At 40.7% G+C, this 72,089-nt stretch overlaps 1 protein-coding gene across 1 annotated transcript; it reads right to left on the bottom strand.

Moving 5' to 3' along the window:
- Positions 1-55,377: 55,377 nt before the first annotated feature.
- LOC308405122 (histone H1-like) lies at positions 55,378-58,007 on the bottom strand. The gene has a single exon (XM_080895554.1). It carries the CDS (start codon positions 57,366-57,368, stop codon positions 56,955-56,957), a length of 414 nt encoding a protein of 137 aa, XP_080751680.1. The 5' UTR covers positions 57,369-58,007; the 3' UTR covers positions 55,378-56,954.
- Positions 58,008-72,089: the final 14,082 nt, after the last annotated feature.

Below are 72,089 nucleotides of genomic sequence, written 5' to 3'. Positions count from 1 at the left end.
AGGTACCTCAAATAAGTCCAAATATTATAGACAAAAAAACAAATGTCCATTACAGAGAACAAACGTACAGGGTGGTTCTCAGGAGGATACATCATCTTTTCATTTGTATGCTGTCTTTTTACTTAATTGTTTCCTGTCTTATTTCCACTGTCTCTTTCTCATGTTTCACTTTTTGTGTCTCCTTGTGAAGTCAGTCTTGTCTGTTTACTCAGTTGTCTGTCTTAAGTTAGCGTGTTTGGTCTTTGTGTCCTGCTACTTCCTGTTTTTTTGGGGGGTTTTTTGTTTTTTTTTCTTGGTGAACTCATGCCCCTTGTGTGTTGTCAAACTTTCCAGTGTTTTCTTCAACGTAGGTTTCAGTTCCCATTTTGTGTTTTTTTTCCCCCTTTATTATACTATCTTTGCAATCAGTCTCAATAAAAAGGCCTGTTTGCCGTTAAGCTCAATTCTTGTTTGTCGTGTTTTCCTGGATCTTCACTCACTGAATCTGCACATCTTGCAGACTTTTGACAGAAGTGGATAATTAAATTTTCATATTTCACACATTCTGCAACTTGTGGGGACCAAATGAAAGTCCAGAGTTTGTGGATGTTGCAGATTCACCACCACATTTGAACCTGTGCAACTAACCAAAGGAAAGGAAGATTGCCACAGGTCACCTGATAGGATGCAGGCTTTCTGCAAACAGTCACAGTCTGACTTGAACAGCAGTTGCTTTTAGAGAGATTGTCAAACATTTGTAAAGTAATTGCTGTCAACTGATAAAGAAAGACAGATTGCTAATATCTTGCCATCAGTCTGAATGAGTGTTTGAGCACCACTCAACCCAAGTTGCTGCCATTTGGTTGTATTGTGGTTTTATTCCTATAGTAGTGATCACCTAATGAAGCTTTCTGAAGCACTTAAGGGTTTGTTACTCAAAGATTTTCAATACAGTGATCTTTGGTGCCATCTGCTTGCCAAAAGTATGAAGATCAGATTGAGCCTACAAGTTGAAATGAACTACTTCATTATGATTAACCACTCTACAGAGCTGAGTTGAGTGACTTCTTTACACTTGTAAACATAGATTTTAAAAAAAAAAACCATATGAAATAATGTAAAAAACACAATCTTATATTAGGTTGGGCATATGCTTGTACTGTGAGCTCCTGCCTCTACAAGCTTTTGTAATTAACCAATGGACAGATACATTCATATATAATATACTATAGCTTATATGTATACTGGATTTCTTATGGTGGTGGCACGGTGGTTAGCACTGTTGCCGCACAGCAAAAAGGTCCTGAGTTCAATTCCACCATCAGGCCGGGGTCTTTCTGTGTGGAGTTTGCATGTTTTCCCCGTGTTTGCGTGGGTTCCTTCCAGGTACTCCGGCTTCCTCCCACCGTCCAAAGACATGCAGCTTGTGGGGATAGGTTAATTGGCTAATCCAAATTGCCACTAGGTGTGAATGTGAGTGTGAATGGTTGTCTGTCCCTGTCTGTTAGCCCTGTGACAGACTGGCGACCTGTCCAGGGTGTACCCCGCCTCTCGCCCTATGACAGCTGGGATAGGCTCCAGCGCCCCCCGCAAAAAGGATAAGCGGATGGATGGATTTCTTATGTATGTTGTTCACCTGGGAGAATAATTGCTTGTGAACGAGTAAAAGAAAAATACAACACATATAAAATTCAAATTCAAAATTTTATTTGTCAGCTACACAATCATACACGGAACAACTTGCAGTTAAATGCTTATTGCTGTGCAATTCCCGGCCACTGAAAGTAAAAGAATAAATAAAAAAATAAAAAATCAAGTATAAATGCTCTGGATGGTGCATGAATAGAGGTTCTTAAGCACCTTCAGAAGTAAATGGAAGTCTCTAAGTCTTTTGAGGAAGAAGAGACACCAGAGTGTTTATGTCACAGGACCATGACAGATCCTGTGTGATATGAAGACCCAGGTATCTGAAATTGTCTACTCACTCCATTAGCACACCACTGACGATGCGCTATTTTATTTTATTAAATGCATTTCATTAAAATGCATATTACACACTGTTATGTGGGCCACATTGGTGCACTATTGCTCGTAATTTCGCACCTGCTGTGTGATAAAGTCCACAATCAGCTCCTTGGTTTAGGAGGAGGTTATTCTCCTGGCACCAGTTCTGCAGGTTCCTGATCTCCTCCAGGTAGGCCTTTTCAATGTTATCAGAGATCAGGCCCACCCTCACAGTGTCATCAGCAAACTTGAAATGGAGGCATGACATGGCTAACCAGTCGTAGGTGTACAATGAGTACAGCAAGGGCCTTAAAACACAGTACCGTGCCACTCCAGTGCTGAGTGAGATAGCAGGAGAGACATGATTTCACACCCTCACTGATTGAGGTCTGTCTTTGAGAAAGTTGAGGATCCACTGACACAGTGATGAGCTGAGTCCTAGATCCTTCCACTTGGTGAAACGATTTAAGGGGATTACTGTGTTGAATGCAGAACTGTAGTCCACAAATAGCATCCTAACATAGTTTCCCCTGCCAGAGACCAAATGGCTCAGCGTCATGTGTAGCAGGTGTGTTATGGCATCGTCTGTAGAGTGATTAAGCTGGTATGCGAACTGTAGTGGATCAATGGCGTCAGTGCTACTGGGCACTACTCATTGAGACTGAGTAGACTGGGGTCACCCAGCACTTGAACTCTTCACCCTCCTGCCCTTTGAGAGGCGCTACAGGAGCCTCCTGATTAAGAACAACAGGTACAGCTTCTTCCCTACAGCTGTCAGACTCCTGAACTCTGCCTTCTGACATCTGACCCACATTAAACTCATGGACTGAACATACACACACCCACAACCAACTGAACTGAACACACACAATGGACAAAAACAAACAAATGGATAACTGTACCCTCATACACACAATAACAACATGGACTGAACCACCACTCACAACCACTAGTACTTTATATAGCCTCTGTAGGAGTTATCCACATATTCCACTTATCTTAACTGCACTACTGTAAATGCTGCATATCTAACATTTCTGGAGTCGTCACAGTACACTAGGACCAGTTGGGTTCGACCACTAGAGTAGTAATGAGTGTAGCATGTAATCAAGGCTGGACTGGGACAAAAAATCGGCCCGGGCATTTTGACTAGAGACCGGCCCACCAGGATAAAGATTGAAAATGTGACGTCATTCAGGGGTAAAACCGTAAAGGATTCTGGGAACTTGTGGCAAGAGGTACTAGCACACGCAGGCTTTCAATTGAACTCAGTTACACAGCGATAAAAAGAAACCCACAAAATGGCAAGAAGCTGTTGTATTATTAACTGCAATAGCCGGTCGCATGACAGCCACGGGAAGCCGACGGGTAAAGAGATCGTTTTTTTTTTTTATCGGATTACGTCATTGAAGAGAAATTTTTTAAGCCATGTTTCCGAAGTAAGAGCCGACGGATGGTCTGGATATACCAAATATAATGTCTCAGAACACTCCAGCTCACATGTTAGTCTGCTCCAAGCATTCCCACAAAGGTCAGTCTGTTGTAGTTAATGCGTCATTTTTCTTAACATAATTGGTGATATGGGTTACAAGCAAGTCTGGCGCTGAACAGAAATTGTCGCTCCTTTGTTTATTGTGCATAAATAGTAAATTGTCCTGACACAATATTGCATTTCGCTTCTGTTATTATGGTACATTGACAAAAACATATACTTTTATTCACAGGATAAAACAGTTGTTTTGTAAAGTTGGGCAGCACGCTAACGTCTTTTGTCCACTCTGTGTGCTCATAAGGGTCTGACACTTTCACTCCTTTGATTTTTCCTCGCATCTTTTCTTTGTCTTTTCGTCGAGTCTGTCTTTGTACGGACCGGCATTGTTCTCCTTTTGTTTTGTACATTCCTTTTTTGTGCGTCAAAGAAAAAACAAGAAGGTATTGGAACCGGAGAATGAACGTTTTGCGGTGCTGCAAATGCTTGCATTTGATGCGGTACTTGGATTGTTTTGCCACGAGTTCCTGGCATTCAATGCGCGAAAATCACGTGATTGCTAAACAAGGGGGAGGGTGCATCCGGCCTCCTCGGCTGTAATTGGTCCAGCCCAGAGTCGATCATGACCAATTGGCCAATCCAACACCTTTCATTATATATACCCTTCCTAAAAAAAATAAAAAATCCATCGGCCCATAAAAACAAAAAATCGCCAGCGGCCCACCGGGCAAATGCCCGGTATGCCCAATGGCCAGTCCAGCTATGCATGTAATAAAGACCCCAGACCAGAAAATACGTTTAAATTGCCGGCTTATTATTCTGTAAAAACAGAGAATAGACAGTTGACACACATTACATAAAACATTCAACAACACATTTAAGGAAGAAAAAGAAGATATTTCCTTTCCCTTTTTAGTTCAGTCATTTTGGTTAATTTATCCTATTTATCTGAAAACCTTTTATTTGGCTTTAAAAGGATGTTATTTTCAACCTAGGTTATTGTTTTATTTATTTCAAGTTCTACGTTTGAGTTCTTTAATCTATTTGAATTAACACTGTGTTATTTTAAATCAAGTTTAGTTCTTTAGGCGCAAGATTTAATTTAATTTTCGTCTATTTCACTTTTGGATTTCAACCATTTCTTATTTTGTTTTAACCCAACAAAATTATTTACATTTCCGTTAACACCATTACAGCCTTAGAATGTAAGGTTGACCACAAATAAATTACAAAAAACAAAAAAAATGTAAAAAACTGAAAACAATTCAGCAAAAGGCTGAATAACCCCTTAAACAAACAAACAAAAGAAAAAGAAAAGCTGTCTCTGTGTCCTTTAACTATTAATCCCGGAATTATTCTGAATGGTTATCCGGTGCTTTGAGAGTCCACTGTTCTTTTGCAGAGGTGTATGGATTAATCCTACCAGCTTTTTTTTCAGCGAAAGAGCACAACGTGCAGCAGGGGGCGTTTTTCCTGCTTGGCACAGTTCAATGGGTCCGTTGGTGGCTCACCATCTTGTTTCTTGCTCAGCGAATCAAACTCAGATTCTAATTCGGCATTTCCCGATCCAAACTTTAATGGCCTACCATAACAACAAAACAATGTGCATAAACATTTGAAAATAACACACGGGTAGCCCTTAAAAAACAGTGGCTTTTTTCTGCATTTTGTGCAGCATGAGCTGTTGGAAATGTGCTATATCAATAAACTTGACCTTGACCTTGATAGAACCCCAGCCAACTCCTCATGAAATCTAACTGTCAAATAAGTAGAGGTTCTTTTGACATTTTTACATTTTCAAAAGCAATTTAATTTACAGCTCAATAATAATGTAGTAAATATTGGGATAATAAAGTGGAAAAAAGAAGGTAATGATGTATAACTAGCAAGTTATTACCACTTAATCAGCAAAAAAAGTAATTAAGTAATAGGTAATTATATCAACAATAGCTACAACTGAGCAATATTAAATTGAAATTTATGGATCTTATTCCCATAGTGCTTGAAACTAACAGTGTAAATTTAATGTAATGGGGAAGGCTTTAGGACCTGGAAGATTTAGGGGAGAGTTTAAATCGGAAGTGGTAGTGAGCTCACTTTTTCTCTCTCCCACAAAACACGTAAGCACGATAGTGGCTAGATTTGTGGTGTGCAGAGACGCTAAGAAATTGTTGGAGTGCTAAAATAAAGCAGTAAAGATTCCTTTCATGTCAGGGTCAAGCTCCCATTCAACAGAGAGGTGAGGTATCAAAAATGTTTAAGGTCATGCATCTTTTACTAAAAGAGTATATTAAATTCTAATTGTGTGATGTTCATGATATCCTGTTCTCTTTCAGTATTGTGTAACATCACACTAGCCAAGCTGCATAACAGGTACATAATTCAACCTAAGTTATGACATCATAGTACAAGCTCCTGTAAAGCATTACTGTAAATCCATGCTGGGATGTAGCCTAAATTGTATGCATTCCTATGCAGGGAGGTCTGCATGTGTGACAAATAGAATTCTATTCTATTCTATAATTTTACTTAGTTCAAGATAATCAGGACATAATCAGATGCGAGATGTAATTTTAATTTATTGAATTTATGTTTGAACTTACAGATGGTTAATTTCCTGGAAATAAATAAATAAATACTTTAACAATACTAAGTTTCTTCTAGCCTACAAGATTAACTCAACCACAGAATGCTAATGACTTCTCAGGCTACACAGGCATGCAGCAGTTTTGCTACACAATGTCACCTCAACACAGAAAATATATGAGAAACGTTTGGAACTTTTACTGATTATAGTTTACAACATCATAACATTATTTTGAAAGGGGAAGTAGAAATCAGAGCCTCACAGCATAAAGTTGGATATGGTTTTCATGCCGTGAAACATGTATATATACGCTTTTCTATGCATCGGGGCACTCAAAGCATTTTATACAATTTGCCTCATTCACCCATTCTTACAAGGTCATTTTATATATTTCAGGAGTCCGATACCATGTACAAAATGTCTGGATTTGGACATGTTATCCTGTGCTACTATATTCTAGGTATGGCAATTTCTAAGAACAGATTAATGGAACACTTTTTAATCACAGTATAGCATCAAATCTATCTATCTATCTGTCTGTCTGTCTGTAAATATTTTGATTTTATCTTGTATATTGGAAATAGTTTGCATTTAAAATTATAATTTATTTTAAAATTATTATAAATTATTTTAAAATTATAATTTATTTTCATTTTTCTCACAACCCTCTTGCAGGATATATTTGGTGCAGCTCCAGTGCTTGGCAGGTAACAATGCCGAGTAAAATCAAAGGATTGTTGGGTTCCTGTCTTGTTATCCCTTGCAGTTATGATTACAATCAGTATCCACCGAAAAGACCAGATCGTGTAGTGTGGTATCAGGATGTGAGCAGAGGATATCCAATAGTATATGACAACTGGAACAGGAATGATGTGTTGGACATATTTAAAGGAAGAACACGTGTATATAGTTCTTCACACCATCGGACATGTAGTCTGTTGATTGACCCAGTGACCTTGGCTGATCACAGTCAGAAGCTTTATCCCTGGGTGGATCCTGAAAATGTTGGATGGAGAACCTACCCTTTCTAAGACACAACTGTAACAGTTGAAGTAGTGGGTAGGTAAATAATTTAAGATTTCACTATAAATTGATCACTATGTTGTTATATGATTATGTAAATCTTCACATTTTATGATTTAAGGCACAGCAGATCCACCGGTTATCGAGATCTTTGGGAACACAGTGGTTGGGCAGTCTGTAACAGTGCAATGCAGTGTTTACCACACTTGTCCCACTTATCCCCCAAGTCTGAGGCTCAACATCCCCCTGCGAAACGAACGTCTAACTCATAGCCGTCTATCTGATGGAAGATCCAAAACTATGGTGACAACCACTCTGTTCATAGAGAAAGAATATCAAACTGTGGAGTGCTATGTGGAACACCGTGGTGGTCGCTCTGCATCAGCATCCAGAACCTTAACCTCACAATGTATGTAGTGAAAGTAAATTGCATTTTATCCTACGCCATCTTTGATATTTAACCATTTTTAATTGTATCCCAGGCTCCATTTCAGGGCTGACTGTCAGCTCTGCATCATATGAATTTCTGGAGGGAGATCCAAATAAAGTAACCTGCACTGTTTCATACACATGCTATCGAAATATTCCAACTGTGACATGGAATTATGGTAATATGCCAGCCTCCTCTGATACTAGCAAATTATCAGGGGGGGCTCAGTGGAGGACTGTCTCCACACTGACATTTACAGCATCAGCTAATGATGATGGAAGATCGCTGATATGCTATGCACGTTTCCCTGGAGGTGAGACAAAAGAAGCAAGCATCACTCTACGGGTAAAGAGTAAGTACAAATATGTATCTAAATTTAACAGCTAACAATACACCTAAAGCTCTTACAGCATTTATAGGATTGTCCTGCATTTGTTTTCTCTCACAAACTACATCTGCAATAAAAATTATTTTACCTAAGTTTACTACATGCTTTTGAAATGTACTTTAATACTACTACTACTACTATTAATAATAATAATAATAATAATAGTAATAATAATATTTCCAGTGGTACCAGCAGCCATTATCAGCAATTAATCGTTTTTTTAAACCATTTATGAATATCTGAATACATATTTCAGAAATACAATGACTGACAGAGGGCTTAGACCTGATGACGGATTTGTTAGATTTCCAGTGTTAGAGGGAGTAATGTGAAAATCCTGGCATTGTCAGTAGTAGCAAATAAGCCTGTGTATGCAATGTGCCTGTCACACACGCAGAAAGGACTAGCGCAGACTGAAATCACAAGAGTTGGTTGTTTATTTCTTCCACAGTCACCAAGTGCAATATCTACAAGTGCGGGGAACGGGTCCAGGGGTTCCAAGGGTCATGAGGGCAGTTTTAGGAAAACACTCCAACACAAATACTCCTCCTCTCAGCTCGCACCAGGCCGACTCACCCACTCACGACTAACCAGGGGTAGGAAGTCCTCAGGCAGGCAGGTAGAATCTAACACAGAGACAAGTGAGTGACATGAGACTAGTTCGCGAAAATTACTCGAAGAGGCTAATGGTAAATGGTAAATGGCCTGTATTTGTATAGCGCTTTTCTAGTCCCTAAGGACCCCAAAGCGCTTTACACAACCTGTCATCCACCCATTCACGCACACATTCACACACTGGTGATGGCGAGCTACATTGTAGCCACAGCCACCCTGGGGCGCACTGACAGAGACGAGGCTGCCGAACACTGGCGCCACCGGGCCCTCTGACCACCAACAGTAGGCAACGGGTGAAGTGTCTTGCCCAAGGACACAACGACCGAGACTGTCCGAGCCGGGGCTCGAACCAGCAACCTTCCGATTACAAGGCGAACTCCCAACTCTTGAGCCACGATCGCTAGAGAATCGGCGGTACACTAACAAGAGTTACACAATAATCCAGCGACGAGGCACCTCCAGCCAGCTCCTTGAGTGAGCGCTGATCACAGGAGATTGTTTGCAGGTGTGGGAGCCAGGGACGGGAGCCCACAGAGAAATCCGCCCCGGTGGTGCGCTGAGTGCGAGAGGGAAGAGAGAAGGGACAATAGACGCAAAAACACTTGTAGCCAGACTGGGCTAGCCGGGGAGGCACAGGGCCATGACACTGCCATTCAACACATAAGTTATTAAAGAGTTTCCTCAGTGTGGTGGAAACCAAAACAGAAGTAAAATGACATGGAACATTTAGGGATACAAATACAAATAATGGAGGTTAATATTGTTATCTGACTTTGGGATGTGTGCACTCAAGTTGTAGTAATAAGATCACAAATGTTTTTCTGTCATCATTCTTCAAATTTGAAAATAGATGTTTTGTTTCAAGTTCATTTAATTTTAAATAGAGTGTGAGCCCTTTTTTAGTGTCAGGCATAAAAGGCTGAGGGTATTGTTGTTGCTCCACAATTGTGGGCACTCAAGTTTGAGAATGCAATAAGTCAAGACTGAAGTCATCTGGTTCAAGTTCACAGGTCAACTTTTGGAAAATCACCTGGGGTTTTCAAATTTATACCATACCTGCAACATCTAGGAGGCCGGGGGGTAGCACTGGTGGATGCCAATATTTATTTATTTTTTGTTAAGATCCAAAGTGCTTCAAAAGTATTTTCTCTTTTGCAGGAAACATACTCAATCAGGGTTGGTCCTTCACTGCTCCAAGCACCATAACTGGGTTGAAGGGATCGTGTCTCATCATTCCATGCAAATTCTCCTACAAAAACTCACAGCCTAATGACCTTCAAGTGATGTGGTACTTGTACCAAGGCAATGGATTTCCAGCTGTATTTAAGCAAGGAGGGAATGTTATTAGTAAGTTTGATGGTCGAACTAGTTTAATTGGATCAGTGGTGGAGCAGAACTGTAGTCTTAAGATTGAAAGGTTGGAGATGTCACACAACCGTGACCGACTTTATCCATGGATAGATAAGAACGCAATTACTTCCTACCACACCAAAGGTCACTCATTTTATGATGGATCTACTGAACTTATTGTTTCAGGTAAGCATTCATTAATTTCTTCAATTCAACTTTAATTCCATTGATATACATCCAAGTTACTAGAGAAAGTAACCCTTACCATGACAAACTGAGTCCTCTCTGATTTAAAAAAAAAAATGTATAATGCCACAATCATAAGGCCTTGTGGCAAAAGCTTCTGTGGTTTGAAAAGAATCTTCATTTTATATTTTCATTATTTATCATTATTTTAGTTTTGCGCATGTATAACTTGAAATGATTTGCCTCTGCATCTAAGTTGTACTAAGAACAAGTTGTACTAAGAGAGTTTTTTCCAGCACAGTGTTGTCTAAACCCAATAAATGTATTTCAATAACACTTAAAACAACAAAACATTAAGAGAGGCACAAAAAATAATTTGGAGAATTATTTACTTTCAGCTATCTGTATTTTTTTCTTTCCTATCTCTTTTAACTAAGTTTGTTTTATTACAGTTAATAACTTCTGCAAAGTTGCTGTGTTGCTGTAGCTCTCAATTTTTGCTTTGAATTAACAGAACATGCACCAGAACCACAGTTGAGCATTATTGGTATCCTCAGAGTGGGAGAGCAGGGCACTGTGTCCTGCAGTGTGCAGCATACATGTTTCTCTGCTCCCCCAACCTTAACCCTAGAGGGTTTACCTGGAACAAACCAGAACATGGACACTCTGGTATCTGAAGGGATTTGGGAAAGGAAAATAGTTCAAACTTGGACAGTAGAAGAAGAGCACCAGAGTGTAAGTTGTGCTGTTAACTACCTGTTGGGTCTGTGTTTCCACAAACCCCGCTAATTCTAGAGAGTTATTCATCATGAAGAAAACAAGACAGTCGATCGATCGATTACTTGCGCAAGGGAGGCCTCTCATCTGTGTCCAGCACGACAATGACCCCCGATGATGGCCTCCTCTCGCTGCCTTTTATTAACAAACTTCAAACAATAGTTTACAAAACACCTCCCCTTGCAACCCCCTTTGGTTACAAAGACAAGGCACTGTATGTAAATGTATATGTGTGAACTTCTGTAAGAATGTGTGTGTGTGTGTGTGTGTGTTAGACCTCCTGCTGACCAAAGGGTCGTAAACGCAGGAAGCCTACATCAAAAGAAGCAGATCTTCCAGATAGGATGTATCTGCAATAAAACATTACAGCCCCCCACCAGAACCTCGAGAATCTGGGGGGAAGGACAGTGGAGTTTCATCAGTTAAAACACTGTACAAATGGTAAACATAAAAATGACAAACATCTAACAGTTCAACTCTAACACTACCCTGCGGGTCAGAGTGCCAAAAAGTCGATTCCACTGAATGCTGAATGTGAGTACCATGTGATATATTCAATGTGCAATATATTTCATGTACTGAACTTAATGTGAAATGAAAACTCTTTATATCTCAGGCTCCATTTTGCCATTGAATATTAGCTCTACATCAGATCAAACACAAGAAGTGAACATCAGCATGAGGGCAAAGAGTAAGTATAAATAGTAATTATCTTTATTTAACCGCTCACTTTAAGGGCCGAACCAAAATGTTAGGAAATCTAAATGAGGGAAACTGCTCACTGGAGATTGATGACATCAAGCCCTTTGACAACGGACCCTTCTGTATCTATGCAGAGAAAGGACATGAGACAGGGAGTCCCACTGTAGATCACTGAAATGTGATAAACACATTGCTTTCTAAGTATCAAGTATAATCTTCTTTGTGTTTGTCATGCTCAGCTTCTCCAGAAAAACCAGTGATGACCCCCGTTCCAAAAGAAGTTGATGCTGGTTCAACTATAACTGTTTCGTGTTCTGTTACACACACATGTTCATCACATCCTCCGGTGTTCTCATGGAGTGTCTCTCACCTCACCATTGAGGTCTCAGAGATCATGATGTCACGAGGCACCTGGCAGACAACTTCCACAATCACTTTTATTGTTACTGAAGGAGATGGAGTCAGAAACCTCACCCTAACAGGGAACAAGCCCACACAGTCAGCTTAAATGTGAAGGGTTAGCAGAGACACTTTATCTCTACTCTATATGTTATCGAAGTATTTCATCTGTTGAATTGTGTTTATTAACCTCAAATGTATCTACATCACCAGGATCACTGATGTACAAGTTAAATGTTCTGCTCCAATGGCCTTTCCAGTCTCATTTGTGGCTCTCATCATAATCACCTTAGCTGCAGTGTTTGCAGTGTTCATCTGGAGGAAAAGGTTGAGGAAATATTACATAAATTTATGCCATATCATATTTCTGATAGTGATTATAACTGTCTGTGTAATGATGTTACCATCTGTTGACTCTGAAGCTGAAAATGTTTTTTTTCTCCTCCAACCAAATATAGGAAACACACAAATGAATCACTGAAACCACCACCTCGACCAGAAAAAAGGTACGTCCTTTGAAAAAAAAAAAAAAAGGAAAAAATAATGACATAATTTAGTCATGAGCACTTGATACTGAGCAAAGACCTCTCATCACAACTGAATACAGGATTTGGCAGAAAAGTGTCTACACTTTAAAGGTGTTCTGAAATTATTCAAAAGAATCTAAAAGCATCCAGAGCCTGCTTCAACAGCATATCCATATTAATTAAATATAAATAAGTTTTATCAGTCATATCATATCTGACACAGAAGAATGGAGCTATGATGGCCGAAATGAGCTCCATGAGCAACATGATAAAAAAAAGTTGATGGTTGCAATGGTTGTTTTATACACCTGATGTCTATAAATTTGATGTTTGAGCTAATATTTGTAAAAGCATGGCAGAAAAATTGTGTTTCTGATTTCTTGATAATTCTTGTTATTTCTTTCTTTTTTTTAATGTCTCCACCAAAACAACCCTGTAAATATTTCTCCCTGTAATTTCACAGAAGATCACTTTGGGATAGATTATCCAGGTAACCATTTTGAAGGATTCCTTCTTGACTGTTCTCTTCATGGTATCATGTCATATGAAATAAATTGACTCATGTGATTTATTGAGCATAGACGGTGCCTTGCATTAAAAAAAAAATCTGACTCTTAATTATCTCACAAAACATTTAGGAGATACCCAGATGACAGAGACAGACCATCAAGGCCAGAAAAAAGGTATATCAACAGTGTTTGTTTTGCAAACTGAACAAACACAGTAGAAACAAACCAACAAACAATGCTTTGCTGTCAAAATAGGAGGTCCATTTGGAGACAATATTCCCGTTAAAGAAAACAAAGTAAGCCTTAATTTCTAAACCTGATATAAATCTTTAATTGGAAATATCCTGTTGATTGTACTCTTAATAGAAAAGAAGAGGATCACATGGCATGGCAACATGAGAGGAAGCCCAGGTGCTGTTGGATTTAGATTGTACAATTTTTTACTCTTAAAGTTGTTTCTCCTTCTTTTTCTTAAGTAAAACTGCAGAAATGTCCTAAAGACCTATATGGCCTCTAACCACCTGCATTGAAATTCAGATAAAACTGAGGCTATTGAACACGGCCCTAAAAATCATAGAAATATTGTATCTAATCAGATGCTTAATCTGGATGGCATTACGTTGACATTCAGTAACACTGTGAGGAACCTTGGAGTTGTTTTTGAAGCAGATATTTCCTTCAATGTAGAAATTTTAAAAAATTTGTAGGACAGCTTTATTGTATTTATCTAATATCTCTTAAATTAGAAACACTCTGTCTCAGATAATGAAAAACTAGTTCATGCATATTTTACTGTTAGACTGAAGTACTGTAATTCATTGCAAACAGGCTCCCTGAAAAGCCTCCCTGTTAATTCCAGAATTAAACTTAAACTCCTTTGTATGCCATACACGGTCTTGAAGAATTAGGCCCCATCTTATCTGAAAAACCTCATAGTACCGTATAACCCCAATAGAGCACTTTGCTTTTAGACTGCGGGCATACTTGTGAGAGCCAGAGTCTTAGCTTTTAGGCCCCTCTTTTGTGGAATCAGCTCCCAGTCTGGATTCAGGAGACACCTTCTCCCTTCTTTTAAGATTAGTCTTAAAAGTTTCCATTTTAATAAAGCATATTGTTAGGGTGGGATTAGGTGACCCTGAATCCTTCCCTAATTAAGCTGCAATAGGCCAATAGGACTTCTTTTTCGTTGACCTTTTTTCACTCACTTTATGTTTATATGCCACACTATATTTAATTATTAGTGTTGGAGCTATTTGTTCTTATTTTTTATTATTTTGAAATTAGTTAAAGTTTGTTGTTAGTTTACTTATATTTTGGGATTTATTTACAAGTTTATTTGTTGTATTTTGTTTCAATGTTTGTTTGATGTTACTTTGTTAAATTAGTCAGTAAGAGCTGTAGGGCCATTTTGTTTCTATAAAGAAAGAGACTGGTATAGGACCAGCATGCACTGGGGTGGGCCTATGGGTTTTTTTTGTTTTTTTTTACCAGAGCAGGAGAAGCAGCAAGAAGTAACAAAAAAATGGATCTTGTTATTGCTTGCCAAACTGGATAAATAAACCATAAAAATGCAACTTTCAAGTTTGGACAGTGGACTTCTTTTGCCTGCGTACGAAATATTATCTCAGTGCAGCAGTGGCTTGTGGACTTTTAATTGTGGGATGTTTGGTTTGTCAAACAAAAGGAATTGCCACTACATAAAGTAAAAAAAAAACAACCCGTGGACAAAGGAATAATCCTTCATTAATGGATATGTTGGATATATGGATTTCAAGGATCACCGTCGAACTCGAATAAAAGTTACTGGATCGTCTGTGAGTACTCCCAACAGATTTGATGTTGAGGCCTGGATCAACATGTCACTCGTTCATCAAAACTGGTGAGTGATAATATTGTTTAAGCCGTAAAGGAAAACGGTGAAGCTATTGGAGTTTAAAGACATTATTTCACTACAAAGACTGATGAACTGAGTTTTGATGTACTAAATTGGTGCATAATTGGATCGCTAATTGAAACATGCCAACGCCCTCTGTGGAAATGTTTGTTCGCTGCAATCAGCAGGTAAATGGATGTCATGTTTGTGCTCTATGCTATGGATTCTCAGTGTGCTGTGCATCTTTATAATGTTTGAAATAATCCAAGAGGACAATAAAAATGTCGGATATTAAGAGTAAACAAGAGGATGACACTCAGATGCAAGCAGAGAAAAGAAGCATCAAATTTACACCAAAAGGTTTGGATTGGTATATAAAGACATGCCAAGAAAAGCGGAGTTCAATGTGTAAGAAAGCATCAAAGTATATGGGGAAAATTTCCGCTTTAATGACCTCACATGAACGTTAAGGACGTGTCTTCTGAATTTGGGAAGTTTATTAAATGCTATCAAGATGCAAACGCTTTGCAAGAATCCTTTTTTAAGTTTGCCACTGCCATAAGATGAAGTGAAAAGGCAAACCGCACATTATCAGTCTAAGGTGACAGCATTCTCTGTTTTTATGGACAAAGTAAAGATTTGGTTGCAGGAAACAGGCGAGCCGTATACTGAACAAAGCAATACTGTTCTTAATGATCAAGCTGTTGAAAGTTTGGATGAAATAAATCCTGAAGACAGTGTCTCTAATATCTCAAGTGTAAAGCCACCTTCGAAAACATTGTCACAGCAAAGTCTAATTTCATCAACATCTTCCGCACACATTAAAGCTGCGGCTGACAAGGCAGCGCTCATGGAGCGACTCGCTGCATTAAAGAAAAAATATTCTATTGAAGCGCAAGAGGAAAAACTGAGAAAAGAAAAGAAAAGAAAAGAAATTATCCTTGGAAACAGAGCTGGCAGCAACCAATGCAAAGCTTCATGTCTTAAAAATAAACTCAGTTTGTAGCTCTGAGCGTTCTGATGGAATGAACTCTTATTTTAAAAGAGGGCACGTACAAGAAGCGCCTAGTTTAAATCCTTGTGCTGATACATTTGTTCCGGCAGAAAGAGATTACTCTGGTACAAATTCTGCATTCTGAATCACAAGTAATCATACCTAGACAAAGTCAAAACCAACATCAGGTGGATGATTCAGCTCAAGTGACGCAGCAAACACAGCCTCAGTCTCCTACTTTGACTGAGAATTGCACGAAGGAGATTGTCAATATTATGCAAAAACAAAATGACATCACTACTTTGCTTGTAAAACAAAATTTATCTTCTGTCCTCCCAGCCAGAAACATCCCTATGTTTGATGGAGCCCCTTTACAGTACAGATCATTTATGAATGCCTTTGAAAATGGAGTGGAAGCTAAAACTGATAACTGGAGCAACTGTTTGCATTTTTTAGAGCAGTTCACTAGGGGGCAGCCTAAAGACTTGGTGCATAGTTGTCAGCATTTACCTCCTGAGCAGGGCTATTCCACAGCCAAATATCTTCTTGAAGAACATTTTGGGAATGAAAATAAAATTGCCTCTGCATATATGGAGAGGATTGTGAGTTTGGCACCTATTAATGTTTATTTACTCACTCTCAAATACACACATAGGACCAATTTACTAAGATGTCAATTATAAGATTTAGATATGTTCTTGCTATTGGAAGACTTTTTCCCAGACTTTGTACAAGGGAGGCGGCAGATTAAAGGCATGCTTATGGTCAGAGGCAGTGAAACAGTTCTTGCACACAGCCTCACTGAGAAATGTCTAGAAGAGTTCAGACCTGCAGTCGATGTGTGACACGTGCTTTAGTAAAACCCAAGTTCTAATTAGTGTAATGAGACCTGGAGTAATAATATAAAAAAGTATGAATTATGAATTGCCTACAGTGGAGTGCTTGCATGTTGATATTTTTCTCTTATTATTGTGTTTGCGCTATTACTATTGCTACTCCGTCTTACACATGTTTTAAAAGCTCTTTCTGTACTTTCCTCTTCATTACTCTTTCACCCTCTAACACACACATACACTGACAACACAAATTCATGGATGTTCATCTAACCTCTCTCCTCCTGAAGCACACTGTCTTCATGTAGCAATAAAGATTACATTTAATTAAACATAGTTAGTGTTATAAATAGTAACTTTTCTAAAGGAGGCTGGTTGGCATAAGATGTGCCAAGACAGCTAAATGAGTCTTTGCCATCCCCAGTAGACAATCAGTGGCCCCATCAGACTTTCAGGTAGCAGTAGTACAGTTTGGTCCAATTGGAGCTCAAAAGGATGCCTGCCAGCTCTAACTGGACCAAAGAAGTAAACTGAACAACAAGCAGTGTCAATGTCCTCAATACACCTTGCAAACCTAGAGCACTTATCCTCGATCCTAGGAGAAGAACTCAGTTCCCAAAAAGAAACTTCCACAGTTTAAATGAAAAACGTCAAAAGAAATACAGCAACAGTGAAGGTGGAAGGTGGAAAAAAAAGCTAACTGAATCATACCTTTGTTCACTTATTTTTCAGACAATTTATTTAATATCTTTTTGTTGCTATATATAGACACTTTTGAAAATTGATTTTCCACAAATTGCTTTATTTGCAAGATTATTAAGTCTTAAATGTGAAATGCACAAAATCTGGTACTTTAGAATAATGCAATTGGTGATTTTTAATAGTGATTAATTTATTTTCCTAGCACTATTCCAAACTGTCTTTACAATACATGAAATACAGCAATAAGAGTCGCAGAGCTTTTTTTTTTTTTTTAGCTTTATGGATCCCATGTAATGATTTGTTGTTAGGACAGTGTTATACCTGAATAAATTGAATATTCAGCAGTTTAGTTCATTCGATTTTTCTTGGTGTACATCTTTAGTACCCCATGTTTAGCCTGCCGCAGGTGTTGGTTATGGAGCAGCTGCAATAGCACTGTAGACTTTAAGCCGTATTTAAGATTTGTCTTCATATCAAGATCTTATTGAAGGGATGTGTATGAATCAGCCGCATTTTATTTTATAGTTATACATAAATGAAATATAACTTTAAAGTAATTTATTAATTGCATCAGTGTTTTACATTGGCAATCATAAAAGGCAATTTGTTACAAGAGAACATTTACAGGCAATATTAAAAAAAAAACAAACAGATTTGGAACAGGGCAGCACGGTGGGGGCAGCACGGTGGTTAGCACTGTTGCCTCACAGCAAGAAGGTCCTGAGTTCAATTCCAACATCAGGCCAGGGTCTTTCTGTGTGGAGTTTGCATGTTCTCCCCGTGTTCGCGTGGGTTCCCTCCGGGTACTCCGGCTTCCTCCCACCGTCCAAAGACATGCAGCTTGTGGGGATAGGTTAATTGGATAATCCAAATTGCCACTAGGTGTGAATGTGAGCACGAATGGTTGTCTGTCCCTGTGTGTTGGCCCTGCGACAGACTGGCGACCTGTCCAGGGCGTACCCCGCCTCTCGCCCTATGACAGCTGGGATAGGCTCCAGCACCCCCCGCGACCCTGAAAAGGATAAGCGGAAGCGAATGGATGGATGGATTGATGGATTTGGAACATTTTGACGAAGGACACAAATATTAAATATATTTAGTCATTTTTCGCACTAAACTTTAAATCATCTTTGGGTTCTGGAGAAACGGCTGGAAGCAGTTTGAACATGAGAAAAAATATTAAGACAACAGATTAGCAGAGATTAGCAATGCCACCAAGAGCAGAAAACTTGCACTTGTACTGCTGGTGCTGTTGCAGAAGTCACCCTGGCAGCAGTTAAGTTCTCGAATGAATCCTTTCTCAAATACAGTTTTTGGTTTTTGGCAAAAAAACTTGGAGATGCAGCCCTTTGCAGTTGCCTGTGCCCCTTCTGAATTCACTGAGGAAATTAAAAGATTTTTAGTACACTGCACTTTTTAACAGAGGAATCTCTGAATATTCTTATGAACAAAGGATAAAGAAACCTGTTACCTGTTGCTGAGAAGCAGAAGTCCTCATTTTTGTAGCAGTGATGTGTTTTTTTGCAATTTTGTTGATCACAGTAGAAACACTTTTTTCCATTCAGAGAGAGGATATTGCCAACTGTGAAATATAAAAGTAAATGTAATAATTAGAGAAGAAAGATTATGGAAATTGGATTATGAGGTTGAAGCCTTAATTCCTTTTTCAAAGTTAATTCATCAAGTAGGTTTTTCCCAGCTCGTTAACAGGTTTAACAGCAAATATTACTAATATACAAAATACAGGGACTCATCTCTTATTCATTTTGGACACTTTTTGCTCATGGAACAATGCCAGTTCAAACAATAACATCCAAATACTGAGAAACACAATGAAAGTTACCAGAGATTTCTGTGTTGCAAAGGTCAGAACTGCAACACTTGGTGGTGAAAAAGTTCCTGCCGACTCCAGTGCTGAAAGAGCCCTCATCACAAAATCCAGCACAAGTTTTCACTGTGACATCAACTTTTGAACTACCTGCAGCCAAAGTGTAGCCATTGTAAATTGGGCTAGTGCAAAGCTGATTAAAACAAGAACTATAAAATACTATACCTGCATATGTAATCTGTCTGATTGAAGCACACTGAGTACTGAAAGAACATTCTGTTGTCTTATTGCAGTTTTCAGAGGATTCCCCTATGCAATCATAACATTTCAGTGCACAGGCTGACAAAACACAAGATATGAAAAAATAAAGTGAAGTTAAATCAGTGTTTCTTTCAACATTTGTACAAAGCATGAACATATTCTTAAACATTCAGGCTAATTTTAGACAATAACAATTTGACAAGTATTTGAAAATAGGTCTAAAGTATATGTGTTTTAACAACATCTGGGAAAAAACACAGCAAGCAGATGGGGGAGAGAGGAAATAAAAGAGAGCACAAAGAGAGGCAAACAAGAAAAAAATGGAGATCCAAAATGTAATTATTGCTGATGATTAAATGCAACAGTGGTATACAAATGCAGAGAGTGAAAAGATGCCACTGAAGAAGTGCTTCATGGAACATCCTATAGTCTAAGCCTACATAACTAAGGGATCGTTGATGGTCATCTGATCCAGCCCTACCTATCAGAATCCAAATCAGTAACAATCTGCACTTTGTGAAACACGGCTGCTAGCAAACTTCAGTGATTTGCAATCCATGTCATTTGTGCAAAACTAGAAACATCTTGTCTCAGAGTGAAGCTGAGAAACTAGTTGTCTTGTCATAAATTCATCATTTATTACTCTTTGGCTTTTTCAGCTGGTAATTCATTAGTTTCAGGTTGTCTTAAAAACTCCATGAAAAGCCTTCTCTCATACTGGCTTTTCTTGATTAGCCCCTTGTTAAATACAAAATTGAATTTGAAATTTTTCTCATCACATACAATGTCTTGAATAATTAGCCCCCATCTTTTACTAAAGGTCGCCTTGCTCTCAGACTGCTGTTTTAATTGTCGTTTGTGTTGTGTTACAACGGGAGGAAGCCTTAGGTTTTTAGGACTTTTGTTTTGTTGAAACAGTTCCTAGTTTTGATTCAAAAGACAAATACACTATCTGCGTTTAAGATTGAGGAACAAAATTTTCCTTTTTGCTAAAGCATATAGTTGAGATTGGATCAGGGGTCCTAAATCCTCCCTTAGTTATACTGCAATAGGCCTATTTCTTAGTATTTCTTATTTACTCACAATGTGTTTATGCACCATTCTATATTTAATCATTACTCATTGTTCATTTCTGGCTCTCTTCCACAGTGTGTCAATGTCTTGTGTTTCTCCCTTGACCCCAAACCTGTCAGATAACTCAGATGGAAGCCTTGCCTGAGCCTGGTTCTGCCTAAGGGTCTTCCTGTTCAAAGGGAGTTGTTTTTACAACTGTCACCAAGTGCTTGCTCAAAGGTGGTCGTTTGGTTGTTGTAGTTTGTCTTTATTGTTGTAGAAATAAGCTGCCTTGAGGTCACTGTTGTTGTGGCGCTATATATAAATGAATTGAATTAAATTGAATTTAAATAACAGATTTTGCTAATTCTAAATAACGTTTTTGCTAGCTAAGCACCTTGACCACCAGCATGTGTGATGTAGAAAATATGGGGTGTGTAAAAGTTTATAATAAAATAACTCCTTTAGGACATTAGCAAGTGTAAGGGCAAGAAATGTGTGATTGTGACAAAAAATAAGACACCTCTCCATAATTGAAATTTCATTATAATAACATATTATGTTAAATGCTCTGGTTGTTCAAATATTTTAATTTCTTTAGTAGTTTCAAAATAATGTGTGTCCCAGTCTCCAAACAGACACACTACTTAAAGAGTAGTTATTCCTCCATTGCACCACAAGAGGGGGTATCTCCTAAAATGAGCAAACAAAAAAATAAAAAAAATTAAAAATAAAAATTAAAAATAAAATAAATAAATAAATAAATATATACAGTGCCTCGGATCATCTGATCAGGGAGATGAAGTTCAATCATCTCCCTGAGATGATTAAGCTTTAATCAGAGCAACACTGAGCTGGACAGCGGACTTACAGCGTATTACAGAGATATTTATGGGTGTAACAGCAATAAAGGCGATTATGAACTTGACAAATACTCCCACTGTGGAATCGGAATGTGTAAAACAAAAGTTGTCTGTTAGATGACAGCTGACGATGTTTGTTGTTAAACGCCACACTTGATGCGTCCTACCCACCCCCCCCCCCCACCCCCCCGGTCATTCTCGGCAAGAAGAGTTTAACTGGTCACAGAGGTGCAATGTTGCACATCCGCAACAGGCAGCTTGAGCAGCTAATGTTGAGCTAGTTAATAGCCCTCATTGTCATCTGTTGTGATTTTATTTTGAAAGAATGCTTCCTGTTATGCGGCGGAGTATACACCAGAGTCCACTTCTGATTATTCCTCTATCTAGATAATAAGTATCTTCAGTATTCATGCAGATTCTGCTGGAAGACCCATCTCTGCTAACAGCTAACCTTTGAACACGCTGTTGTGAAATGAATGGAAAGATATTGTGATAAGATTCTCTGCTCAAAGTGACCTGCACACAGTTCTAATATGTGGGGAGGTCATTTATCCAAATTGAATGGCCTTCTCTTCCTGCAAAACTACAAACAAGCTACATTAATTACATACATTAATTACATGTGGGTGCTAAACGAGGTGCTAACCAAAACTTTTGCACGCTGGTTAAGAACTGAAGAACCTCAGGTCACACTGCTAGTGACACAACAAATGAATAGCCCTCTGTAAATACAATTTACAGGTGGCTTACAGAGCCGGTGTGCTCTAATAAAGCGCATGCAGGTTGCAGTATGACATAAGTAAATGAAATTAGGTTGAAATTAATTGAGCTACACATATAAAGTTACACAAAATACCACGCTGTGTTGTAAGGGAAAGAGGAAGTGATGCTGCCTGGTCTTGATTTCTTTAACGACTATGTATTTATTTATTTTAAAGAAAGGTGTTTTTGTTAAAGATTTAATTAAAATTTACTTACATTTAGGGAACAGCACAACCCCAATGGTCAGCATAAGGAGATGCATTTTGAGATGGTCACATACAATTTTGCTCTTTTCTTTTAGTTTCTGTTAAGTTTGTAAGCAGTTCTTATGAGAGGGGGTTGTCTTTTTCCTCAGACCACTTCTCCATTCCTCCTTTGATGACAGATTTTTTTTAAGCGTCTTAAAAAAGAAACTGAATATGAAGCCATTGTAAACTGAATTAAATCATTTACATAGCTTACAATTAGTTCAGCTGTTTATGACTCAATACACTAAACTTGCAATGTCAAACAACCAAAAGGTTCAAGCTTCATAGGGCCGTAATTAACTCAGAAATCTGAGTCCTTGTTTTGCTGCTGCTTTTGTAAAGCTCTATTTTCAATATTTAAATTGTCTCTTTTGTGAATTTGTTTTAAAGTTAATGATGCATTTGAATAAAACTGAACTTGTATTATTATTTGACATTATTATTATTATTATTTGATTATTTGATTATTATTATTATTATTAATTGATTATGTAACAAATAAAATTTGAATTTGATTTATTTTGATTTTACTGTTCCATCAAATAATTATTTTCATACACAGACTTGATGATAACCATTATTTAAAACCTATACCAAGGTTTAATTCCTTGGCCTGTATAAGCTCCGGCAAATATGTCAATATAAAGTCAATGTAAAACAAAACTGTTTTCTTTTAAGGAACTGAAAGCTTCCCCAGTCCACATTTGGTTTCGCTGTTACTGAAATGTCAGTTTTTACTGTTAAACTGTTCATTTGCAGAATTACCCTTGTCCTTAAAAAGACAGGAGCACAATTTTTTTTATCTCAGAAATGTTAGCCATCAGCACATCACAACTACACAATCAAAAAGGACTTAAATATTCTTACATTTTTCTTGAGTGTTACGAAAAATTTCTCACTTACTAGTCACCTTTAGTTGTCAGCACAGGATTTAAAAACATTAAATTTTCTTGTGGGTCGAGGACGGGTCGAATACTTTTTCATGTCATCCCTGCTTCAAAATTAGATAAGTAAATGAACTGTATTTGCACAAACCCAAATTAAAACTACAGCTTTTTAACATGTTGATGGCTTTAGACTTACAGACCAATGTTCTCATCTAATCCATCAGAAAACAAACATATATTTCTAACTGGCAGTAAAATGGCAGTATGTGCATTTGTTGTGTCTCTTGAAAGCCCTCCTTTCATCTTGTTACATCTTAATTACAGCTTAATTTATATCAGTAACTTATTAAATTATTATGAAATGAAGAAAAAAAGTTCACAACTTGTCAATACAGTAATATAATGATGATTGAGAATGCATCAAGACTTTATAACATAATTTTTGTGTGTATTTCTGGTAACATTTGTTTTTATTTTATGAACATTGAAACAATTACATGAAGGAAACTTCATAATCACTAAAACATTGTTTTAACAAGTAACTTTACACAGTCAAACTTTTTGACTAAACTACATTCTCTATACCTGCAGTAGGAGTGACCTACAGTTGGGTTGTTAGGTGGTATCACCCATTACATTAACAGTGATCATGCATTATACGACAGATGATTGTCATTAAAGCAGGACAGAGGATGAAGTGAAGGAAGGCCAGACAGTAAAACAGGAAGGTGTGAGCCAATGTTCCCTCTAAGCTGCGTACGTGCACAATTGCGCACTGCTGGCATGGTCTCTGCGCACAGAAAATCTGCATTGCGCACAGAAAAAAAAAATCTAACCTGAATTGAAATTAAAATGAATACTTTAACGATTCTGTTTTGCAGTGTTAGTCAGTAAGTGACTGGCTGCTCCCGTATGGGATTTCAATGATGCCACCTTATCCCATAGTCCAGCCAATGATGCGATTCACATTCGTATATACGCAGCTAATCAACGTCGTTGATGTGAGTAAAATGGTCAATGGCCTGTATTTATATAGCGCTTTACTAGTCCCTAAGGACCCCAAAGCGCTTTACATATCCAGTCATCCACCCATTCACACACAGGTGATGGCAAGCTACATTGTAGCCACAGCCACCCTGGGGCACACTGACAGAGGCGAGTATACCAGAAAGCTGGCGAAACAAAAATTATGCCTTTTGAGTTTGTGAATTCAATTAATGAAGTAGTGCAGAATGAGACAATGTGTGAAGTTAAAAATGCACCTTGGCACACCCTGATCATAGATGAGAGCACAGACATAACAGTGCACAAAATGCTAGTCCTGTATATTAAATACAGGGAGGAAAATAACGTCAACCATAAAACTGTGTTTGGTGGCATCATCCAGCTGACCGCATGCACGGCTCAGGATATTGTGCAGGCAATAACTCAGTTTTACACCAAGCATGAACTAAACATGCAGAGAATGGTGATGCTGACCTCCGATGGTGCCTCAGTACTGCTAGGAAAGCACAACGGAGTTGCAGCTTTATTAAAGCAGAAAATACCACACTTAACTGAACAACACTGTGTAGCCCATAGAGAGGACTTGGGCATTGATGATGCGTGGAAAGATGTACCTTTGATGCGTGATGTGGAAACTCTTCTTAGAACAGTTTACTCCACTTTCTCTAGATCCACTGTAAAGAGGGGAAAATTGGAAGACCTAGCAAAGGTTCTTGATGAGGCTGCACTGTCATTCAGGCCTCTGAGTGAAGTGCGATGGCTGTCGCGTCACCAAGCTGTGAATGCTGTTCTGAGGAACTACACTGTGCTGGAAGAATACTGCAAGAGAGAATCCAGTGAAAACAGAGATCCAGTGGCAAATTACTGTTACAAAAAGCTAACCGATTCAAACTTCAAGGTTACTCTCACCGCTCTGGGAGATGTTTTGGGTGAGCTGGCACACCTGTGTCTTTCTTTTCAAAGATGCAACCTGACTGTGATGGAAGGGCACTGCTTGGCAAGAGCAAAGATTGAGAAGTTGCGTTCCCAATACTTGACAGAGGAAAAGGATGTTAAGTGGAGTGACCGTGTCATAGAGTCGATGAGGGCCTCATCTGTCCATAGCAAGAATACCAGTGAGATTATTCGTGTTATTCGTAAGCTTTGTGATCACTTGGATGCTCGTTTTCCAGAGGATGAATTAAAGGAGTGGTCTGCATTTGACATTGAGGCATTGAACTCAGACATCAGCTTTGAGTATGGAGCAGGAGACATTGCCACGCTGGCAAAGAAGTGGAGGTCATAAACAGTGAATATTCTGATTTCAAGTACATAATGAGGCACAAACTTAAACATGGGTCAATCAGCACATTCTCAGATATGGTGGCTGCAACGCTAAAATGTGAAGAGCTAAAACACATCTCACAGCTACATTTCAAGCATCCAGTGCAGATTGCAAAAGAGGCTTTAGTTTAATGAATCATATCAAAACGGCATCCAGAAATCATCTTGTGGTGGACCATTGGGAACAGCTGATGCGCATAAAGTCAAAGCTGCAAGCAGACGAGGCCATCAACCTGGACGACGTGTACAACCACTGGAGACGTGAGAAGGACAGACGGGAAAAATAAGGTGAAATTTAAGCTCTTGATAAGTTTACTACTCATCTGGTGTCATTTATTGAGTTTTCATTCATGGATATTGATCATTAAATACTGTCACCAGTTTATGAGTATTAGAAATGCAAATAATTGTGTCATTATATACTGTATTTTGCAGACAAAGAGTTACAGGACAGTAGGACTGTCTCCCAGACCGCAGTAGAATAGAATAGAATTCAACTTTATTGTCATTGCACATGCACAGGTACAGGGCAACGAAATGCAGTTTGCATCCATCCAGAAGTGCTTTAGTGATATAGATATATTACAATATATATTAGCAATAATATAGATATATAAGTATATTACAGTAGGACAGGAGGACCAGGAGCTTCACAGACTGGCTCATACTCATCATAACACAAGTCAGAGCTTTATAATAAAAATATTAAGTTTCAAAATTGGAGTTTATAATAGGCTTGATTTGGTTGGCAGTTCATGATTTGCCATAGTTAAAGTCAAATATTCATACTTCCAATAGCGTTGACATAGTGCACAGGTCATTAAAAAAAGATTTTTGTAATTTTCTCTGTAAATGGGCTAAAGCTTTTAATTAAAGGTATTCTAACAGAAATGTAAATGCTGTAATTTGGCTCTTTTTATAAACCATGTAACTTCGATGGATGCGATGCTGTCGTGACCACATTGTACACATCTAATGTCGCTCACAGTGGTCCAAGGGTTCGCTCAGGGGGTCTGTGAGTTCGCTCACACACCTGAAAAATTTGAGGGAACATTGGTGTGAGCTCAGAAAAGGATATACTAACTTTTGAGAAGCCTGAGCAAAGACAAAATTACAACACCCAAAATTTATTATGGATGAGCGGTATGAGCTATGGCTCTGAAGTTGTGAGAATTTGTTTCCTTGACACAAACTGCAGTCAAAGGCAGCAACCTGCTCATCAACACAGGCCTTCTGTGGTTCGACTGATTGAGGCAGCCTTGTTGCAGTCGGTTTAAGAGAGCTGTCATCTTCCAGATGGTTTTATTCTTTTCCCCGTCATCAGAGACACTGAGATCATATGTAAATTTGATGGACTACCTGATCTTGATGAATCTGTCTCAAGTTACAGTACTGGGGATATTAATTACCCAGTCTATCTGGATCCTAGGGTATGAAGTCATAACTGGAACAAAGATTTGCTGAGAAAATTTTTCAGCTCAAGAATGTTTTCAGTTATAACATTTTCATGTTGAAAACAGTTTCAACACAATTTCAGCAGGATTGAAATTAAACTGATAAAGCAATGAGAGGTACAGTTTAATGGACTTTTAGCAAATATTTCATTAATAATATAAATCAGGGACCACAGTGTTTTTGTTTTTTGTGCAGCCAATTCCCTCGTTGCTGGGTTTCAAAAATGACGGTTTTGTTTTTTGTGATTTTCGTCATGGTTTCATAACTCAGTGATGCCACTGACAAGCCAGTCAATGGCATGCAATCTTTTGACATCACATTTTGGATTGTCTTGGATTACTTGGATTCTAGGTAGAGTAGGTACCAAGAAAGTACCTGCTACCAGGTATTAAAACCTAATAGAAAACCCTGAAAACTGTGACAAGCATTAGGTACTAGTGGAAAGAGTGGAGTTTTCATCTATGCAACCACACAAGAAAGCACCTGGCTTTCCTACACGTCTCCTGCCTTGGCAACATCAGCAGCTGCCTTTCTACTCAGTGCTCGTTCCCAAGTGCTCACTGCGATAGCACTGTCCCCCGGTTCGGTTTGGCAACTTCTGGAGGAGAGCCAGTCATCTCAGCCAATCCCCTGGCTCTGGCTGATGAGATGTGACCTGTCCTCAGGGGAAAGCCAAAGTCCCAAGTCTGCTCTATACCCTGCAAGTGGAAGAGGTGGGTCCTGGTAAAGGGTAGGAAGGGACATACCAGATGCTCACGCCATCTGCCAAAGCCATTAAGCTAACAAACAAATTTTACCCAATGGAAAATGTGGATGCTGTTCTGTGCGTCACCACCTGAGTGATCACTTAAGTTCAGCCCGACTTTCTCTTCCAAAGTGAGGTGATGCTTCTGCTTCGATGGCTACTACAGAGATGCCTCACTCTGGGGATGAGGAAAGTTTTGACACTGAAGATGGAATGGCTCCCCCAATTTCACTACTTAACCTCCCTCTCTTGTCATAGCCTGTCATTCTACAACTGGAATGATGCATCTCAATTCTGATGATGATTTAAGGCTATAACAGTCATCAAAAAATAGTGTAACAAGTGAGTGCTTTTGTCCAATGCAGCATCAAGTTTCAGTACTTGGCAGTAATTACCTATTACTGTGCATTTTTTTTTTTTTTTTTTTTTTTTTTTTTTTACACTGCAATACAATTTTAAAGGCAAAAAAACCCTCCTGGCCAATCCCATGTGTGCTAAGTCGATGGTAGCAAGGGGGTTAGAAGTCACACAACTACAGTCTAAATGAGCTGTCTCCGTCATCAGGGAAAGGTTGGTAAACTCTCAGACCAGTTTTTTATTTTTATTTTTTGAAACAATCCAGATCTGAACATAGAAGCCTTAAACATTACAAGTAAGAAATTTGTTTTCAGTGTAGTAACTACATTGTTCTTGTCACAAATCAGTACAATCAGTGGATAAATATATACTAATTATAGTAATTAATTACTATAATTATTTTAATATTTGAGTCAGAATTCAAATAATTAAATTAAAACTTTTAGTAGTTACTTTAATCCCAAAAGGAAATTAAATCTAAGAAAACAGGTATTCCACCAACAGTGCTATTATCAGTGATGAGTGGAGAGCCTACAAGAATGTTTTGACTGACATGGGGTACAGACATTACAAGGTAAATCACAGCAGGTGGTTTGTAGGTCCTCAATCTGGCAGTCATAGACAAGATATCGAAAGAGCTTGGATGACCAAGAAAGGACATGTCCATAGACTGACAATCATACTGAGATGTTGTTGGAGGAACATCTCATGGTTCTTGAATGGTTATCTTGTCTTGGTTGACGAATTACGACAACCTGATGAACCACAGGGATGCTTATTCAAGAATATACAAAAGATGTTTCCAGTCTGAACCTGAATGTCTTGCCATTGCATGTTGGCATAAACTTTTTTTTGGAAGGGGGGGCTATTTGGTGTTCTTAACAACGCATTTAATTTTACATGTGTTACTGTTATAATACATTACCATTTTTGACGGTAATTACATGTTATTTTGAGCACTGATTGTAATTTAGGTCTAGGTATAATAAATAGTGACATGTTTTACACTTTACAACAAGGCTTCCTTTGATAACTGTGGATATTTGTAATGCATCGACAAAGTGCTATATTATATGCTAAAAATGTTTGCAAGTGTCTAAAATGTTTAATATAGCAATTCTTGATGAAATGTATATCTTAACAGATTTGGCAAGAAACTGGTCAGGATTTCCTCTTTCTCAACCTTAATGCATAATTAATAGTTTTGAATGATTTACAGTGTTTACAGAGTAAATAACAACATTGTCTTATTGTAACGTGGTACTCTATTTCATAAGTATAAGTGTTGCTAGTATTTATGGAACGCCAGGACTGCCATAATGAAATTAATTAAATACACCATCAAATAATTAATTAAATGTGTCAATAATGAATTAAATAAATATTTACGACACATTTAATTAATTAATTGACACATTTAAATAATTATTGACCGTTTAAATTAATTAGTTAATGATTTATTTATTTAATTAATTATGGCACTTTTGTGCCCTTCATGTCTCAACTTGAAATTATTTTATCTGTCAGCCCAGCATGGTCAGCCTCACCCATCAAACTAAGTGGGCGGGGTTCTTGGCCACTGCAGCTTCTCTAGCATTTGATTGGTTGCTGTGCAAAGTAAGTCAAGACAGGTCAATCCTAGATAATCGATTGCTTGTGTGGACTTGGGGCAGCCCAGAATGCATTTCAAATCACAGGCAGCAATGGTGGTATTGTAAAGTTTTAAAATACCCCGTTTTTCTGTCACCAACTACACTTTAAATAGTGTTTTAGGCGAGAATGTCATGGCGTAATCTTCACATGTCTGGTCAGGTTGTCAACATAGAACATGTTTGCAAAAGTTATCGTTAACCGGTTCCTTTACATATTCCACTGTCCGTATTCCACATGTTGCATTCGCAGATTCTCATTTTTACCAAACGGTCGTCTCTTCCCACCTGGCCTTGTGTCTCTGTGCTTCTGTAACATAAAGAACGAGCTGACATTTTCCTCACGACAGGGGCGTCACTAGGTTTTAAGGACAGGGGGGGCTTAGCCCCCAAGAGATGCACACGACATGAACGAACGTAGTGAATGAGCACAAAATTTCACAAACAGAAAACAAAGACTGAGAAATTGTTTTCCTACTTTTTTGGACAGATTAAACATCCTAGGCCACCAATAGATCTATTGTTTTATTTCAGTCTGCTTTATAATACAGTACAACAAAAAAACAGAGGAAATGTGTTTGCCGCATCAATAACAAGAAAAAAACTGAAAATAAAAAAGTACATTTTTCTGGCTGCAATCACCAGTTACTTGGTGGGTGGAAGCATCAAAGAATGACGTCTGTTTTTAAGAGTGGCAAATCGGTCAATCACTCTGTTGTGACTCAGATGCTGAAGCGTGTCTTTTTCAATAGACATGACTGCAAGACTGTGAAGTCTTTTCTGACCCATTGTTTGACGCAGCCAGGAGTGCAGCCGACGCAGTGCAGCCGACGCAGTGCACTAAAGGACCGTTCGCACGAGCAGCTGCTGACAGGCACTGTTAGGGCAACTTGGATGGTTGCCTTCAGAGAGGGAAACATGTCTGAATCAAGGAGGTTGTACACAGACAACATATTTTTGGGTGGACATCCAGCCTCTGTTTTCCGGGTAAGAAAGTTTCTGGCCACCAGAACCTCCTCTTTTTTCAGGTCAAGTCTGTAGTGCTTTGCAAGTTCATTCAAGTGTGGTTCACTCAAGAAGTTCTCAGATTTAGGACTGCATGCCTGGACGCCTTTTAGCAGCCCTGCATCTACACTGCAAAATCTTTGATCAAGCTCGCCAACCATCCGATCCACACAAGGGAAAAGTAACTCTCTTTTCAATGTGTCTGAGTTGTTCAATTCAGTGCGTGAACCCACAGTTGCCTCCAGGACAAAATCCTCCATTTTCCTCTGTTTGTGCCTTGTCTTGGCACCTGGTTCAGGGATACTGTGGGTGTTACACAGGGCCTTGGTTTTCTCATACAGCTCTGTAGCAAATGCATCTGAGTGTTTGCCCTTAAGTGTGTCACACACAGCTTGTTTGCAGATAAAAGCTTCTGCCAGGTCTAAAGTCTCTTTCTGCAGGAATTTGTGGAGTCCTTCGGTTACAGACAGAATCGACTGAAACATCAGTAGTGCATAGACTGCTGAGAACTTGTAGAGCTTTGCTCTGAGACCAACAGCTATGGGGGATCCAATTGCAGATAGGCACTCCAAAATGGCAGGCAATGTCTCAAGAACTGCACTGATTGATCGCAACTGACATGCCCAGCGAGTGTTTGAAAGTTGCACAAGCTCAGTTTTTGTCAATCCAAGCTTTGCCTGAGTCTCCATGAACTTATGATGATTGACTAGGGAGGTGCTGAAGAAAGAATACACACACTCCAACAAGCTGAAAAGCTCCACAGCCTCTGGGACAGCCTTGCAAGTATTGCACAAAACCAGGTTGAGTTGATGAGCATAACAATGCACATAGATAGCCTCAGGATGGAGCCTTCTAAAATGTGCTTGTACACCTCCAGTGGAGCCACTCATAACGGCTGCACCATCATATGTTTGTGCTACACACTTAAGCTCTGCAAGACCATAGTATGAGGTGCCGTAAGGGACATTATTACTGAAACGCTCTCACACACACTACTGAAATTTTAGCTCTCACACACACTACTGAAACGCTCTCACACACACAACTGAAATTTTAGCTCTCACTCACACTACTGAAACGCTCTCACACACACAACTGAAATTTTAGCTCTCACACACACTACTGAAACACTCTCACACACACAACTGAAACGCTCTCACACACACAACTGAAACGCTCTCACACACACAACTGAAACGCTCTCACACACACTACTGAAATTTTAGCTCTCACACACACTACTGAAACGCTCTCACACACACTACTGAAATTTTAGCTCTCACACACACAACTGAAACGCTCTCACACACACTACTGAAACGCTCTCACACACACAACTGAAATTTTAGCTCTCACACACACTACTGAAATTTTAGCTCTCACACACACTACTGAAACGCTCTCACACACACTACTGAAACGCTCTCACACACACTACTGAAACGCTCTCACACACACTACTGAAACGCTCTCACACACACTACTGAAATTTTAGCTCTCACACACACTACTGAAACGCTCTCACACACACTACTGAAATGCTCTCACACACACTACTGAAACGCTCTCACACACACTACTGAAACGCTCTCACACACACTACTGAAACGCTCTCACACACACTACTGAAATTTTAGCTCTCACACACACAACTGAAACGCTCTCACACACACTACTGAAATTTTAGCTCTCACACACACTACTGAAACGCTCTCACACACACAACTGAAACGCTCTCACACACACTACTGAAACGCTCTCACACACACTACTGAAACGCTCTCACACACACTACTGAAATTTTAGCTCTCACACACACAACTGAAACGCTCTCACACACACTACTGAAATTTTAGCTCTCACACACACAACTGAAACGCTCTCACACACACTACTGAAATTTTAGCTCTCACACACACTACTGAAACGCTCTCACACACACAACTGAAACGCTCTCACACACACTACTGAAACGCTCTCACACACACTACTGAAACGCTCTCACACACACAACTGAAACGCTCTCACACACACTACTGAAACGCTCTCACACACACTACTGAAACGCTCTCACACACACAACTGAAACGCTCTCACACACACTACTGAAACGCTCTCACACACACTACTGAAACGCTCTCACACACACAACTGAAACGCTCTCACACACACTACTGAAACGCTCTCACACACACTACTGAAACGCTCTCACACACACTACTGAAATTTTAGCTCTCACACACACAACTGAAACGCTCTCACACACACTACTGAAACGCTCTCACACACACTACTGAAACGCTCTCACACACACTACTGAAATTTTAGCTCTCACACACACTACTGAAACGCTCTCACACACACTACTGAAACGCTCTCACACACACTACTGAAACGCTCTCACACACACTACTGAAATTTTAGCTCTCACACACACTACTGAAATTTTAGCTCTCACACACACAACTGAAACGCTCTCACACACTACTGAAACGCTCTCACACACACTACTGAAATTTTAGCTCTCACACACACAACTGAAACGCTCTCACACACACAACTGAAAAACCAAGTCATTTCAGTTGAACAGGAAGGCATTTCAGTTGAACAGGAAGGCATTTCAGTTAAACAGGAAGGCATTTCAGTTGAACAGGAAGTTAATTCTTGACAAGGAAACTGAAGGAAAAAGTGTTAGATTTCAAACAAACCACTACACAGATGTCTACTCAGCAACCTGTTAGTTAGGGGTGGGTTTTTATAATCGATTTATTGATTAAAATCGATTCTGGCTTGGATAACGTGAAATCGATTCATTAAAATCCTGAATCGATTTTTTAATATAAATTTATTTTACCCGAAATGCCAGAATCTCTGGTGAAACCTCACAAAATTTCAACAACCACCAAACAGCTAAGACAGTAAATGAGAGCAGGTACACGGCTTCTGCACAAAGACGTAAACACACAGCGCGGACCCGCGGATCAGAATCAGTGAGATGTCGCCTTTCTCACCCGACAGCACGGACACGGTCGGGGCTGAAAGCCGACAGCTCGCTGACTCTGATCTGTCGGCAGGTCCGCGCTTTGTTTTCACCCCGTTTTTGCGCCGATTCTAAAGCTGTTAGTTTTATCTCTCTCCAAACAATATTGACTGAACCAGCAGCAAAAGAAGATCCAAACTGCGCTTCACATAAACATCGTCATGAATTCCCTCACTGTTTTGCTTCCACCACGATAAAATCGCACGTCATGCACAGCCCTCTCTTTCTCTCTCTCTGTACTTCAAGAACAGTTTCCCGTCTAAAAATCTGTTTTCTGTATTATTCGCTTGCTTGTTATGCACAAGTCTACTGTTGTTTACAGCGCAGTCGGCCGCTGTTTTTTTTTTTCCATTTTACATACTTCCGAAAAGAAAACCTAATTTCTGCCGTTCAATACTGAATAAATTTAAACTTTTTAAAATTATGCAAAATGCAAAACGTTAGCCGTGTCTCTAATAAAACCGCTGTAACGTCAGAGGTAACGTTCATATGGTTTTCTTTCGTTTTTGATGTACTGCAGAATATTTTTTATAAAATCCCAGGCCAGGAAAACCACCTTCATGTTTTTATGTGTTTTATCTTCAGCTACTTTGACACAAAGGCATCTGCTGTGATGCTCACACCTTTGATAAAGTCTTGCGTGTGTCAGCTTCCTTTTTTTAAATACAAAAATATGTAAATGTACTGATCTGAATTATAATATTTCTGACTGTCAAAATTCCCCATAATCAAATCGAATTGAATTGAATCGAATCGTGGAACAAATCGATTCTGGACCTTAGTGAGACAGCTGCATTACTTAACAATATATTAGCCTCAGCATAAGTCAAAATTTTGAATAGCGGGAGACGTGCATTATCCTGGTTTTTTTTTTGGCATATGTGTTTTTTGTCTTTTTTAGCAAAGAAAAATATCTTAAAATCATCAATAAAACCAGGGAGAGAAGGCTTAGCGTTCCTCCATTTAGCACAATGGATATGATATTTACTCAAAAGTATGATGATGTTAATAATGTCTGAGACATCCAATGCTAGATGATCCATATAAAAAAATTATGATGTAATTCAAACAGTGGCACATCATTAATATTTAGGGAAATCCATTTTTTTAAGTTGCACCAAATACATTGTGTGATAGGGCATAGGAAAAAAAAAGATGTTCTAGGGTTTCATTTTCATCAGTACAAAAAGAACACTGATCCACCTCAAAGCCAAATCTCTTTTTTTAGAAATTCTGCCACAGTATTAGTTTTGTTTAAAGTGTGTTTCTTTAACTTTAGGTAGAATAGGCTATTTCATAAATTTTTAGTATGCTTTATCCAGTGTAACTAAATTAGAACCATGCCATGTAACCATTCTGTTGTAACTATGAAATATTTTGTCTTTGAAGAAACTACTAACAAATTTCTTATTGCATTTTTATCAAACAGCTGACATTGCCCTAGCAATAAATTTGGGAGCACTGATGAGAAATTATTGTATATCATAAAAATTTTAATCAAATGAAGCAGAGGCAGTGGGACCAGTTCACAAAATTTGTTATATTCTCTTTGAGAACAGTTTAGACAATATTTTTCTGAAAAGTCTGTGTAACTTAGAATGACACCGTTATCATCCAACAAATCTGTTATGAATATAATATTTTTGTTCAAACCAGTCACTCTTGAAAATTGATTTTTGATTAAGTGTTATTACCCTATTATTCCATAAGGTTGAATTATGGGGAGAAGTTGTGGGTAAATCTCATTTTCCCAAAAATGCAACGTCTGTTTTGGAAAGTTTGATATCTTTATGGGGATTTTATTTGCCGCAAAATCACATTTCAAAATAAATTCTAATCCTGTATACTATTTTATTAAACAAGAATCATGGGATGTGGAGCTAAGTAGAGTCTGGCTGTGACAGACAAGATTTTAACCATTTAATTCTAAGGGTGCCAACCATAAATTCCAATTCTGGAGTTTTGATACCACCTTTATTGTATCCCTTCACAAGCTGAGATCTTTCTATGTAATGGGTTTTATTCCTCCACAAAAATTCGAACACATTTCTATTTATGGTTTTCATGGTATTTATCGTTTTTTTATTTCTTATATTGTTTACGTGGCGCAAAAAAGGTTGGGGACTGCTGTACTGAGTAGAAATCCTTGTAGTGTTTTGAAATATACCACTTTTTCCATCAGTTTCCTTGTCAGGAAACAACTTCCTGTTCAGCAGAAATGCCTCTGGTTTCAGTGGTGTGTGTGAGAGCGTTTCAGTAGTGTGTGTGAGAGCGTTTCAGTAGTGTGTGTGAGAGCGTTTCAGTAGTGTGTGTGAGAGCGTTTCAGTGGTGTGTGTGAGAGCGTTTCAGTAGTGTGTGTGTGAGAGCGTTTCAGTAGTGTGTGTGTGAGAGCGTTTCAGTAGTGTGTGTGTGAGAGCGTTTCAGTAGTGTGTGTGAGAGCGTTTCAGTAGTGTGTGTGAGAGCGTTTCAGTAGTGTGTGTGAGAGCGTTTCAGTTGTGTGTGTGAGAGCGTTTCAGTAGTGTGTGTGAGAGCGTTTCAGTAGTGTGTGTGAGAGCGTTTCAGTAGTGTGTGTGAGAGCGTTTCAGTAGTGTGTGTGAGAGCGTTTCAGTAGTGTGTGTGAGAGCTAAAATTTCAGTTGTGTGTGTGAGAGCGTTTCAGTAATAATGTCCCTTACGGCACCTCATACCATAGTTTTGGATCTGCTGCTGAATCTCATTTGCAATGGACTGGGCATCAAATGATTTTATCTCTGCAAGTGCAAGGATACGCTCCTTCACTGCCCCCTCTGACACGTACCTGACACAAACAGCTAACTGCTCTGCCTTTTTATCCCTTGCCTCATCCACCATGATGGAATAGACTTTAGACTTTGTCATTTCAGATACAATGACACTAGTAACTTCCTGGGCACAACAGTCAATCATGTCATTCTGGGATGTTGGTGAGATATACTGTGCATTTGATGGGGGATTATGTTTTTGAAGAAAAGGATCAAACTCCTTCAAAAGCTCCATGCATGCAAGAAAATTCCCTCTGTTTGGGCTGTCTTCACCTTCATCATGGCCACGAAAAGGGAGTCCCTGTCTCCCTAACATAGAGGTGACTGCAACAATTCGTCTGAGATACTCTCTTCTTTCGACTATCTCACTCACATTTGCAGTTGCTATCATCTGTGCAACGTTTCCCTGTTTGCTAGTTCCCTGGTAGCTTTTCCATGTAACAACACTGTCCTTATGTGTTTGTGCCATCTCATGCTTGCCAAAGATGACTAAAGCTTTCTTCCAGTTCTTGCAACCGTTACTGACCAAACTATCATGTTTGATGTTTTTGCCAAACACTCTACATGGGAAGCAGAAAGCTGCACTCTGGTTGACTGAATATTCTAACCAGTTGTGCTTTTCAAACCAGCTGTGGTTAAATGCTCGCTTCTGTGTACCAAACGTATCATGTGGATAGCTCTTCAGCTTCACCTGTCTGGGCCCTGTGTCTTTGTCACCTAAATCAAACCCTGTAGTAGAATGAGTTGCTGCAGCTGCTTCATCATTTTCCCTCTCTTGGCCTGTTTGCTCTCCTCTCTCTGTAATAACTTGATCTTCCTCTGCCTCTCGATCCATTTGCTGCAGCTCCTCTCCTTGCTCTCTCTGACTTGAACTTGCCTGTTGACCTTTTTCTCCCTCAGCCACTCCTTCTGCCTCACCCTTCAAGATACATTAAAACATACTGAATTGTAATGTAAATTGCTAATATCATGACTTCTGCTCCCGCTCCACAGTAATTTGTTGCTCCCAAATATTTTGAAGTTACAAACATTATATTTTGAGCACGCATGTGACTAAAATGGTTGCAATTTAAAGCCCTGAAAAATATTACTAAATTACTTGAATTGAAGTAATATTAAAATAGAACCCTCAAAAATATGTGAGTCAGGCTAATTTGACTTATATATATATATCTCTCTCTCTTTGCTCTCTCCACTTTCTAACCTTGACTCTCCTAAATAAAAGCTCAAGTTAAACAGGTCTTACATGTTGTACCGTGACTGAAATGTTTCATATTTCATATCCATATTGAGTCCCATAAAATTCTAATCAGACTGTCTGCATCACAAATGACTCCATCCTTTGACTCACCTCTCTCTCCCCTCTGCCTCTCTGTGCTCCTCTGCCCTGACTCCTACAGGTTAATGGGGATGGAGTGATTATTATTATTATTTCCACTGATGATAACCATACCTGAATGAGCTCAGCTGGATTTTTCAGAGCTAAAACGAGTGACAGAAATTAAAATTATGCTAACAATTTAACTTAGTGCGCTAGCCAGGTTTTTATTTACAAAATGGGGAACACCTGGTTCATTATTTACATGGGATTCTCTGCTGTTAGCTGGAGCTAACTAATTGTTACTACCAGCCAGTGATGAAGACTTACTTTCTTGAAAAACTTGAGTATATCCATGATTTCTTGCCGTTTGCCACATGTACGCTAGTGTGTCCGCAGGTGTATACGAGCGGAGTGTAAAGTAGCAGTGAAAACGAGGACTGGATTTTCAGTCATGTGGATGTCCCCTGTGAACAACTGGAACGGATTGGATAACGAAGCACTGACGCTACCTTAACAATGTAAAGCGAAAGGGACCAACCGAGTTATGATCATATTTGTGTGAATAGCGACAGGTTTATATTATTATTTCTTTAAACTCATATTCCTGCATCTTTATATTGAATTTGTCTGCAAGTTCTGTAAAAAAAAAATCGAATAAGTTAAAAACAAAAAACCCCACCAAATTATTTAGGGGGGCTTAAGAATATTTTAGGGAGGCTTCAGCACCCCTAAAATAGGCGGATGGATGGGTCTGTCTGTCTGTCTGTCTGTCTGTCTGTCTATCTGTCTATCTGTCTATCTGTCTATCTATCTATCTATCTATCTATCTATCTATCTATCTATCTATCTATCTATCTATCTATCCATCTATCCATCTATCCATCTATCCATCTATCCATCTATCCATCTATCCATCTATCCATCCATCCATACATGCATACGCACGCCCCTGCGGGCGGTTTATCCTTCAAGCTCGGGTCCTCTACCAGAGGCCTGGGAGCTTGAGGGTCCTGCGCAGTATCTTAGCTGTTCCCAGAACTGCGCTCTTCTGGACAGAGATCTCCGATGTTATTCCCAGGATCTGCTGGAGCCACTCGCCTAGTTTGGGAGTCACCACACCTAGTGCTCCGATTACCTTCCGTTACCTTCACCCTCCACATCCTCTCGAGCTCTTCTCTGAGCCCTTGGTATTTCTCCAGCTTCTCGTGTTCCTTCTTCCTGATATTGCTGTCATCGATCACTACGGCCGTCTTCTTCTGTTTGTCTACCACCACTATGTCCGGTTCGTTAGCCACCACCATTTTGTCCGTCTGTATCTGGAAGTCCCACAGGATCTTAGCTCGGTCATTCTCCACCACCCTAGGGGGCATCTCCCATTTTGACCTCGGGACTTCCAGGTTATACTCAGCACAGATGTTCCTGTACACTATGCCGGCCACTTGGTTATGGCGTTCCATGTATGCCTTGCCTGCTAGCATCTTGCACCCTGCTGTTATGTGCTGGATTGTCTCTGGGGCATCTTTACACAGCCTGCACCTGGGGTCTTGCCTGGTGTGATAGACCCGAGCCTCTATGGATCTTGTGCTCAGTGCTTGTTCCTGTGCTGCCATGATTAGTGCCTCCGTGCTGTCTTTCAGTCCAGCTTTGTCCAGCCACGGTATGTACCAGTGTGGGCTAGTGTGGATGTAGCCATAGACAGAGACAACCATTCGCACTCACATTCACACCTGTGGGCAATTGACCTACCCCCACAAACTGCATGTCTTTGGACTGTGAGAGGAAGCCAGAGTACCCGGGGAGAACCACATGCAAAGAGGGGAGAACATGCAAAAGTTGCTCAATTGAGGATGAAAAATGTTTTCTCACATTTATTTGTAATCTATACTGCGCTAGATGACATAACTTATGACATGGATATGAGGTTTGACTCATTCTGTGTCTAAGGTCGTGATTACATTAAATCTGCAATCCTTTGTTCTGTTGTTAATCCACCCGCTCGGGATGTTATCTCTTCTAGAGTAAATTCAAACTGTAGCAATAAATGCAGCTGGGTGAGGTGGAGACAATGTGGACTTAGACTCCTGTTGGAGAAACAGGGTCTAAAAGAGGGATTCCCATTAAATTGTACACACCAAATTCATAGAAATGGTGCAGCAGGGAGAAGTAGACATGGGGTGTATACACATGTCTGTATGTGTGTGGTCTGTTAATAGAGAAAACAGTAGCACATGTTAGTTAAGCAATTTTGATTCTCCCAAAAATCATTAATGTATATATAGTTTGCATAACCCTTGTTGAACAATGAACTGGTAAATGTGAACAAATTAACACATTCAGACAGACTCATCAGGTAACTCAAGAACATTCATTAGACTATCTAGACTAGCATATTAATGCGACCCACCACATGGAATTGTTACATCCCCCAGGAGGATGTTACTACTTCCTACTAACTCTTTGTTTTGTCTAGGCTCCACCTCCTCTGTCCTGATTGGATGCTGCTCAGAGTCCAGCTAATTAGCAGATTGTTAATCAGCAGAGCACTACTTAAGGCCTGTGAAGCTGTGTTTCTGGGCCCTTTGGCCATTTTGAGTGCCATACCTGTGCAGGCTTGCATGCCTTTGTGACTTGTATGTGCATTTTAGTTTTCATGTTCAGACTGCCTGTAGGGGAGAGCTGCCTTTTGTTTTGACACCCTGTTTTCTCCTGTTTATGTGTTGTTAGGTAGGTTATGGTTATAGGTTGTATATTTTGTTTTCTTTGGAGTTAGGTAAGTTTCTTTTATTTTCACATCAGGGATGTTTTGTTTGTTATGTTGGCCTTGGCTCTCCCTGAAGTTAACTCTCAGTCTGTACCAAAATGTCATCACTAGCATTAAATAAACCTTAATAATAAATAAGTTACCATCTTGGCTCCTCCTTCACTATTTACCTTTATGTTCGTCCCTTCAAACACCCTAGACTAGCCAGGGGACGTAACAGAATGTAAAGATAGTTAGCCTCGAAAACAGCTCAACACAAATTATAGGACTTGGAATAAACTATCAACACAAAGATCCTGACAGGCAATAAATCTATTACTACTCACAGCTTCATAAAGACACAGAAGGACATGTCCAATTCATGGCAAGCCTCGGAATCACTAGTTAAGCTGGCTGCTGTAGCTGGAAGACACCAGTCCTGTGACTGTAATTAACCTCTTCACCACAAGGTGTCAGTGGTATGCTTCCCAACACAGCTGCCCCCAAATTTCTTTCATGTTATTTAAATTTATTTAGGCATTAGCAGTGTTGGTAAGTTACTTTGAAAAAGTAATTATTTATAGTTACTAGTTACTTCTTCAAAAAAGTCACTGAGTTAGTAACTAAGTTACAAGATTCTAAAAGTATTTAATTATTTGAAAAGTAACTATTGCGTTGCTTAAAAAAAAAAAAAAACTCTCGGGTCCAGGGTATAAATGGCCATTTCAAACTACTGTTGATTTTACCTCTATATTTCACCTTTAAAAACTCTTTACTGATACCAAACTCTTTGTTTGGTATCATTTTTTTCAACACAACCTCACGTGTCTGAATTTACAGTTATGATTTCATTTTGACATACTGTATTAACACAGTTGATCTAAAATCAGGCAAAAAACATAAAATCCGATCAGAAAAAGTTATATTTTTTACTGTAACAACCACAAACATGTTTATTAAGTCATATTTCATAACTTTAAATGCGAATATAAATTGTCAATTTTAAAATCTTCTGCTCAAGTTTTGCAAACAACAAAGTTATTTGCAGCCATTTACTTTTTACCCTATTTTTTTAATAACCACTTCAAACTATTTACATAACAATCAGGTGTTCTGCATTAAATAAGATGCTACAGAAATTATTTGTGCCACTCCAAAAAAATAATTTCTGTTCACTATAAATGAGAACATCAAAGCCTGATTGCTGGCCTGACAGCAGGTGTTTGTTTTGTTTTTTGGTTTTTTTGGTCACAAGCAGAGAGTGCTTGCTAACGCTGTCCTTAGACAGTGCGAAACGTAACAAAACTATTCAGGAAACCACCGTGTATATTGTTTGTCATGACTCTGGTTTTACGTGGCCTATTAGCACAATTTAAAAACTGGTATATATCACCTTGTTGCTTTGTCATCTTAAAGTGGTCATGTGCTTGGCTTACCACGACTACTTTATTCTTCCTCAGTCAAACAGCACTCGTGCGACTAATTTGCCCCCTAGCTCCAGGTGTTGTGCCAGAAAGTGATTGCCGTCCGTGGAAGTTAAAACGGTAACGTGACTGCACTGCATTTTCTTCTTAGTAATGGTAACAGCATTGGAATGATAGAAGTAGTAATTAGTTAGATTACTGGTTAGTGAAAAAAGTAACGCTTGTTACTTGTAATGTCGTTATTCCTGCGCTGGGCATTAGAACTACTTGGACATAGGTTTTATCTTTGGCCTTTACTGCAGCAGTCTGGATCACTCAATCTGGTCCAGTGAAAGTGTTTGCTATAGTACCCATAGGCCAGAGGGCTCCCGGAAATTGAGGCCTGTTCCATTGTGACTTCCTTTCCATCTGTTCTCTACTTCGGCCGCTCCATAAACATGGTAGGTGTGATATTCACAAGAGTGTTGTGTCTTGTGTGAAAAACTACGCTACCTAGTGGATACTTAATTAAATAAAAAATAATCAGCAGGGAAGCAATGTAATGGTCACATGTATCTGTGTGGTGCAATCAGCAATGAAGTTTCTGTTATGTTGACACCAGGGTCATCTTCTTATAAACACCAGAAACCCTACAGTAGTTAATAGCAAATTAAGGCAGCCCAGGTGTTATCTGAGAAAACTCAGCTGCCGCCATTTTCTCTTTCCTGGTAGATTGCTGGATTTATAGAAAGCTGGAGGTAATGAAGAATCCCATCGCTCCGTGAGAGGGATGCTGGGTGTAATGGGATCGAGATTAGCTATGTCAAATGATATGTATGCAAGATTTTGGCATTTAGAATACCTTCCACTTCCACAAGAGCAGTATTTAGAATATGCTCTGGGACTGACTGCTTCACTATTACCTTAATACCTCTATATCATACAAAATGTATGCAATATATATGAATCCTATTCTACTGTCAAAAGACTATCCCAGGCTTTAAAATGGTGCCATATATAGAGAGATTTAACTGTTTAATTTTTGTTCAGTGCCATTTGTAGTGGACTGCAGAATTTATTAACTCCTGTTTTCAACCTATTCTCTGACTGGCTGGAGCAGCATCTAATAACCAACTCGCAAAATAAAACGAAAACACCAGACATTATGATACAGACTTAAAATTTGCACCAATGTTTTTTTTCTAAATTCTATATGAGAAAAGTGAGCGCGAGAGCAGAGACGTCAAGGCTCTAGTTACAGCAGTGCAAGTAAACAAACAATAAATATAAGAAGAGTAAGACAATAAATATACACTTTAGGACTAGGGGTAAAGGGATCAAGGGAGTGTTTGGCCAGGGTGCCAAACAGGCTAGGACCGCCGCTGCTAGTAACGCTCTGTTGCTGACAGGGACACATGTGGAACTGATATTCAGGGTGTTATTAGGTGCAAGTCTTTTGTTTGCTTTACTGTGTGAGCAATATGACATTGTTTGACTGTTCAAAAGTTTTTAGAGCATGCGTTTGCTTTATAATCCTGTAAACCAGTGGTTCTCAAACTGTGGTATGGGTACCACTGGTGCTATATGGGCTCCCTCTAGTGGTATGGGAAGCCTCCCCAAAAATTGTTATGATTAAATAATATACCATTTACTGATTGAGGGATTTCTGAAAAATTAAAACGTACAGCTCTGCTTCACTTCCGACACAAATGAAAGCAGAAAACTAAACAGCAGTGACGTTTGTAGGGTTACTGAAATTGGAGTAGCTGGTATCAATGGCGTGTCCAGCGGGGTGGCCTGGGGGGGCACAGGCCACCCCCCCCCAACCAGACTGGCCACCCCAGGTGCCACCCCAAAGGCAAAACAATAAAATTCAATCAAATATCAAATGTCCGATTATGTTTTCACGGTGACGCTCAGATATCCGAGTGTAAGTGAATGCAGCATCGGCTTCTGCGCTATGTGCATCACGTTAGCAAAGGTAGGAGAGCCAAGCACGAAAGACGTCACTGCAGGAAACAATTTTTCGGTGAAAGAAAATGAGGACAGAATAAATGTCCCGGTAAGTAATATTAAGTTTGTTGAGTTTAGTAAACTTCGGTGAAATTAGAATACCAAGGAAAAAATTACACTTAAAGAATTATTGCAGCCGTGGAATATTTCAGACAGTATGCTACAGAGGGGAGCTAACATAAGAGTTATGAGTTATAAGATGTAAGGTAAGTCATAACATTGCTGTATGGAGCTGCAGATTTGGTTGCAGGTTAACATAGCTGGACTGGCCATCGGGCTTATTTGACTTATTTTTTATTTTTTTTGTAACGGCATGAACAATGAGAGGTGGTGGATTGGCCAGATGCAGGTCGATGTGTAGAAATAACTCCGTTGTTTGGTGGTGGCTATGGCGGGGCTTCCACAGAGGCAGCAGGTGGATGAGGGAAGGGGAGGCAGGAGGAGAGCCCCGAGGCAGCCGCCAGTCCGAGTGTCAGGTGAACTGAACTTCAGGTAAGAAGTTATGACCTGCAGTCTATCTGGGTCAGATATGAACTAAGTTTAGGTGGAGTTTATTTTCGTTGTGCTGACTTTTTACTGTCAGTTGCAATAACTCATACTGCGTTCTAGCCAGCTTGGAGTTTTTATACAGCTGTTCGGTTGCTATGATGTTACTGATAGTGAACTTTATTTTATTCATAAGGTTAGTTAGTAGAGTTGCCAACGGCTCCTTAAAAAAATGGAATGGTCCCTCAATCAGAGAAAATATTACACGTTTCGTATTGAGCTGAGAAGAGACGCAGTTTGTCCCGAACTTCAGCTAGAATGGAAAAAGACACAAAGCTGGATTTATTCTGTCTTTACGCTGCACAGCTGCCTCTTCTCTCATCCTGCCTCTCCTGTTGCTACTTCAATCATGAAACTGATCGATGATCAGCTGATCGGCTTTTCTCTCTTGTTTGTTTATCGCCCACTTTGCGCCAGAAAGACGAAACCAGCAGATGTTGCGCTAAACAACAGCAGCACGTTTAAGCTTGATCGGCTGTTGTTAGAATTTATTTAATATTTATTTCTAGTATCAGCTGATGTTTGCTGGAGCCACAGCTGTAAAGCTGCTGGTCATGATGTCGGTTTGGATATCTGGTGAGAGGGAAACGTGAAGACCACCCACCAGGATCCTTTTTTATGTAGCTGACAGCTGGTAACTGTGCAGGGGCGGGTCTAGCAAAGTTTTGCCAGGGGGCCAGGTAGGGCATTAACAGGGAAAGGGGGCACAAAGAAATACTTTTCTTTCTTATTCTCATTTAAAATATCTAGCTTTTATTAAATAATTATCTAAATCTTACAACCAAAGTTTTTATCTGACGTAAAATGTATAGAAATCATACATATACCAAAAAGACTGTACATCACTGTCACAACAGGGTTTGTTTTCATTCAAAGGCTTTATGGCTTTAATACCTGGTGGGTCGGTCTGTAGTCAAAATGCCCGATTTTCTGTCCCAGTCCAGCCCTGCAGGTTAATACTGGCAGTGTCACCATGCCAGCTGAATGTATTTCATCATCAGCCAGTGTTGTTCTTTATCAATATTACCAAAGTTTACCATAAGGCAGCATAGAAAGTATTTACTTGCTTTCAGGTTTTATTCAAATATTAGTCTTTTCAGTTGTTTCTCCACTTTTTTCCTGTTTCAAAATCAAACACCAGTTTGTGAGAAGATTATCTTCTTTTTTTAACAGGCAGAGAAAGTTTTACATTGGAACTGGCTAATTTGTCAATTGTTTGCTACAAATGTTCGTATTTTAATATTCAAAAATGTTTTTGCCCAAAACATATGTGCAGTATATGTCAGTAAAAATACTATGCAAATATTGCTGTCCTTGAATGCTGAGTAAACACTGACAAAGCACTGATTGTATCTCTTGTACTTTATCAACGCAGTATCTAAAAACTTTGCACCGTAGTGGTTAAAATCTCATTCTAATAAGAGTTAAAAGTGCATTTGGTTATTAGGTTTATAGGATTATTGAATTATGGTTAAGGGTTGGTAGAAATTTTTTTTTTAAACATTATCTGCCAATTAAATCTGCCACCCTTCTCCAAATCTGTGCCCCTACCTGGCCCCCCCAACAAAATTTTTCTAGACACTTCACTGGCTGGTATATTATGATGCACTACATGCTGGCTAGCGACACAGCTATTTTAGCATAATATAAACATACTGAAGCTGGAGGATGAACGCTAACTTTTTTCCATTCGATAAAAGTTAGCACAAGTGTTCTCAACGGTTAGGGAAAAATGCAATTGCATGGTTGGATGCTGTAAATGGACCAAACTTAAGTTGGGAGAACCACTGAGATAATCCAACTACAATAAGGTGGTTAGTTATTATTTCTTTTCTAGGGGGTCTAGGGGGGGAATAATATTATCAAAATAACTGGAGGAACTATGCTGCCTGCCACAGCCCCATCAAATGAAAAAAAAAAAAAACGTTTGTTTTTTTTGGCACTTGGGGTGGTTATCGTCCATTTATCGTTATCGAGGTTAACTGCTCAATTTATCGTGATATTGATTTTAGGCCATATCGCCCAGCCCTAAGCTGAACCAGTCCTACGCCTGTTTCGAGGTTAGCCAGGCGGCTAATGCTATCTACCGCCTGACTACCGAGGACAGTGACGTCATCAGCGAGAGACCGGTGACCAGCATCGCGGAGCATGATGTCCGAGCGGCATTGAGGAGAGTAAACACAAGAAAAGCGGCAGGGCCAGACGGCATCACCGGCCGTCTGCTGCGCTGCTGTGCTGACCAGCTAGCAGGTGTGTTCACTTCCATCTTCAACTAGTCCCTGGCGAAGTCTGTGGTCCCCACATGCTTCAAAAGATCCACCATCATTCCTGTGCCCAAGAACAGCAAACCCTCATCCCTGAACGATTACCGGCCAGTTGCACTGACCTCGGTAGTAATGAGGGTGTTTGAGAGGCTGCTGAAGAACATCATCTCCTCTTCCATCCCAGACACCACAGATCTGCTCCAGTTCGCCTACCGACCCAACAGATCCACTGAGGACGCCATCGCCCATGTCCTGCACACCACCCTCAGCCATGTGCACAAGAAACAGGGCAACTAAATGAGAATGCTGTTTGTTGATTACAGTTCAGCATTTAACACAATAGTACCCAGCAGACCATTCACAAAGCTGAGGGATCTAGGACTCAACAGCCGCCTGTGTGCATGGGTGTTGGACTTCCTCACTGGCAGAACTCAGGTGATGCGTCTCTAACAGCATCACCATCAACACAAGAGCACCACAGGGATGTGTCCTCTCGCCACTGCTCTACTCCCTCTACACTTCAGACTGTGTGGCCACCCACGGCTCCAACACCATTGTGAAGTTTGCTGACGACGCAGTGGTGTTGGGTGCCATCTCCAACAACGATGAGGCGGCCTACATCTCCAGCTGAACGTTGGCAAGACCAAGGAGCTGGTGGTGGACTTCAGAAGGAGTCAGCACAGAGACTACATGCCCATTATCATCAATGGAGCTCCAGTGGAGAGGGTGCAGTCCTTCAAGTATCTCGGTGTCCACATCTCCTCAGACCTGACATGGTCTGCCCACATTCAGGTCCAGACCAAAAAGGCTAGGCAGCGCCTGTACCACCTACGATAACTGAGGAAGTTCAGGGTCTCTCCAAAGATCCTCAGGATTTTCTATACAGGCGCTGTGGAGAGCATCCTCACACAGAACATGACATCGTGGTTTGGGAACAGCTGTGTGAAGGACCAAAAAGCTCTCCAGAGAGTGATCCGTACAGCAGAACGCTGCTGCAGGATTGCTCTCCCCCCGCTTCAGGACACCTACACCAGGAGATGCCGGACTAGAGCAGCGCAGATACTGAAGGACCCGTCCCATCCTGGCAACGAACTGTTCCAACTTCTGCAATCCGGCAGAAGGTTCCGCATCATCCGGGCAAGGACAGAGAGACTCAAGAGGAGCTTCTATCCCCAAGCCATCTGGGCCCTAAACCAATTTTATGTTTATGTTTATTTTACTTTTTATGACAATTAAAATGAATAGCATTCATATAAAAAATAAAATTGTCTCATGTAAACTGTATATGTTATTAAATACTACTATAATGCTGGTCATGCCCATATGGAAAAGAAACAGTAAAATCTTATAAAAGACTTGCATAAGATGTGGCCTACTTCATATAGTGAATCATATAAGGCTTATAGGATTTACTCATGAAAGTGGCCACTTTCTCATTACTTTCATATATTGTTTTAGGAAGTATCCAAAACATACAAGTTTCATTTATATAATTTTTCAAGGGATCTTATATCTGTTTTAACACTTGTATGCTTTTCATACAAGTTTCACACAAGACAGATAGAAACTTTATAAGATTTATATATATATCTTTTCCATATGGGTAGGGAGCCATATGTTTTATGAGGTGGTACTCATTGTGAAAAGTTTGAGAACCACAGCTGTAAACAAAGCAGCACTTCTGAGCTGCTTCAGCAGGCAGGCCACACCTTTTTCTCATCCTATAACACGTGATTTATTCTCAGAAACATTATCCATGCTTGATACAATATCTTCCCAGTACAGGGGCAGGACTATGTGTCAACTGAGGTCAATTTGTTGGGGAGGACAATTTGCAGGTTACAGAAAATGCTTCTTCTCATAAGGTTGCTTCTCGTGTATTGAATCAAAAATATATTAATCTTAGCATATTGTTTAGGGTCAGGAACGTACCCACTGTTCTCTCTGCTCCCCGGCTATAGAGGACACCCTGCTTTCTCCACCATGGTTTCAAAACTCCGCAGCCAAATACTATTATCATTGAGAAACACTGGTAAACATTATAAACTCATTTTCACATTTAGAATAATATAATTTAACAAAGGCTAATATTTGCTATGCAAATAAAAAAATTTGATTGTCAGGTTCTTTCACTGTCAAAGGAAGGGTTAAGTGGTGGTCAGAGTGAGAGAGAAACCACTCCCCCCAATAAGAATTACTTACAACCTGAACAGAAACTAAACTAAATTTCACTTCTATCTGACCATCACAGAATGCAGATCCTTGCGCTGATCCTTGGGATCCTGCTGCTCCCTAAAAGCAAGTTTTTCCTTGGTTATCTGTTCTTTAACATTTTAAAGAAAGTTCTGTCATTTCAATGAAACTTTTTTTTTATTGCTTTTACATCATGTTATTTACAACCCAGCAAAAAATGTGTCTACTTCCTACAAATGATTGTACTATTTATTGTACTTTTAGCCCTTTGTTTGAATCTATTTATTTTAGTTGGAGTTTCAGGATTTGTCCATACGGTTAATGCAAGAAAAGTTGATTTAACTCCTTATTTAAATGTATTTTATCAGCATGTCCATTGGAATGTTATGAATGCATACCAGGACCATCTGGAAGCTGCAATGAGACAACAAAAGAATGTCCATCCAATACTCAGTGTGGTTCAGTCAGAATGATTTCAAATATGGGTAAAATGGTATTTTATAGTTCTTCTATTATTTTTTGAAGTGACCGAGTTTACAATGGTTCCTCTTTGGTTTCAGGTGGTTCAGAATTTAAATTTATGGGGAGAACTTGTGTTACGCCTGATCAGTGCTTCAGTGGCTCAGTCAACTTTGGATTTGCCCAAGTTGTAATTAACAGCAAGTGTTGCACCTCTGATCTGTGCAACTCTCAAGATGTCCCTGGTAATTTACAACATGTTTCTTGGTATTTTGAAATAGTATTTCCTGTTGTGATAAAGAAGTAGATTTTATTAATATTGTGGAAAAAGTTACAAAGTGAGCCAGGTTTAGGAAAATTAATTTTTTCTCAATCACTGAGTTCTCCTGATGGATGAGGATTAAAGCATCCAGTATTTGCATATCTGATGTTTTTTGGCACTTTGATAAAATAATCAAGGAAACAAATATGACATATATATTTGTGCTTCATAGATTGGAGCATACCCTCGCCAAATGGGAAAAAATGCTCGCAATGTGATGGAAATGACTGCACCAAAACTTTAACCTGCAACAGAAATGAGGACTACTGCATCTCAGCAGCAGGTAACAGGCCTAGAACATTAAGTTTCTGTATGTTTCTTTTCTGCTTAGAGGAATATTCAGTGATTCCTTTTTTAAAACTTGCAGCACAGTAGAATAATTTTTGTTTTCTCAGTGAATGCAGGAGGGGAAACTACTAAAGTAAAGGGCTGCGCCTCCAAGATGATTTGTTCAAACACACAAACTGCACAGCTCTCAGGAATCATTGGAGGAGAAGTCAGCTGCTGCCAGGGTGACCTCTGCAACAGTGATACAACAACAGCGTCACAGCCCAGCAGCACAACTGCTGGCACAACAACAGCATCACAGCCCAGCAGTACAACTGCTGGCACAACAACAGCATCAAAGCCCAGCAGCACAACTGCTGGCACAACAACAGCATCAAAGCCCAGCAGCACAACTGCTGGCACAACAACAGGATCACAGCCCAGCAGCACAACTGCTGGCAAATCAACAAGTACCATCCTTGTATGCTTTGTGGCACCACTGATCGCTTTGGTCTTGTTCTCTTAGCTGATGAAAAAAAAATAGCACAGCCCAGTTTTTCTTTAAACCTTCACAATACTTCCACATATTCACCAAGAGTTCGCTCAAAAAATATAAAGTTTCATAAACAACAGTCTTTTTATTTTTTCTCAAATTTTAAAATTTGCTCCTTTAAAAAAAATGTACTTTATGGATTTGTGCTTTCTTTAACATTTCTAAAACATTTTGAACTGATACTCGAAGGTTAAAATGAAAAAAAAAACATCAGGCAAATCTTGTAAATGAAACAAATGCATAAAAATAGTGTCAAAAAGTGCAAAGTATGTATACTCATTATTATGTCCCTTGAAATCTCCCAGCAGCTAGTGTCCTTCCAGGAATGACACGAACATTGAAGATGCAGATGTACAGTCAGTTTTCATTTGAATGTGACAACTTCAGTCTTCCTTTAGATCTTTTATTTATTTATATATATATATATATATATATATATATATATATATATATATATATATATATATATATATATATATATATATATATATATATATATACATACATACATACATACATACATACATACATACATACATACATACATACATATATATATATATATATATATATATATATATATATATATATATATATATATATATATATATATGTAAAACACCCAGCACGCCCCTGCGGGCGGTTTATCCTTCAAGCTCGGGTCCTCTACCAGAGGCCTGGGAGCTTGAGGGTCCTGCGCAGTATCTTAGCTGTTCCCAGGACTGCGCTCTTCTGGACAGAGATCTCCGATGTTGTTCCCGGGATCTGCTGGAGCCACTCGCCTAGCTTGGGAGTCACCGCACCTAGTGCTCCGATTACCACGGGGACCACCGTTACCTTCACCCTCCACATCCTCTCGAGCTCTTCTCTGAGCCCTTGGTATTTCTCCAGCTTCTCGTGTTCCTTCTTCCTGATATTGCTGTCATTCGGAACCGCTACATCGATCACTACGGCCGTCTTCTTCTGTTTGTCTACCACCACTATGTCCGGTTGGTTAGCCACCACCATTTTGTCCGTCTGTATCTGGAAGTCCCACAGGATCTTAGCTCGGTCATTCTCCACCACCCTTGGGGGCATCTCCCATTTTGACCTCGGGACTTCTAGGTTATACTCGGCACAGATGTTCCTGTACACTATGCCGGCCACTTGGTTATGGCGTTCCATGTATGCCTTGCCTGCTAGCATCTTGCACCCTGCTGTTATGTGCTGGATTGTTTCTGGGGCATCTTTACACAGCCTGCACCTGGGGTCTTGCCTGGTGTGATAGACCCCAGCCTCTATGGATCTTGTACTCAGAGCTTGTTCTTGTGCTGCCATGATTAGTGCCTCTGTGCTGTCTTTCAGTCCAGCTTTGTCCAGCCACTGGTAGGTGTTAGGTTTGTAGCATAAACCTATTCGCTGGAACGTTAAGACAATATAATTACACTGCTAAGCAAGACACAAATAGGCAAAGTTCTTCATGTTACTCGTGCACGGGAGAGAACCGGACAACCGCTTGACTCCAGTTGGTCTCGTCCGTCCTCCTGTAACACTGCCCTTTTATTGAGGTTACATGAATATGCATAGGTTCATTAACATACGACGTCTACATACAAACAAAGAGTACCTTGCCTGTGTGTGTGTGTGTGTGTGTGTGTGTGTGTGTGTGTGTGTGTGTGTTGCTGATCAAAGGGTTAAACATCCTTGGTCAGGAAGAGGGTAGCCTCCCCCTCACCCTAGATGGTTCATCCTAGATAACACGGTGAGGAAGTCCTGCAGTTCATCTAAACAAAGAGCACTTAGACTAGAACAGACGTAGCTACGTTAATCCTACCATAAAACAATAAGACACGGTATGACCTCTCATGCTCCCAAAGTGCTGTCTAATACACACAAAGTTTGCAGACTATCAAGGATCAAAACCTCTACCAATCTACAACTAATTACAAAACTCTAAGCATATATAAGTAAATATTTCTAAGCATAAATGACAATCAACAATACAAATCTAACATTTCCCCCCTTTTTGACCTTTATGCTTAAAAAGTTCCCAGGTATGAATACCTCATGTCTGACAGTTTCAATGCAAACCTTTTTATACTCAGCATATGTCAAATCACCCTAAATTACTGAAAAGGTACACAGTTTAATAAATGTATTAGCAGTTACCCCATTCATTGAGCTCATCTCATGGCAAACTACATCTTACGAGCAACCAAAGAAATTGTTAATTTAATAGTGAAACTAAAAAAGTAACATTTTCAAAAACATCTCAGCTTGGTGGTGCTTCCTCCGGGTGTGCACATCACATGTCTCTCTGCAGAGTGGTTTAAGCTCTGCAGGGCGTCATGAATGTCTCTTCCAGTTGTTTCCATCACTGTCCATAGGACCAGAGTCCAAATGTATGTAGAATAGACATTCAAACATACCAGTTGGTTTTGTTGTTCGTCAACATGGGTCTCAGCTATTTCCAAGCTGCAGACCTCTCAGCACTCTAGTTTTATGGCCTCTTACCAGCCCCCATCACCTGACTTCAGACCTTCGTCTTGTGAGGGGGATATTTATGACTCCTTAATTGTCCACGCTCTGCAGAGAAACACCTCTGTGGAAAGGGTGCAGGGTTCAGTTGTCTTACTGCTGTTATGATCCCAGCAGCCTTCAGAGTGTCATCGTATGCACAGTATAGTGGCACAGCATTAGGTGATGTTCATAGGAAACTGCTGTCATCACCACCATAGCTTCTGGTTCCTGTGCTTTCATAGAATCATGATGTCATCCCCGAACTCCTTCTGCGCTGTCGATGGAGCTTGGCACGCTCCCCTCATCCCACGAGTTTTCATGTTCCAACGCTGCTGAAGGTTTAAGGCAGAGCACGTCGTACACCTTAGTTGTCTTCCTCAGCGTCAATATTGAATCTTTCATTTTATTTAAAATCTCCTGGAAGCTCAGTAGCACAGCTCTCTGTGTGATGTCTGCTGTGCTGAAGATGATCTCTGATCCTCCTGAAGCCTCTCTCCTGGCCTCAGCTCCCATCTTGTGGACGATCCTCTCCTCTATTTTGCAGGCAGTTTCATGGTCCTTGCTGTGGCTCCAAGGTCTGATCTCATGATGGGCCCCAACCAGCTTGACCTTTGACCTCAACCACTGCCTGGCTGTCGGCTATGCCTGGAATGGTTCACGCTTCTCACTGGGCCTCTGAAGATTTCTCAGGAGATTACTGCTGCACCTGTATTTCCTTGCTAAGAAGAAAAACTTCTATTTGGAGAGCATGTCAACAATCATCAAACCACATTCTTTAGTTCAGTGAACTTCACTTATAGGCCATCAAAGCCTCATCTGAACATGGATGCACCACTTGCATAGGTTTAATATTTGTAAATAAAACGGCTAATCACACAAATCACTGCAACAATAATAGTAAACATTGTTTAATGTTAATCCTTGCACTCCACCTCTTGACGCATGGACATTCCCATGCGTCAACTCACCAAACCTGGATCCCTGTCTTAAAGAAAAAGATTAGCTAGATCATGTCCCAGGCAACATCAGGGCATCTCCTCTGGAGTAGCTCCGTAACCCTGCAATAAAAGATGTTAGCGTGTGTTGCATATTAAGTTTGCTTAACACCTGGCTCTCCCAGGAGCCTGCATACACACCATCACGGCCTGGAAAGCAAAATCTGGAAGTGAAATCAAACTTCATACCTGTAAACAATTGTATCATAAGAGTAATAAGCATTCAACATCAGCAAGACAAGTGTCATGTGCAGGTTTTCTCAAATCAGTAACTACAACTATTACCCTAATTCACCTCAGACATGGATTATCCCATGTACTCTGTTAACATTAATGTAATCAGTGACTTCTCTTAAGCAAAGTCACTCCACTCATATATTATTATTATGGGTTCAAAAGTGGCCAGCAAATGAGCCCATAATAAACTATTCCATAAATACCGTAATCTCTTATTTGTTTTACCCATGTCACTTGTCCGCTTCAGCTGAATCTACTACAGCATTCTCAAAGAAACAAACATTAGCAATACACATTGACTGTGGTCAGACACAGGTCAACGGATTCTAGAGGTGCCATAAAACACCATTAAGTTAACACTCGCTGTGGAAACAGTAACACTGGTCTCATCACAGTATGTCTCAAACTATATTAATTTCTCCATCAACATATGCCTGTAACTACAGTTTTCTTCACACATAAACCCAGAAATCTCGTAGTAGAGAAACATTAGCCAGTATTCCTATAAATCACATGATCAAACACATGAAGAACCGTAATGCTGTAAAAACGAAAATGCAAATGTTAGCGCTTGCGCAGGCGTATGCATACTTTGTCACAGATATCTCTGTGAGCACACAAGCTAGTGAATGACGCACACATAGTAAATTCACAGACACAGAAAATGGCATTTAAAATGTTAAATCATCATGCAACCTCGAGTGTTGCTGTCATCTTTCTGCTCCTGTAAAGGGAAGCACACACAGACTCATCTGCACCCCTGCCAGGCGGGGGTCAACTTCACACAGTCGTGTTACATCAGTAAAGTCTTGTCAGCTTTTGTCAGCTTTTACCAGTCAGTCAGTTTGTTTTCCTTTCACTCACTCATTCATGCATTCATTCTTTCTTTCTTTGCTGATAGTGGAACCTATCGTCGCATTTAGTTTCCACTCTCAGCAAAATGACGTCATTTCAAAAAGAAAAAGAAGAACTTTAGTTTGGATTACATCGCTGAATCCTTTTGGACTGGGACTGTCATTTAATAATTGTCCCAAATAAGTGGCTTTCTCCAGAGTCCATTTAAATGTGGAGAACTCACTTGGCACAATTTTCTCGACGACGTGTAGCGCTTTTAATTCCCGACGTGCAGATCTGCTTAAAGAACAGAGATTATCAAACAAAACTTTCAGTGCACTGTGAAAGTATCAAAATAAAAAGGCCTTGTTAAGTCATGACACAAGCTCCTCATCTCAGGAGGGTAAATCATACCATTAGCATGGTTTATCATACCATCATACTAATCGGCAGGCTCAACTTCACAACAAAAGAAAAATCATCAGCTAGATTCACTCCAAATCAACCATCAGCTGCACAACACACAACATAATCCTAATGTCTTATTAGCTATGAGTTTAATTACCAGGTCTGTGCTCTTCACTCATTTAGGCCACAGATCTATTTTATTCAATTTTCCTTTTCCCTTCATCATAAAACATGTGACATGCTGTCATGCACTTCACAAAACAGTCTGTTCTGACGTATTCAGAGTTGTGTATCTAAATACAGGATTCACTCGCACATCAAAGCAGGAAACTCAGTGTTTTAGAGTCTCTACTCAACACACAACAACTCCAACACATCTCATTCACTCATACTAGAATTCAGTCACCTTTCATTAATCTAAAACCAATCAACTAATTTGCATATCAGCTATTAACCCACTAAGTTGACAGGACGACAGAAAAGCATGTTCAAAATAGTATCACAAAAGACAATTTCCCTCATACAGTAAATTACATGTGCTGCCTCAATCAAGCAGGAAGCTTCTCCCAATTTACCATTTTAACAACTAAATTTATTGTCTGATCACTGGTTGGTCAAACCAGGATCTTTTTTCTCACAAAAGTTAAATTGTTGTCCTGCAACTTGGAGAGTCAATTTTTTTTCTTTAGGATAAATTCAGCATTTGATAACAAGTGTCTGCTAAATTGACACTATTGTAACACTGATGAAAGACAACAAGCTAATTTTCATTACATGTGTTTGTGTTATTAGGCAGGTCTAATGCATGTCTGTGGAGCTGCATCTCCAGCAGAGCATGTTCTTAAAGCTGCCTTTCCTACACACTTCTCTGCTATTATTTAATCATTTCTTAACTAATGTGCTATGAGTCTTCATGAGTCATTTTGTGTTTGGAATTGTTAGTAGGGTTAATGCATGTTCTGCTTGTGTGTGTGTGATTTTGTATATGTTTCTATTTTCGCAATGTTTCAGACTCCGTCTCAATTTTCCAACTTAAGCAGTCAGTTTTCTTTTCCCCAGGTTTGCTAACCCAAATTTTGATTTCCCACATTAAATAATTCCTATGTGTTCTCACCTAGTCTTCTCACTCTGTTGTCCTCTCCCACTTCAACAGTCCAACAGCCGGCAGTTCTCCTTCAGCTTTGTCCTGTGTCCCACTGTCTCTTCTTGCCATTTTACTCCACAGGTGGCAAATGTCAAACTCCAACTGTTCAGTTCTCCTCAAACGTTTTCTTCACATGCACAGTGAAGTCACAGCCACTCTCACTATTGTCCTCTGATGCGGTTGACTTCGTGCTAGTGGCTGAAGTGCTGCTGCTGCTGCCTTCCTGGGCGACTTCTTAGCAGCTGCTGCCGGTTTCTTGGCTTTGGCCGCGGCGGGCGTCTTAGCTTTGGTCTCAGTAACCCTGTTCATCTTGAAGGATCCGGAGGCCCCGGTGCCCTTGGTCTGCACCAGAGTGCCCTTCGCCACCAGACTCTTGATGGCGGTCTTGACACGGGCCTTGTTCTTGTCCACATCGTAGCCTCCGGCAGCCAGAGCCTTCTTGAGGGCGGCCACGGACAGGCCGTTGCGCTCCTTGGAAGCGGCCACGGCTTTCACAATCAGCTCGCCCACGCTGAGGCTGACCTTCTTGGGCTTGGAAGTCATCGTCTTCTTCTTCTTGGCCTGAACCTCGGCGCAGGGCGCAGGGCGTGTTTATGATGGAGCCTTTCCCACCACAGCGCTGGCACGTTGAACGCATCATGAAGGGTCCATTTCTTTCATGTCGCTAGCCAGCATGCTAGCTGCATGTGGCTTGCCCGAGTCACTCAGTCCTTTTTGAGCATTTCAACATGCTGCCACCGCAGACCCTGGCCTCAGATCCAGCAAGTTTAGCGCGCTGATCTCCAAAAAAGTCCCGAAAGCCAGAAAGACGTCAAATAAGTGTCTCGTGCTAAGCGCTCGAACAAAAACTCCTCTTCACGCCGCCATCTTGCTCGCCCTTCCGTGGAATTCATTCAATCAGACAGGAAGATGGGTTTGCTTTCTTCTTCTGCTGCTTTTGCTTCTGCAGCCTCTGCTCCGATACTGCCGCTGCTGATCAGGTTTTTTCAGGGAAGAGTGAGAGTTTTGAGACAGATCGTGCTATAAATAAGTCAGCCAGAAACTTGGCTTGAACGTTTCCAATTGTTAAACTATAACTTTTCTTCCGACCGCTGCATGTGGAAAATTGATTCAGGTCTGCTTTTCACCTGAAAGTGACAACTAAGACATTTTCATTATTATCATCACTGCTTAATCAACACATATCTCTCTCTCTCTCTCTCTCTCTCTCTCTCTCTCTCTCTCTGTTTTTGTGAACAATCCTTTCTTAAAAGCAGAAAACGAAATTATAGTTGTTTTTTTGGTTGATCAACACAAAACCTTTTTCCTATGATTATTTTTTTCTACAATATAAATTCTCCCTCTTATTCACTCTTTTTTTTTTTTATTTACAATAGCTGGTGACCTGCAAAATCACCGCTGTCACTCACAATCAAAGGCAATTACTCTTGCACAGTGCACAAAAACACTGTGATGTCAGACACATTCACACTCACTTTGTCATCTGCAAAAATAAATCACATGGCTGATGATATGTGCCATGGTGATCCGTAAATATGATCACCAGTTTATTTAACTATTTTTCAACCCAACAAACAAATAATCAAAAACATGATGCTGATGTTATGAACACTCTACACACAAGTCAAGATGCAGGAAAACTGCTCATGGAAACGTTGCACACTCCAGTTATCACAGTTATCATAGCGCTGTTTCCCTCTCTTAGAGTAGTTCTCAGACAGCTCTCGATCTGATAATGTGTAGCCTGCTCATCAGCTCAGAAGAAAAAAAAAAAAAACTGCAACGCAACATCACACAGTAGTTGCTCTGCCCACAGCGGCAAAGTCTTACACTTTCATATTCAACTCAGCTTCTCCATCATGTACTTTTAGATGTTTCATACAGGGTTGAGCATATTAGTTGTTTTCACAGATGTGCTCTATATCTCAACAATGGTTCATAATAAGACGAAAGTCTTCCACACAGGTCAAGTGCCTCTATGCACTTCATTAGTTTAAATATTTATCTATATCACTTCACCTCACATGTCATCGTACTGAATTTAAGCAACCACAAGCGTAATGTAGATGACTTTTAACAACTATCCACCTCAATTACGTCTATGGTCTGGCACACAGGCTGAAGAGTTAACGTTTTGTGTCAGCAAGGGGTGGGGGGACAGCCACCCACCAGAGCATAGCTGCTGATGTGGGCTGGCCTTCTCCACACGCTCTTCAAGGCTGGTGTGTTTTCTGAAAACTTCTAACATTTTAATCTCTTCCATTTTTAAGCCTGCGATTAACCGCACGGCTCAGGTCCGCGTGAAACCCGCGTGACCGCGCTCGCGTGAACCCGCGCAGCTGTGGAGCCGTCGCTCTCTCTCTTTTTTACATAAATACTTTGTGCTGCCAGGAGCAAAGTCCAGCACAAACGTCTGTCTCCCTCCGACTCACTCTTGGTTGCTTAGAAACCCATGATAACAACAACAGTCGGTGTCACAGACCACATGTTCTGCTCCGCACACACTCACACACAACAACAACAACGATGACAACAATGACAACGACAACAAAAACAACACAAAATAGGCCTATCGTCCAGCACAGTCTGGACCCCGCGGAACTTCTCAACGCCCCACAAAGCGGCGGAGAACTCACCTCTAGCCACACAAAGTAGCGAGGAACCTCTTGCTCCACAAAGTAGCAAGGAACCCGGGTATCGCTACACAAAGTAGCGAACTTCTCAACGCCTCACACAGTGGCGGAGACTGCACAACGACACGGTTATAGAGTCGGCCTCTTCTCAACGCCTCACACAGTGGCGGAGACTGCACAACGACACGGTTATAGAGTCGGCCTCTTCTCAACGCCTCACACAGTGGCGGAGACTGCACAACGACACGGTTATAGAGTCGGCCTCTTTAAACTTACTTGGCGTTGCTTAGAGTGTAATATCAGCCCGAATCCCGCCGACCGTCATTCATCGAGGAGAAAAGACAGACCGCGAATCCACAGGAACTTCCTGGCTGACGTCAGTCTTTCAGCGTGCCTCTCCCCCCCTCGGTGAATGCGATTCCAGGGATCCGGCTCTCGAAGGACCAATTAATGTTAGGTTTGTAGCATAAACCTATTCGCTGGAACGTTAAGACAATATAATTACACTGCTAAGCAAGACACAAATAGGCAAAGTTCTTCATGTTACTCGTGCACGGGAGAGAACCGGACAACCGCTTGACTCCAGTTGGTCTCGTCCGTCCTCCTGTAACACTGCCCTTTTATTGAGGTTACATGAATATGCATAGGTTCATTAACATACGACGTCTACATACAAACAAAGAGTACCTTGCCTGCGTGTGTGTGTGTGTGTGTGTGTGTGTGTGTGTGTGTGTGTGTGTGTGTGTGTGTGTGTGTGTGTTGCTGATCAAAGGGTTAAACATCCTTGGTCAGGAAGAGGGTAGCCTCCCCCTCACCCTAGATGGTTCATCCTAGATAACACGGTGAGGAAGTCCTGCAGTTCATCTAAACAAAGAGCACTTAGACTAGAACAGACGTAGCTACGTTAATCCTACCATAAAACAATAAGACACGGTATGACCTCTCATGCTCCCAAAGTGCTGTCTAATACACACAAAGTTTGCAGACTATCAAGGATCAAAACCTCTACCAATCTACAACTAATTACAAAACTCTAAGCATATATAAGTAAATATTTCTAAGCATAAATGACAATCAACAATACAAATCTAACAGTAGGATTTCTGGATATCAGCCACCTCCTCTATCTGCCGGTGGTACATACCGTGCAGGGGCCTGTCCTTCCATGATGGTTCCTCGTCTCCCTCCTCTTTCTTGGGTTTCTGCTGCCTGAGGTATTCACTGAGCACTCGGTCAGTTGGGGCCATCTTCCCAATGTATTCTTGGATGTTCCTTGTCTCATCCTGGACTGTGGTGCTGACACTCACCAGTCCCCGGCCCCCTTCCTTCCGCTTAGCGTACAGCCTCAGGGTGCTGGACTTGGGGTGAAACCCTCCATGCATGGTCAGGAGCTTTCTTGTCTTTATGTCAGTGGCTTCTATCTCCTCCTTTGGCCAGCCTATTACCCCAGCAGGGTACCTGATCACGGGCAGGGCGTATGTGTTGATGGCCCGGATCTTGTTCTTACCATTCAGCTGACTCCTCAGGACTTGCCTGACCCTCTGCAGGTACTTGGTGGTTGCAGCCTTTCTAGCGGCCTCTTCATGGTTCCCATTTGCCTGCGGGATCCCCAGGTACTTGTAACTGTCCTCTATGTCTGCAATGTTGCCTTCTGGTAGTTCAATCCCCTCAGTTCTGACTACCTTCCCTCTCTTTGTTACCATCCGACTACACTTCTCCAGTCCGAACGACATTCCAATGTCATTGCTGTATAGCCTGGTAGTGTGGATCAGTGAATCGATGTCTCGTTCACTCTTGGCATACAGCTTGATGTCATCCATGTACAGGAGGTGGCTGACAACTGCTCCGTTCCGTAGTCGGTATCCGTAGCCAGTCTTGTTAATGATCTCACTGAGGGGGTTCAGGCCTATGCAGAACAGCAGTGGGGACAGAGCATCTCCTTGGTAGATCCCGCACTTGATGGTGACTTGTGCTATGGGCTTGGAGTTGGCCTCTAGTGTTGTACGCCACATCCCCATTGAGTTCCTGATGAAGGCTCTTAGGGTCCCATTGATCTTGTACAATTCTAGGCATTCCAGTATCCAGCTGTGGGGCATTGAGTCATAGGCCTTCTTGTAATCAATCCAGGCAGTGCACAGGTTGGTCAGTCTGGTCTTGCAGTCTCGGCTGATTGTTCTGTCTACCAGTAGCTGGTGTTTTGCACCTCTGGTATTCTTGCCAATTCCTTTCTGTGTCCCGCTCATGTATTGACCCATGTGCCTGTTCATCTTAGCCGATATGATGCCTGACAGGAGCTTCCATGTAGTACTGAGGCAGGTTATTGGTCGGTAGTTGGAGGGGACCGGTCCCTTCTTGGGGTCCTTGGGGATCAGGACCGTCCGGCCTTCAGTTAGCCATTCCGGGTGTCTTTCGTTAACTAGCAGCTGGTTCATTTGTGCTGCCAGACGCTCGTGGAGTGCAGTCAGCTTCTTCAGCCAGTAGGCGTGAACCATGTCGGGCCCTGGTGCTGTCCAACTCTTCATACTGGAGACCCTTTCTTGGATATCTGCCACTGTGATGGTTACTGGACCCTGTTCAGGGAGGTCGCTGTGGTCTGCCCTCAGATCCTCTAGCCACTGAGCATTGCCGTTATGGGTTGCATCCTTCTCCCATATGCTCTTCCAGTATTGCTCCGTCTCCAGCCTTGGTGGTGCTGTTCTCTTATTGTTCCCTTGCCACTGAGAGTACACCTTTGCTGGTTCTGTGGAGAACAGCTGGTTTATTCTCCTGCCTTCTATCTCTCTGGTGTACCTCCTCAAGCGGCTGGCCAAGGCTGTGAGTCTTTGCTTGGCAGTTTCCAAGGCCTCAGGTATGGACAGCTTGCTGTATTTCTTAGGCACCTTATTTGTCGCACCTTTCTGCAACTCCGTTAGTTGGCTAACCTCCCTCCGTGCTACTTTGATCTTGCCCTCTAGCCTCCTTCTCCATGGAGGGTACTGCCCCTTGTGGCTGTTCAACTTGTAGCCAAGCATCTCACTGATCACTGCTGCCGTATTGTAGATCAGCTTGTTAGTGTCGGTAATCGTGGTTGTAGGTATTGCCCGTAGTGCTGCATTAACATCATCTAGCAGACCTTCTGAGGGTACTTCACGTAATCTTGGTAACCGGCTACGGGGGATCCAGGTTTCAAGCTTGGCCATGATCCTATTTTTCAGGTCAGTTCCTCTCGCACTCAACTCTCCTATCGCACTTGGGGCTATGTACCCAATCTCGGGTGGGGGTGATGATATCTCCCCCCTGACCTGGCGTCCTGACTCCTCCTTGCCGTAGCATTTGTGTTGTACCTCGTCAATCTCTAGCTGTGAGAGCAGTCCCTTCTTTCGAATGTTGGAACACTGAGCTACTAGTTGTTTCACCGTCATTGTGGATGTTGGGTATCGAAGAATCCATAGGTCCCTCATCCTATTCATGTAGCCCCTTCCGCCGGGGTTACTTGCGTAGTAGCATTCCAACAACGCCCTGTTTTCATCCCTTGCCCACCGATGCCTTCTTGTTCCAGTAGCCCACTTTTCGTCAGGGTGCCCTGGTTCCTCAACACCTGACGCGGACCTTGTTGATCCGGGCGACGTCCGAGCCGGCATGCCTTCATATTTATCTGTCTCGCTCATGTCTGCGGTAGGCTTGCTTAGCATAGGGGGTCTAGCCTTAGGACCCTTACTGGATACAGACGCCCCAGGCAGGAATCGAACTTGCGATCCTCTGTTCCAAAGGCGTGTAGTTTAACCACTACGCTATCCAGCTGCTATATGTATATATATATATGTATATATATATATACATATATATATATACATACATATATATATATACATACATACATATAGAGAGAGAGAGACAGACAGACAGACAGAGAAATAAATCAGATCAGGAAGATAATTAAAAGGCTTCAAACATCATCTGGTTACAGGTGCATGTCATTGTTAACATGTGTACGTAATTATACGTATATATCTAAAATATCCATCACAGTTAATCTGTACTTAAACTGTATTGAAATTTACTTTGAGAACCACCACACAAACTGATTGCAAAGCATATTCTACTAAAAAGTCACTGATCATAAAAATACATAAATAATTTACAAGTCTGTCCTATGAAAACAATTATTTGCAGCTTAATAATGCTTCAGCAATGAAATAAAACAATCTTAAAGAGGATTCAGTAAATGAACTGATTCAAAAATAAAAAGAAACAAATCACTTTAATAAAACAGAAATATCAATCAAATGAACTCAAAACTACAACAATTCAGTTATTTAAAGAAGCTTTAAAAAGGCCTTGAGCAGCATCAGGATTAAAAGAACAATGCAGCATAGTTGTTATTCTTCTTTAATCGTGGAGACTTCTAATTAGTATGTATTTAATTATCTAGACCCAGATAGCACTGAGCTATGGACCCTAGCCTTAGATCTTTGCCCAGTTGGTTGTTTAACTTTGCAAACAACAGATGAAAACTACATTGCTACATTTAGCAGAGGTCACATTATGAGTGACTTTGTGTTACACAAACAAAACATGGATAACTTTCACATGAAGAATTCTGTAAAATGCAATTCTTGTTGTATGTTGCACACTTAGATTAAAAGGAATTGAAACCAGCATAGCGTTGTGAGTCCGCCTTTACTGTAACTTCTGCAAATATATAGACATTTCTATACACTTGTACACCATCTGACATAGCTTTTGTTAGGCGCACTGTATTATGGTGAGTGGCCTGGCTTGTTTCAAACTCAAAACACCAATACTTCTTACAGTAGCATAAACGAAATAACCCTAAACAAAAGTCTGATTCCCAGGTCTGAATTAACTGTGATTACAGCCCAGTACAGGTAGACATCAACCACAGTGCCACGAGGTTTTCACACAAACTGGCAAATTAGCTGTAGCTGCTAACCGGTAGCTTCATGGCTAATCTACATTGCTAACAATAAATATACACTAACCACACATGATGGGAATTAACAGCCAACTTTCCTACATTCCCTGCAACCATGTGGACTTATCTTAAGACCAAGGTCAAGTTATTTACTATTTTTATCTGCTTAAGTGCAAATATATAGCCATAGTAGTATATTGTTACACGCTTGTACACACTTTCACACAGCTTTTGTTAGGCGCACTGCATTAGGTGAGTGGCCTGGCTCGTTTACTCCCACTTCAGCTGCTCATTTCAGGAGATACTCCCTCTTGTGGTGTAACGGAGAATAACTACTCTTCCAGCGCTATGTCTCGTTGGAGACTGGCGCACACATTATTTTACAACAATGTGTGCGTGAACAATCAGAACATTTTCACCAAATACAATATTGTAAATAAACGATTATGGGGGAAGGGTGTCTTTTTTTTGTTAATGTCTTCTTTTTTTGTCATTTCTTGTCCTCACATGTACAATTTTTTTTCTCCTGCTCATTAAATTTGATTGGTGACAGTCCCTGGATAAGCAAAAGAAGATGGATGGATTAAATTTGGTTAGTGACTTATCCACAAGTATCCCAAGATATCCACTGAGTGCTTAGTCATTCAAGTTAACCAAATCACATTCAAAATATGCAAAGTTTTATGGCTGACCTAGCTGCCAAAGGTTCTCAATAAAAAACATTACAGAGATGCACACAGATAGAAAAATCCCCAAAAGCAAGATGACTTAACTACGAAGTTAGCAATAACTGGAGCTGGGGGAAGAATTATTTATAAACTAGCAAACAATATTTTTAAAAATCTAATACTTACACTTTATTCAATATGTAGAAAGGGCAATCATAATTAAGCTGTTCAGTACAAGTTGTAGATTCAAGCTGCTCTTCATATTTTTGGCCACCAGGTGCCACAGAAGAGGACTGAGGTTTTTATCCTTTCAAGACTAATTTGACTCACTTATGATCGGCACAGGGTTTTATTTATTTATGTATTTTGCTCAAATTCACCAACTTATCATGTTTATATTACATTGACTTCATGCAAGGTCCAGTTTTTGGTCTCTTGTTATTGAATGTCCCTCTCTGTCTGTACACTGCTAAAAAATAGATTCAGTTGTTGATCTAAATGTACCCCAGTACATTTAGATCAATGTCCTACATGCAAATGCCCCCAGTTTCTTTCAGAAATCATCATTATTAACAGTCTCTACACTCTGTGTAGTGTTGTAGCATGCATCTCACTAGTGTTAATCTTAATCGGGGCCTGTCTCATCTTTGTACACTGCCTCAGTAAAATGAGGTCAGTACAATTTTAATTTTGCTTCAGCCAGCTGTGTTTTCAAATGTTGTGTGAACAGAATCTGCAGAATATCACAGCAGTTAATCTAACAAGTTGATCAGTTGTTTTGTTCTTTTTTCTGCTTTGAGACATTTTTCCACTTGTAAAATATGAATTATGAGCAGTAACAGCGTTACTTTTTTCAGTAATGAGTAATCTAACGAGTTACTATTTCTATCGTTACAACGCCGTTACCGTTACTAACAAAAAAACGCGGTGCGGCCACGTTACTATTTTTCAACAAACAGACAGCTGAAGCTGTCTTCAGCTTACCGCACCTTATATCAGTTGTACGGAAGTAGCTGTCTATGTAAGTAATCGGGGCGCTGCAGCTTTAAGCAGCAGCGCGCGCTCCCGCGGGCGGCAATCACTTTCTGCCCGACGATCACTTTTTGGCACAGCACCTGGAGCTCAGGGGGCAAAACATTTGCATGAGTGCTGCTGTTTGACTGAGGAAGAATATAGTAATCGTGGTAAGCCAAATAAAACAACCAATTTAAGATGACAAAGCAACAAGGTGATATATACCAGTTTTTAAATTGTGCTGATAGGCCACGTCATGTCACGTCAGTCATGATAAACAATACATATGCGGCGTTTTTTCCGCAATAGTTTCGTCACGTTTACTGTCTAAGAACAGCGCTAGCAAGCACTCTCTGCTTATGAGCAAAAAATAAAAAAACAAAACAAATAGCAGAAATGTACAGAAAAATGTACCATGTCAACCAATCACAAAATGATATGGAAACATGACATTGGTTGTTTAGGGAGAGGGGGAAGTTTTAGGAGTGACGGCGCGCGCGCGAGAGAGAGAGAGAGAGAGAGAGAGAGAGAGAGAGAAAGCAGGAAAAGAGAGAGCGAGTTTTGAGATGTGAGAGATTTGTGACGTTTAGGGTGTTTGGAGTGTGTAGTTAATGTGTTGTCTTGTGTAGTTAGTGTGTAGTGTTGTGGATAGGTTTGTGTTGTGTGTCAGAACAATGAGGCGACTGCTGTCTCCAGGTAGAAAACAGGAGTGATACGCCTGCTGCTGTCAGACCTGCAGGTATCAGGCTGTGATGTTGACAGAAATTGTTTTTTTGGAGTTGCACAAATAATTTGTGTGGCATCGTATTAAATGCAAAACACCTGATTGTTATGTAAATAATTTGAAATGGTTATAAAAAAAAAGGGTAAAAGGTAAATGGCTGCAAATAACTTTGTTGTTTGAAAAACTTGTGCATATGATTTTAACATTGACAGTTTTTATTTGCATTTAACATTATAAAATATGAGTCATTAAACATGTGTGTGGTTGTTACAGTACAAAAATATAACTTTTTCTACACAGATTTCATGTTTTTTGTCTGATTTTAGATAAATTGTGTTAGTACAGTATGTCAAAATGAAAACATAACTGTAAATTCAGACACGTGAGGTTGTGCTGAAAAGAATGATACCAAACAAGGCAAAGTAAAGAGTTTTTAAATCTGGTAACTCAGTTACTAACTAGTAACTATAATTAATTACTTTTTCAAAGTAACTTGCCCAACACTGATTATGAGTTAACTAAGCAGTGTTGTAACTGTGTTGTGATGACTCTGTAGTGATGAAGAAGGAAAAAGGAGGATGAGACTTGATTTGAAGTTAGTTTTGAGCCACAGGTTTTCTCTTCCTCCTCTTCTTTTTTATAAAAAAATTATAGATATTTCAATCTTTCTTTTCCCAGAAGGTCCATTACCAGCAGAGGGAGAAAATATATTTAAAAGCCACAAAATCTGTGCCACCTCGCTTGTGTATTTTGCTGTTCTTTCTTGCAATTTGACATTCAGAAATATATTTTATGGGATAAATTAAACACTGTCTTAATGTGAGTAAATTTTGTATTACAATTTTCCTTCTATTGGAGACTGAAACCATTTGGCAAGAGTGCCAGATATTTTTTGTATGCAGGAAAGACTATGAAACAGTGGACAGCTTTCTATAACGTGTCAAAAAATCAGCCAGATATCACTCAAAATTTAATCTGCAGATTTTACTATGAATTTTACATGTCTGAAGCCACAGAGCAATGCTATGATAAAACTAACATACAAATATAAGTGATGGTAGTGTATATGACTGAGACCATTACACTGACTCCACAGACTGAGTGAGTTCAGAAAAACCAATCAGTTCAATCAGACTAAAGTTTTGCCACTAATAAATGTCCTCCAGCAGAACTTTATGTATCAGGTTGGTCCTGACATATGCACAAACATGTTTTGGATGGACTGAATGGCATAACATTAAGCTTGTTATTATGAAAGAAAAAAAGTTTTGCTGTGACAGCTTTCCTGAGATTTCACAAGAGTCAAGCTCTTGGTAAATTGAGAGCTTCGCTTTTACACTCAGCTCCCTCTTCCACAAGACGGACCAGTGCAGCATCCGTATCACTGCGGCCGCAGCAGCAATCCGTCTGTCGATCTCCAGCTCCCTTCTCCCACTGGCGAACAAGACCCCGAGATACTTGAACTCCTCCACTTGGGGCAGGAACTCATCCCCGACCCGGAGTGGGCACTCCACCCTTTTCCGGCTGAGAACCATGGCCTCAGATTTGGAGGTGCTGATCCTCATTCCCGCTGCTTCACACTTGGCTTCGAATTGTTCCAGTGTGAGCTGGAGGCCATTACCCGATGAAGCCAACAGAACCACATCATCCGAGAAAAGGAGAGATGAGATTCTGAGGCCACCGAAGTGAAAGCCCTCCGCCACTTGGCTGCGCCTATAAATCCTGTCCATAAAAATTATGAACAGAATCAGTGACAAAGGGCAGCCCTGGTGGTGCCCATCACCCACCAGAAACGAGTCCGACTTATTGCCAGAAATGCAAACCAAGCTCTTGCAACGGTTGTATAGGGATCGAATGACCTGTAACAATGGGCCAGACGGTGGGTCATCCCCCTCATCCCCAGACTCTGCTTCCTCCTCGGAAGACGTGTCAGTGGGATTAAGAAGGTCCTCGAAGTATTCCTTCCGCAGCGCTCCCCGAGCACTATACACAGTGCAGGTAGAGCACCGCTTTCCCCTCCTGAGACGCCTGACGGCTCGCCAGAATCTCTTGGAGGCAGTCCGAAAGTCTTTTTCCATGGCCTCTCTGAACTCCTCCCACACCCGAGTTTTTGCTTCAGCCACTGCCCGAGCCGCATTCCGCTTGGCCCGTCGATACCTGTCAGCTGCCTCCAAAGTCCCACAGGCTAACCAAGCCCGATAGGACACCTTCTTCTGCCTGGTGGCTCCTTCACCTCTGGTGTCCACTATTTGGTTCAGGGATTACCACCATGACAGGCACCAACCACCTTGCGGCTGCAGCTCAATGCAGCAGCGTTGGCAATGGAGATGCTGAACATGGTCCATTCGGAATCAATGTTCCCAGTCTTCCTCGGAATGCTGTTGAAGCTCTGCCGGAGGCGGACCGGGGCCTCTGCTAGACGTTCCCAGCACACCCTCACTTAGGTGCACCGGGTCTGTCTAGTGTCCTCCCCCGCCACCTGATCCAACTCACCACCAGGTGGTGATCAGTTGACAGCTCAGCCCCTCTCTTTACCCGAGTGTCCAGAAAATATGGTCGCAGGTCTGGTGATACGATTACAAAATCGATCATCGACCTACGGCCTAGAGAGTCCTGGTGCCACGTGCACTTATGGACACTCTTATGTTCGAACAAGGTGTTCGTTATGGCCAAACTGTGATTTGCACACAAGTCCAATAACAAAACACCACTCGGGTTCAGATCAGGGAGGCCGTTCTTCCCAATTACTCCCCTCCAGGTCTCGCTGTTGTTACCCATGTGAGCATTGAAGTCCCAGTAGGACAACGGAGTCTCCAGGTGGAGCACCTTCGAGCACCCCACCCAGGGACTCTAAGAAGGCTGGGTACTCTGAACTGCCACTTGGCGCATAAGCGCACATGACAGTCAGGATCCGTTCCCCGACCCTAAGGCGCAGGGAACAAACCCTCTCATCCACCGGGAAGAACCCCAACATACCGGCAGCAAGCCGAGGGGATATTAGAATACCCACCCCAGACCGCCGCCTCTCACCAGGGACAACTCCAGTCTGAGACAGAGTCCAGTCCCTCTCCAGGAGACTGGTTCCAGAGCCCAAGCCATGCGTAGAGGTGAAGCCCGACTATATCTAGCCGGTACCTCTCAACCTCACGCACTAACTCAGGCTCCTTCCCCACCAGAGAGGTGACATTCCATGTCCCAATTGCCAGTCTTGGTAGCTGGGATCAGTCCGCCAGGGCCTCCGCTCCTGGCCGCCGCCCAGCACACAATGCACCCGACCCCTATGGCGCCTCTTGCGGGTGGTGGGCCTGCCGGAGGATGGGCCCATGTCCCCTTTTCAGGCTGTGCCCAGCCGGGCCCTGTGAACTAAGGCCCGGCCACCAGATGCTCGGCTTCGGGCATCCTCCCCAGGCCTGGCTTCAGGGCGGGGCCCCGGTAACCCTATCGCGGGCAGGGTAAACTGTTCCCTCGATGTTTTTGTCATAAGGGTCTTTTGAATGGCTCTTTGTCTGGTCCCTCACCCAGGACCAATTTGCCATGGGAGACCCTACCAGGGGGCAAAAGCCCCCAGACAACATAACCCCTGGGATCCCTGGGACACACAAACCCCTCCACCACGATAGGGTAGCGATTCACAGAGAGGCTAATAAGATCCCAGACACATTGATCTCTTTGTAGCAAATTATTAAATAAGCATATTAAATCTTCCTACTGCACAGGTTTGAGGAGACAGACCTTTTCTACAGATTATTATATTTCAGACATATTTTATAATCAAATGCTACTGCTGACATCAACACCATCAATGGCAAAACTTTAGAGCAATACACAACTGGTCTCAGTCTGTCCCCATGGATCTAAGCCAATACAACAGAGGTGACTTGTCCAGTTTTCCCCACATATAGATGAAGAAGCAGCGTATAATCTGGTTGCAATTAGAAGGGGAGTAGTGCAGCAAAGACATTTGGGCTCTAGCTCAGGAGGTAGAGCAGGCCATCTACACAATGGAAGGTTGTGTGGGGATTATATCATTTTATATCATGTTGATTATTTTTATTAAGCTTTGAGCAGTGGCATTTGATTAAACATTTATTCCATTTATTAAACATACAGTTTCAATCATGTTATTAATACACATTGCATTTGTGCTCATGATAGAGTTAAGCATACAGTCTAATGAAGGTCAAAAGTGTCGTTCGGTGTTATGTCTGAACTGATATATTGATGAAATGACTTGAATGCTGTGAATGAATGCCTAACATGCTTACATACACATAGACATGAAGTATAATTTCTAGGGTAAAGGTGAAAGACATCTTGCTTTGTCTCTGCTTGGCAACTAGTGATCCGGGGTCTACAGGAAGCATCTGGAGGAGCCAGACAACCATATAGGGAAAAATGCTGTTAAACACGGAAACTTGTTGAACTGTCGTTAACTATAACCTATACATGTGATGTTTTGTCTAACGCGAGAAGGGGCGTTAACCCTGACGTAATAAAACCATGCTGAAAGTATGTTTTGATGGGAGATCTGGGGTGACAATATAGGGCTGTGTATCTTTCCACACGTGTTTAATAAAATCATTGTTTTGACGCACTTGGACCAGAGGTCGTTTGTCTCTCACCTCAATCATGAATCAGGACAGTTGGTAGTTCCATCCTTGGTTGCTCAGACTGCATGTCAAATAAACTCCAAGTTGCACTCTGATGCATCCATCAGTGTTCTATCTGACATTCAAACTCATGTGTGAATAGCTGCTAAATGACCTTGTAAATAGCACTTTGAGTTCTCACATTCTTATAGCTTCAGCCCCCCTCCAAAGTCCTAAAACCTAAACATCCACATTTTTTTCCTCTCTCTCAGTGAGCCTAAGTTATGACCTTGGCTTCCTGTGCAGTATGTTCTGTTCTTTTCTCATCAGACAAATAAGGCCATGACTCTCTGAAAACAGTATTTCTTGTAACTCAGCAGTATAATGCATCATAAAACAATATCATTCATTCACCATAAATCGGCAATCTAATGTAATACAAATCAGTTTAACAAATGTAATAGTTATCACCTTTTTCTAAGTCAGGAGAATAATGCAAACTAAAATTACATAATGATTTCACAATCTTAATTAGGGGTATAACGTGGCATAAGGTAATATAATAATCTCACATCCACCAATCATGGACGACAATAATTCATGAGCCCCAAAGATGACAAAGACCCAGTCTTTGTGCATGGCATTTTAATGTCCTTAATTGCCTGCACTCTCTCAGGTGACAGGTGTTGACATCCCTCTTTCAGCACATGTCCTAAATAGC

This window comes from Rhamphochromis sp. 'chilingali', assembly GCF_963969265.1.
Source record: "Rhamphochromis sp. 'chilingali' genome assembly, chromosome: 11".
Taxonomy (NCBI): domain Eukaryota; kingdom Metazoa; phylum Chordata; class Actinopteri; order Cichliformes; family Cichlidae; genus Rhamphochromis; species Rhamphochromis sp. 'chilingali'.
Note: the sequence above shows the minus strand (reverse complement) of the source record. Positions and strands in the feature narration are given on the sequence as shown.

Bases quoted from the DNA above. Each gene is read 5' to 3' on its own strand.
- LOC308405122 (XM_080895554.1), bottom strand. From the start codon at position 57,368: ATGACTTCCAAGCCCAAGAAGGTCAGCCTCAGCGTGGGCGAGCTGATT.